This window comes from Phyllobates terribilis, unplaced genomic scaffold (assembly GCF_046119375.1).
Source record: "Phyllobates terribilis strain yellow unplaced genomic scaffold, ASM4611937v1 Scaffold_4__5_contigs__length_816908805, whole genome shotgun sequence".
NCBI lineage: Eukaryota > Metazoa > Chordata > Amphibia > Anura > Dendrobatidae > Phyllobates > Phyllobates terribilis.
In genome coordinates this window covers 258,352,380-258,424,468 of record NW_027362764.1, presented here as the reverse complement: position 1 = coordinate 258,424,468, position 72,089 = coordinate 258,352,380, and positions in this window count along the sequence as shown.

The window sequence follows — 72,089 nt, the reverse complement described above, 5'->3', positions numbered from 1 at the left end:
ATAAAATCGACCAATCAGCAGAGCGTTGTTTAAATTTGGCGGCAATCTCGCTGATTGGTCTCAGCCGGCCGGCTGCCGGGACCAATGAGCAGAGCGGTGTTTAAATGTGGCGCCAAAATCGCTGATTGGTAGCAGTCGCCGGTAGCCGCGACCAATCAGCAGAGCGTTAAGTTTGGCGCAAATTTCGCTGATTGGTCGCGGCTGGCCGGCGGCCGCGACCAATCAGCAGAGCGGTGTTTAAATTTAGCGCCAATCTCGCTGATTGGTCGCGGCCGGCCACCGTGACCAATCAGCACAGCGGTGTTTAAATTTGGCGCCAATCTCGCTGATTGGTCGCGGTCGGCCACCGCCACCAATCAGCAGAGCGGCATTTAAATTTGCAGCCTATATCGCTGATTGGTCGCGGCCGGCCACCGCGACCAATCAGCAGAGCAGCGTTTAAATGTGCCGCCCATCTCGCTGATTGTTAGCGGCCGGCCACCGCGACCAAGGAGCAAAGCGGCGTTTAAATTTGCCGGCCATCTCGCTGATTGGTCGTGGAGAAACACAGCCAGTCCGTTCCTGCCCGTTCGACCTCTGCACTTGCTTCCTCACAGCTCCCAAGTCTCCAGCTGCCCGTCTGAGTATGGGGTAACACAGATGGTTGAGTCTGCACAGCTGTTTACTCGTACTATAGCCTGGGAAACAGAGGTCTGCTCCAGAGCTTCTGTTAATCCAGACGAGGAAATGATCTGCACTGATGCCCAGAATCTTTATGAGTCGGATCCAGGACCAGATGAAGAAGGTTCTGAGCATAATGTAGACCCTCGTTCCCAAACTGTAACTCCTGTTGGTGGAGACAATGATGAAGACAATGATGAGACTCGAATACCTGATTGGAGCGACAACTTGACTTTTCGGTCAGGGCAGGAAGAGGTTGGCTCTGAGGACGACGGGTGTGAGAACACACAGGGTGATGATGACGAGGTTGGAGATCCCACTTACTGTCAACCCACAGTCAGCCAGTCAATGAGGTCAGCAGAGGAGGTGGGGGAGGATGCTATTGACGACGAGGTTAGGTTGCGCCTTCCTGGACAGAGATAGAGTACTGGAAGCACGTCAAAAACTGCATCCTCAACCACAACTCTGCCTCTGACCCCACAAGTCGTGGTGGCTCTTCAGGTCACATGGGCTCTAAGCCTTGCATAGCCTGGGCATTTTTTCAGATCGATAAGGATGACCCCACTCGTGTTATCTGTAATATTTGTCACCAAAAGCTAAGTAGAGGCCAAAAAATCCAAAGTTTGAGTACTTCATGCATGAACCGTCACATAGATATGAAGCATAAGTTGCAGTGGGAAGCTCACTGTGCTACAATGCGGCCTAGCGGGCTGGGCCAACCACCGTCTGCCCCATCTTGTGCATCCGTGGCCTCTTCATCCTCTGTGACTGGGGGGACAGCAGTCACACATCTTTTTGGACGCAGACCTGCCACCTCTTTACCCGCAACAGCCAGTGTGATTGGCAGGTCATCATTTCATTTGGAAGTGGAAACACCAGCTGGTGTTGAGCGCTCTCCGACATCGAGAGCACCACCTTTGGATCAAGGCAACCTAACTTTTCCGCCTGCATCTTCCTCACAGACCGGCAGTTTGCTGGGGACACCCTACTCAACCCCGTCTAAGCACAACAGCCAGCCCTCGGTACCTCAGATATGGACAAGTAAAAGACCATTTCCTCCTAGCCATGACAAAGCTAAGAGGTTGAATTTCACCATCTGCAAGCTGTTGGCTACAGAATTGCTGCCTTTCCGCCTGGTGGACACAGAGGATTTTCGAGACCTTATGTCCGTCGCAGTGCCCCAGTACCAGATGCCCAGTCGGCACTACTTCTCAAAGAAAGGTGTGCCTGCGCTCCACCAGCATGTCGCACACAACATCACCGCTTCTTTGAGATACTCTGTGTGTGACAGGCTGCATTTCACCACAGACACTTGGACGAGTAGGCATGAATAGGGGCGTTACATGTCACTGACTGGGCACTGGGTAACTATGGTGACAGCAGGACAAGGGGCTGCTGTTCAAGTCTTGCCGTCCCCACGAGTTGTGCGTCAATCCTCTTTATCTAGAAGTTCCTCCACTGCTTCTACCTCTTCAACTTCCTCTCGGTCCTCCACCAGCACCCAACGCCTGTCTGGTAATGCCACCCGCTTTCTAACAGCGCAGAAGGAATCCTGCACACCTCCTTACAATGCTGGCAGCAGGGCTCAAAGGCATCAGGCGGTGTTTACTTTGAAATGTCTGGGAAATGTGAGTCACACAGCTGAGGAGTTGTGGTCAGCTCTGGAGACCAAGTTTCATGAATGGTTGTCTCCACTGGACCTGCAACCAGGGAAGGCCGTGTGCGACAATGCTGCAAACCTGGGTGCTGCTTTTGCCGGGGCAATGTCACACACGTGCCTTGTATGGCTCACGTGTTGAACCTGGTTGTCCAGCAATTTTTAGCCCACTATCCCAGACTAGATGGCTTTCTGCAGAGGGCACGGTTGCTGTGTGCTCATTTCCGGCGTTCGCATCACGCAGCTCAACGACTTACATCTCTACAGAAGTCGTTGGGAATGCCAGTTCACCGGCTGAAATGCGATGTGCCGACACGGTGGAGTTCAACTCTGCACATGTCGCAGCGACTGTGGCAGCACCGACAAGCCCTGGTGCAATACGTTCTGACGTATAGCCTGGGCCAACAAGAACCAGAGGTGGGGCAAATCACGCTGCAGGAGTGGTCTCAGATCAGGGACCTATGCACCCTTCTGCACAGTTTTGAAATGGCGACGAAGATGTTTAGTGCTTACGATGCCATTATCAGCATGACTATTCCGGAGATTTACATGCTGGAGCACACGTTAAAGAGAATTCGGAGACAGGTGGTGGGAAAGAGGAGGTGGAGGAAGTAGAGGAGGAGTCGTATGCGGAAGGGATAACATCTCCAAGGTCCAGACGGTCGGCAGCACCAAGGCGGCAGGCATGGGAGGGTGGGGGAGAGGGATTAACCAGGGCGCATGGTAGCAGCCAAACTGTTGAGGAAGGTGCAGGAGCCGAGGAAGAAATGGAGGACGAACTGGCGATGGTTATGAAAGACTCATCAGATGAGGGAGACCTTGATCACATTTCTGTTGTGCGAGGGTGGGGGGAGAGTGCAGAGGAAAGAAGCATGATTCTAACCTCGCTAACAACACAAGAACTTGGTCCTCCTGGATGCACAAGACACATGAGTAGTGTTGAGCCACCACCGTAGTGTTCGAGTTCGGTTCGGTTCGTCGACCACCCGTGTGTTCGCCGAACTGTTCGTCGAACTGTTCATCGAACACCTTCGAACACCGTTAAAACCAATGGCAGGCAAACAAAAACACATAGAAACACATAGAAAACACCTTCAAAGGTGTCCAAAAGCTGACAAACTGCTCAGAAGACATAACTAACACATGGAAAAGTGACAAGTACATATAGTCATGCGAAAATAAAAGAGGTGGAGGAGTAAAAGGAGGAGGAGACACAGATATAGGCATGTCATGCCCTTCTAAAATCCAAAATGTGAGAAGTCAACACGGCCAGTCCGCTCCTGCCCGTGCCACCTCCGTGTCGCCGGGTTTGTGCCAGAGCCGCGGTGAACCCTGATGGCCAGCCCCCCTCTCCCAATATTGGTGCCTGTCCGCTGGTGGGTCGAGCGAGCCCCCCTGTGGTGGAGGCAGCTCTAAACTTTTTAATTTAAATTGTCTCTCTAATTTGAATGAATACACTTTAAATCCATTTACAAGGATCTATTGGAGGGCAAGTCTCATGCCAGCAGCCGCGTAATTCCAGCTCCAGTAGCATCCACTAAAGCTGCTGCAGTTAAAAAGCTTTTATAAGGATCGAGCTCGGCTGTCTACCGCAAGGCATCCTACTGCCAGTCCCAGCCCCTATGCCTTGGGGTGCCTCCTGATGCTCTTCACTGAGTATCCCATGGTCCCGAAGCATTTCCTTTGAAAAAATTAAGTGTCTAAACTACAGGTGGTGTAGCTTGCTTAACAGCCGGGATAATCCGCTGACTAGCAGACACTGCTACTAGGCACAAAGTATTTCCTGGGCTAGATGCAGTTAAAAATTTGTAATTAGATACTCTCGTTGGATGCTGAGTAAGCATTCCATAGAGTGTCCTGGCACGCCATATATGATTCTCTTAAAAAGCTTGGGGTAGGGGTCTAGGGGACCCTTTTATAGCCAAAATCACGGCCCTGTATCACAATACGTCACCTAGGCTGAAGATAAATGGAACTGTAGCACCCTGAGGGCTCGGTTGCTACAGAGGTATTGCACCTCACCCAGAGGTGTGATATCTCACTCTCAGGTAAGGATGGAGTGTGGATCAGGACCCGACACCTGCATGCATTACACCACATTGCTGTGGGGCAGGGCGACCAATATGCCTCTGAGATGGGCACGACAGTCCCTGTCCCTGGCTGGAGTGGGGGGAGGGAACACTGAGGAAGGGGAACCCTGTAGTGCAGGAGCAGGGAGGAAGCAGTTCCTGGGTGCATTGAGAAGGGAGTATAAAAGGTGGGCACCATCTTAGTTCAGTGCAGAGAAGTCTGAGCAGAAGTGGCAGGGAGCAGGGGCTCTGCATGAGCTCTGCTCCGGAGGCGGGCCTAGTAACAGAGGCCCAGGCCTGGAAGAGGGAGAAGGAAGGAAGAGGAGCGGAGAAGGCTCCAGGAACGAGGAATGAAGGGATCCCAGGGGTGCGGACGGGCGAGTCGCCACCGCACGCCCGAATCCACCTGCGTGGAGGGGTCAGGCCAAAGGGGGAGACCGGTCCCCGAAACTAGTGGAGGCAGGAAACGACCCTCAGCTAGAAACCGGAGGCTGTGACATTTTATGTGGCGCAGCCCCTCGCTACACCCGCTAGGAAGGCACCACATCGGGTCAGGGAAACTGGCGCCAAGTTTACCAAGAGGAGGCCCGAGGCAGCCGGACAGAAGGGTTGGTAAGAAAGGCCAGACAAAGGACACACAAAGGGGGTCCTGTGAAGCGCTCCAAAGTTATCTGGGAGTTGTCTGAGCCCCTCACCTGGTGAGCACAGTACGACGTGGGCAGCCGTTGCCTGCAGACGTGGTCTGGATAATAAGAACTGTGAGTAAAGGCCCTGGGCTGCATCACTGACTCCTTGTCGTTACTGCTGCTGCCCTGCACCATCACCCCCATCCTCCGCATACACTGCCCTGAGGCTATACTCCTCCCGTGGGGAGTTATGCTACGCTCTGCTGCACCCACAACACCAGCCTCAGCGGTCTGCCCTGCAGCGGCGGTTCACTCTGACCGCAATCCACGGGTGGCGTAGTCGGACATTTAAACATCAAAACCACATAAATAGTTCCGCCACTGGTTTGACCACCCTGAGCCACGGAACCCGGTCGCCGCCACGAAGACTACAACCACCAGCATCCACCAAAAAGGGTCCGGCTCCGGGTGTCCCAAGGCCCAGGGGGTGCATCAGAACATTTTCATCACCTTTCACAATCACCAATGGGACAAGGCAGGGATGTCCTCTGTCCCCTCTCTTATACATCCTAGTGACGGAGCACCTGCTCTCATCAATTCGCCATAACCCCAATATTAGGTGGATTGAGGTGGGAGGCACCGAGTACATGTGCTCTCTATTTGCTGATGATGTCCTAGTATATATCACTCAATCACATATATCCATCCATGCTGTTATGGCTGAAATAGATCACTTTGTTACAAGGTCAAATTTTAAAATCAATGCAGCGAAGTCTGAGGCCCTCGATGTCTCCCTCCCCAAATCCATATAGGATTCCATCCAGTCCAACTTTCCCTTTGCCTGGCCCTCACAGGGTATCAAATACTTAGGAATTCCTATTCATAGAGACCTCTCCCATCTATGTTATCTTAATTTTGGGCCCTTTATTGAACAACTCCATACAGACCACGGTTGGCAAGTTAGAACTGTAAGATTCACTACGTGAACCGCTGGTGTTTTGTGGAAAAGCACATGTACACTGCGTTCCAAATTATTATGCAAAAAGTGTTTAGGAGTGATAAGGGAAGAATTTGTTTGTTTGTCAGTTAAACTCATTGATGGTGATGTGTGTCAGGGCTCTTTATATCACTGTAAGCAATTGCAGACACCTGTGCTAATTAGTTTGGCAGGTGTGTCCAATGAAAGGCAAGACTACTTAAGAAGGCTGTCTCACATTATTAAGCAGACTACATTTTCTGCCAAAATGGGAAATAAAAAGGATGTGTCGGCTGCTGAGAAGCAACAAATTGTAGAGTGTTTAGGTCAAGGCATGACTACAATCAACATTGTGCGATGATCAGGATGAAGTGTCTTGGCAATCAAGAAGTATGTAGCTGATTCACAGTACACACGTGTGCGTGCTGATAAGGGCAAATTGAGGACTCTTTCCTACAGGCAATTACGTCAGGTTGAAAGAGCAGCGGCAAAAAAGCCTTGTCATAGCAGCAGACAAGTTTTTGAAGCTGCTTGTGCCTCCAACGTCCCCCGAACAACAAGATGCAGGGTCCTTCAGAGGTTTGCAGCTGTGCATACGCCATCCTGTCGACCTCCTCTATCCACTTCACACAAGCAGAAACGGCTCCAGTGGGCCAAACATTACATGAAGACTGATTTCAAAACTGTTTTCTTCACGGATGAGTGCCGTGCAGCGCTCGATGGTCCAGATGGATGGAGTGGAGGATGGCTGGTTGATGGACACCCCACGCAAACACGTCTACAGCGCCAACAAGGAGGAGGTGGAGTAATGTTTTGGGCTGGAATCATGGGGAGAGAGATTGTCAGCCCCTTTAGGATCCCTGAAGGCGCTAAAGATGAACTCCATAATGTATGTGGATTTTCTCAAACAGCACTTCCTGCCATGGTTCAAGAAGAAGAACCGTGTATTTCACAGCAAGATCATTTTTCTGCATGATAATGCACCATCTCATGCTGCACATAAAACATCTGCATCTCTGGCTGATATGGGCATAAAAGGGGACAAACTTATGGTGTGACCCCCATGCTCCCCTGACCTGTACCCCATTCAGAACCTTTGGAGCATCATTAAAAGGAGTGTCTATGATGGCGGGAGGCAGTTCTCATCTAAGCAACAGCTCTGGGAGGGTATTCTGTCCTCATGCAAAACAATTGAAGCAGAAACCATCCAAAACCTGACAAATTCAATGGACGAGAGAGTTCAGAAGCTCCTTTCGAACAAGAGGTCCTATGTGAAAATGTAACATCACCTAGAATAAAGTTTTGAGTTGAAAACTGTGTGATTTCAGTTTCTAACAACCTGCTAATGCTTATAATTTCAAAAATGACCATTTTTTTGGTCTTTATTAAAATGAAAAGGTTGATCGAAAAGTTTGGGGGGATCTAAGAGTGTGGCAACCCAGTAGTCATGATTACTTCGAATTCTGACAATATGAGGGTCATGCTGCAGGTAGTGCAGCAAGAAGGCACTTATGTGTCTTGCGCATCTCGGAGCCCCAAAATTATTTTCCGGGCTAGATGCAGCTAAAAATTATTATTAATTTTAAATCTGGTGAAGCTTTAGTATAGATGGCCTAATAGGATCAGTGCTGCACACTGCTACAAAGCCCAAATTATTTTCCAGCCAAGATACAGATAAACATGATTAGTAATTTGAAAGCTTAAAACGGTTGGTAGGGTGATTTTAACCAATCATCAAGCTTTTACTCTCCCCAGGATGACACAGGGGTAGAAAAGTCGTTTCGGATCCATGATTTGTTCATCTTTATGAACGTGAGTCTGTCTACATTATCAGTGGAGAGCCGCGTGCGCTTATCTGTCAGCACACCACCAGCAGCACTGAACACACGTTCAGACAGTACGCTGGCTGCGGGGCATGACAAGATCTCCAAGGCGTAAGTGGCTAGCTCCGGCCATTTATCCAGATTGGAAGCCCAAAAAGAGCAAGGGTCCAGTGACACAGTCGTGGCTTCAATGTTTACTTGTAGATACACCTGTACCATCGTCTCTAGGCGTTGACTATGTGTCAGACTTCTTGTCTTCTGTGGCCTTGCAAAGGATGGGCTAAAAAAGTGGTGAAATGATTTCGCAAAATTGATGTTACCAGCAGATACTGTGGTTCTGTTACGGTTTGAGTGCTGAACACTTGACGGTCCCACGGTTGGCAAGTTGGAACTGTGAGATTCACTACGTGCACCACTGGTATTTTGTGGAAAAGCACATGTAAGATTCTGCAACAGTCTCTGCTGATACTCCTGCATGCGTGCATCCCTTTCTATGGCAGGAATAATTTCTGCAAATTTACTTTTGTACCGGGGATCTAACAGTGTGGCAACCCAGTAGTCAGGATTATTTCTAATTCTCACAATTCGAGGGTCATGTTGCAGGTAGTGCAGCAAGAAGGCACTCATGTGTGTTGCGCATCCAGGAGCACCAAGTCCCTGTTGTGTTGGTGGCGAGGTAACAATCATGCTTCCTTCCTCTGTCCTCTCCCCCCAACCTCGCACAACAGAAATGTGATCAAGGTCTCCCTCATCTGATGAGTCTTCCATCAGTTCGTCCTCCACTTCTTCCTGGGCTCCTGCACCTTCCTCACTAGTTTCGCTGCTACCATGCGCCCTGGTAAAACCATCTCCCCCACCCTCACATGCCTGCCGCCTTGGTGCTGCCGACCGTCTGGACCTTGCAGATGTTAGCCCTTCCGCATACAACTCCTCCTCCTCTACTTCCTCCACCTCCTCCTGTGCCACCACCTGACTCCGAATTCTGTTTAACATGTGCTCCAGCATGTAAATCACCGGAATAGTCATGCTGATAATGGCATCGTCAGCACTAAACATCTTCGTCGCCATTTCAAAACTGTGCAGAAGGGTGCATAGGTCCCTGATCTGAGACCACTCCTCCAGCGTGATTTGCCCCACCTCTGAATCTCGTTGGCCCAGGCTATACGTCAGAACATATTGCACCAGGGCTTGTCGGTGCTGCCACAGTCGCTGCAACATGTGCAGAGTTGAATTCCACCGGGTAGGCACATCGCATTTTAGCCGGTGAAGTGGCAGGTCCAACGACTTCTGTAGAGATGTAAGTCGCTGAGCTGCGGGATGCGAATGGCGGAAGTGAGCACACAGCGACCGTGCCCTCTGCAGAAGGCCATCTAGTCTGGGATAGTGGGCTAAAAATTGCTGGACAACCAGGTTCAACACGTGAGCTATACAAGGCACGTGTGTGACATTGCCCCGGCGAAGGGCCGCACCCAGGTTTGCAGCATTGTCGCACACGGCCTTCCCTGGTTTCAGGTCCAGTGGAGACAACCATTCATGAAATTGGTTCTCCAGAGCTGACCACAACTCCTCAGCTGTGTGACTCACATTTCCCAGACATTTCAATGTAAAAACCGCCTGATGACGTTGAGCCCTACTGCCAGCATAGTAAGGAGGTGTGCAGGATCCCTTCTGCGCAGTTAGAAAGCTTGTGGCATGACCAGACAGGCTTTGGGTGCAGGTGGAAGACCAAGAGGAGGTTGAGGAGGCAGAAGCAGTGGAGGAACTTTGACATAAAGAGGATTGACGCACAACTCGTGGGGACGGCAAGACTTGGACAGCAGCCCCTTGTCCTGCTGTCACCATAGTTACCCAGTGCCCAGTCAGCGACATGTAATGCCCCTGTCCATGCCTACTCGTCCAAGTGTCTGTGGTGAAATGCACCCTGTCACACACAGAGTTTCTCAAAGAAGCGGTGATGTTGTGTGCGACATGCTGGTGGAGCGCAGGCACACCTTTCTTTGAGAAGTAGTGCCGACTGGGCATCTGGTACTGGGGCACTGCGACGGACATAAGGTCTTCAAAATCCTCTGTGTCCACCAGGCGGAAAGGCAGCATTTCTGTAGCCAAGAGCTTGCAGATGGTGAAATTCAACCTCTTAGCTTTCTCATGGCTAGGAGGAAATGGTCTTTTACTTGTCCACATCTGAGGGACCGAGGGCTGGCTATTGTGCTTAGACGGGGTTGATAAGGGTGTCCCCGGCAAACTGCCGGTCTGTGAGGAAGATGCAGGCGGACATGTTAGGTTGCCTTGATCCAAAGGTGGTGCTATCGATGTCGGACAGCGCTCAACACCAGCTGGTGTTACCACCTCCAAAGAAAATGATGACCTGCCAATCACGCTGGCTGTTGCGGGTAAAGAGGTGGCAGGTCTGCGCCCCAAAACAGGTGTGACTGCTGTCCCCCCACTCACAGAGGATGAAGAGGCCGCGGATGCACAAGATATGGCAGACGGTGGTTGGCCCGGCCGGCTAGGCCGCATTGTAGCACACTGAGCTTCCCACTGCAACTTATGCTTCATGTCCATGTGCCGGTTCATGCATGAAGTATTCAAACTATGTATTTTTTGGCCTCTACTTAGCTTTTGCTGACAAATGTTACAGATAACACGAGTTGGGTCATCTTTATCGATCTGAAAAAATGCCCAGGCTATGCAAGGCTTAGCACCCATGCGACCTGAAGAGCCACCACGACTTGTGGTGAGAGGCAGAGTTGCGTTTGAGGATGCAGTTGTTGACGTACTTCCAGTACTACGTCTCTGTCCAGGAAGGCGCAACCTGACCTTGTCGTCACTAGCATCTTCCTCCACCTCCTCTGCTGACCTCATCTCTTGGCTGACTTTGGGTTGACAGTAAGTGGGATCTCCAACCTCATCATCATCACCCTGTGCATTATCACACCCGTCGTCCTCAGAGCCAACCTGTTCCTGCCCTGACAAAAAACTAAAGTTGTCGCTCCAATCAGGTATTTGAGTCTTATCATCGTCTTCCTCATTGTCTCCACCAACAGGAGTTACAGTTTGGGAATGAGGGTCTACATTATGGTCAGAACCTTCTGCGTCTGGTCCTGGATCCGACTCATAAAGATTCTGGGCATCAGTGCAGATCATTTCCTCGTCTGGATTCACAGAAGCGCTGGAGTCGACCTCTGATTCCCAGGCTATAGTATGAGTAAACAGCTCTGCAGACTCAACCATCTGTTCTACCTCATACTCAGACGGGCAGCTGGAGATTTGGGAGGTGTGAGGAAGCAAGTGCGATTGGGGTGACACCTTTGAGGACTGGAGTATTTGTGATGTTGAAGTTGATGTGGAGGAGAGCCCACTTAAAGGAGCACTTGATATCCGTTGAAGCACCTGCTGTTTTTGTGCCTCATCTGGAATTTGTAGCGATTGGTGTGGCCGTAAGAAAGGGATCTTATCACATTGTCCGCTAAAAGAAGTAGCATTTTAGTTTGGCTGGAAGATGGTCTTTCTTCTGCAGATGTTGCTGTTGCTTTAACACCTACCCCACGGACACAACCTTTTTTCCCCTTCCCAACACGCCTATTCCCCTTTCCACCAGCAGCAGGCCTTTTTCCACTCATTTTGGTGGTTAACTAATTCACAACTCTGGAGTTGTTTGCACAAAAAAACAATGGATGGGAACCGAGCAGAGCTGAGTGGCCAAACTGTGGTATTAGGCCAAAACTATTGGCTGGGTTAGATGCAGAAAAAAATGATATTAAATTTGCAACCTGATGGAGGTCTGTATAAATGGATTAATAGAACAAGTCCCACACACAGCTAGAAACCCAATATTTTTTCAGAGGTAGATGCAGAAAAATTTTTTTTCAGTTTGCAACCTGATGGAGGTCAGTATAGATGGACTAATACAACAAGTCCCACACACAGCTAGATGCCCAATATTTTTTCAGAGGTAGATGCAGAAAAAAATATATTCAGTTTGCAACCTGATGGAGGTCTGTATAGATGGATTAATAGAACAAGTCCCACACACAGCTAGAAGCCCAATATTTTTTCAGAGGTAGATGCAGAAAAAAATATATTCAGTTTGCAACCTGATGAAGGTCTGTATAGATGGATTAATAGAACAAGTCCCACACACAGCTAGAAGCCCAATATTTTTTCAGAGGTAGATGCAGAAAAAAATATATTCAGTTTGCAACCTGATGGAGGTCTGTATAGATCGATTAATAGAACAAGTCCCACACACAGCTAGAAGCCCAATATTTTTTCAGAGGTAGATGCAGAAAAAAATATATTCAGTTTGCAACCTGATGGAGGTCTGTATAGAGGGATTAATAGAACAAGTCCCACACACAGCTAGAAGCCCAATATTTTTTCAGAGGTAGATGCAGAAAAAAATATATTCAGTTTGCAACCTGATGGAGGTCTGTATAGATGGATTAATAGAACAAGTCCCACACACAGCTAGAAGCCCAATATTTTTTCAGAGGTAGATGCAGAAAAAAATATATTCTGTTTGCAACCTGATGGAGGTCTGTATAGATGGATTAATAGAACAAGTCCCACACACAGCTAGAAGCCCAATATTTTTTCAGAGGTAGATGCAGAAAAAAATATATTCAGTTTGCAACCTGATGGAGGTCTGTATAGATGGATTAATAGAACAAGTCCCACACACAGCTAGAAGCCCAATATTTTTTCAGACGTAGATGCAGAAAAAAATATATTCAATTTGCAACCTGATGGACGTCTGTATAGATGGATTAATAGAACAAGTCCCACACACAGCTAGAAGCCCAATATTTTTTCAGAGCTAGATGCAGAAAAAAATATATTCAGTTTGCAACCTGATGGAGGTCTATATAGATGGATTAATAGAACAAGTCCCACACACAGCTAGAAGCCCAATATTTTTTCAGAGGTAGATGCAGAAAAAAATATATTCAGTTTGCAACCTGATGGAGGTCAGTATAGATGGACTAATACAACCAGTCCCACACACAGCTAGAAGCCCAATATTTTTTCAGAGGTAGATGCAGAAAAAAATATATTCAGTTTGCAACCTGATGGAGGTCAGTATAGATGGACTAATACAACAAGTCTCACACACAGCTAGAAGCCCAATATTTTTTCAGAGGTAGATGCAGAAAAAAATATATTCAGTTTGCAACCTGATGGAGGTCTGTATAGATGGATTAATGGAACAAGTCCCACACACAGCTAGAAGCCCAATATTTTTTCAGAGCTAGATGCAGAAAAAAATATATTCAGTTTGCAACCTGATGGAGGTCAGTATAGATGGACTAATACAACAAGTCCCACACACAGCTAGAAGCTCAATATTTTTTCAGAGGTAGATGCAGAAAAAAATATATTCAGTTTGCAACCTGATGGAGGTCAGTATAGATGGACTAATACAACAAGTCCCACACACAGCTAGAAGCCCAATATTTTTTCAGAGGTAGATGCAGAAAAAAATATATTCAGTTTGCAACCTGATGGAGGTCTGTATAGATGGATTAATAGAACAAGTCCCACACACAGCTAGAAGCCCAATATTTTTTCAGAGGTAGATGCAGAAAAAAATATATTCAGTTTGCAACCTGATGGAGGTCTGTATAGATGGATTAATAGAACAAGTCCCACACACAGCTAGAAGCCCAATATTTTTTCAGAGGTAGATGCAGAAAAAAATATATTCAGTTTGCAACCTGATGGAGGTCTGTATAGATGGATTAATAGAACAAGTCCCACACACAGCTAGAAGCCCAATATTTTTTCAGAGGTAGATGCAGAAAAAAATATATTCAGTTTGCAACCTGATGGAGGTCAGTATAGATGGACTAATACAACAAGTCCCACACACAGCTAGAAGCCCAATATTTTTTCAGAGGTAGATGCAGAAAAAAATATATTCAGTTTGCAACCTGTTGGAGGTCAGTATAGATGGACTAATATAACAAGTCCCACACACAGCTAGAAGCCCAATATTTTTTCAGAGGTAGATGCAGAAAAAAATATATTCAGTTTGCAACCTGATGGAGGTCTGTATAGATGGATTAATAGAACAAGTCCCACACACAGCTAGAGGCCCAATATTTTTTCAGAGGTAGATGCAGAAAAAAATATATTCAGTTTGCAACCTGATGGAGGTCTGTATAGATGGATTAATAGAACAAGTCCCACACACAGCTAGAAGCCCAATATTTTTTCAGAGGTAGATGCAGAAAAAAATATATTCAGTTTGCAACCTGATGGAGGTCTGTATAGATGGATTAATAGAACAAGTCCCACACACAGCTAGAAGCCCAATATTTTTTCAGAGGTAGATGCAGAAAAAAATATATTCAGTTTGCAACCTGATGGAGGTCTGTATAGATGGATTAATAGAACAAGTCCCACACACAGCTAGAAGCCCAATATTTTTTCAGAGGTAGATGCAGAAAAAAATATATTCAGTTTGCAACCTGATGGAGGTCTGTATAGATGGATTAATAGAACACGTCCCACACACAGCTAGAAGCCCAATATTTTTTCAGAGCTAGATGCAGAAAAAAATTATATTCAATTTGCAACCTGATGGAGGTCAGTATAGATGGACTAATAGAATGATGCTATGCCCAAAAGATTTTACTTCACTAGGTGCAGTAAAAAAATTGGTATTCTATACACAGGTGGTATATCTTGCAACACAGATAGGCTACTCCACTGACTAACACACTCTGCAATAGGCCAAAAAGGATTAGCTTTGCTAGATTCAGCCAAATGCTGTGAAAAAAACTTGCACAGCACTGGCACAGACCTGCCTGGCAAAAACTGATAGGAACTGATGTAACCTAGTCCTGAAAAGGACTCCAATTACAATTAGTCTTTACTCCCACAATCTATCTATTTAAGAGCACAGACCTGCCTGATTAAAGTCGTAGGAAATGCTGTAACCTAGTCCTTAAAAGGACTGCAATCACAACTATTCCCTACTCCCAAGCTATCTGTAGATTTGTTCAAAAATTGGCTTGAAATTAACAAGGTATAGCGCACACAGCAACAGCGGTGCTGTCTAACACGCAGCTGCAGCAGTGATAAAATGGTGGCGACGGGGAAAATGGCTTGGTCTTATAGGGCAAGGACATGTGACATACACTGCCAATGACACATGCCCTTGCTTGTGTGAAAAAAAGCACTTCGCTCCGTGTGTGCGCTGCTGATAGGCTGACAGATTGCACCTCCCCACTGCAGATGCGGGAAAGAGAAAAAAAAATGGAGATCTTCATTGTTCCTGCAGAGATCCATCCCCTGCCCATCCCCCCACCCCGCTGTACACTCAAACTGCGTATTAACATTAATTTTCATCATTACTGAGAAAAAATCCAGTTATGATTTTGGTGCACGAACAGTTATCGAACATAACCTCGAACAGCCGAGTTTTTCTCAAATTGTTCGTGTTCGCCGAACGGCTCGAACACCGCCCAAAACAGCTCGAATTTGAGATTGGCGAACAGTTCGAGTAGAACAACGCTCATCTCTACACATGAGTGCCTTCTTGCTGCACAACCTGCAACATGACCCTCGGATTGTCAGAATTCGAAGTAATCCCAACGACTGGGTTGTCACACTCTTAGATCCCCGGTACAAAAGTAAATTTGCCAAAATTATTCCTGCCATAGAAATTGATTCACGAGGAGTATCAGCAGAGGCTGTTGCAGAATCTTACATGTGCTTTTCCACAAAACACCAGTGGTGCACGCAGTGAATCTCACAGTTATAACTTGCCAACCGTGGGACTGTCGAGTATTCATCACTCAAACCGTAACAGTAACACAGTATCTGCTGGTAACAGCAATTTTGTGGAATCGTTTCACCACTTTTTTAGACCATCCTTTGCAAGGCCACAGGAGACAAGAAGTCTGACACATAGTCAACGCCTAGAGAGGATGGTACAGGAGTATCTCCAAGTGAACATCGAAGCCATGACTGTGTCACTGGACCCTTGCTCATTTTGGGCTTCTAATCTGGAAAAATGTCCGGAGCTCGCCACTCACGCATTGGAGATCTTGTCATGCCCTGCAGCTAGCGTTCTCTCTGAATGTGTGTTCAGCGCTGCTGGTGGTGTGCTGACAGATAAGCGCACTCGGCTGTCCACTGAGAATGTAGACAGACTCACACTCATAAAGATGAATAAATCATGGATCTGCAAGGACTTTTCTACCCCTGTGTCATCCTGGGGAGACTAAAAGCTTGAGGATTTGGTAAAATCACCTCACCAACCATTTTAAGCAACCCTGGGGCTATTGATGCCACTCAAGTGGTGTCTGTGCCACAATTTTTGGAAAAAATGGAGACTCTTTTTAGAGTCCCCTTGCTGTGTTTTATGTGACGTTGGCATCGTCAATTCCAGGTGGGTTGGGTCGCTCCCCCCCCTCCCTTTTAACCGTAAGAAACTACATACACTATGGTTTGGGGTAACACAGATGGTTGAGTCTGAAGAGCTGTTTACTCAGAGATCTGCTCCAAAGCTTCAGTGTCTGCTAGTCAGCGTAGTAGCCCAGCTCTGAAGCAAGCTACACCGCCTGTGTATCTAATAAGAATTTTTAACTGCATCTAGCCTAAGCAGACTGTGGGGACCCCCAACCAAACCCAGATGCTCAGCCCCCCTACCGCCCCCCTTTCCTTGACAATACAATAATGTAACTCTTACAACTGGGTAAGGATCCTCAATGGGTGAGGATCGGTCACAGCTTTATTAACTCTTTATACTCATTCCATTAGAAGGGCATTTTATTTCTAAAATAATTCAGCTTGTTGCAGCATGCCCTGTGACTCCACACCAGCAAGTTGGCCAAAAGTGTAACTCTCCAACATGTCCTTTCTATTTCCAGGCCACGGAGGATCCTGCATACTTGTATGCAGGACTCTGACCCCCATCCATCACTCTTAACGCTTGTTCCACTACGTCCTGGAGTCCTGACAGGAATATGTCCAGTCCAATATCCATTAAGTTATCACCGTCGGGCCGTATGAGGCCTGCTTTATCTCCTTCCTGTTGTCGGTGTCGTATCACTACACCGCCTCTGTCTCTTCTAAATTTTGCCATCCGAATATTTATTACCCGCGTTGTCCGTTCGATGGCCGTGATGTCTCATGCACCTTGCCATACCACTATCGGCACAATCTCTTACCATACTATAGTTAGTTTTGTGAAAAACTCTCTGAAATGCTCAGTGTCTAGTTTCATTTTTGCCATTAGTTATGCGCTGTTGTGATGACCTTGGTCGTTTCCCCCGGCCTGTATAACAAAGACGACCGGACCTCTTGCCTCTCTCCCTACCTTGATTACCTCCATTAGTACCTGTGGCCATAGCAGGCCTCTAATACCTCTCCAGTTGAAATATGTGTTATGAAACTCTAATTTCCTCCCGCCTTTCGCCCTTTTTTATTCACAATATATATACGAGTGGCCTATCACCCACACTGTTGGCTTAACGTCACCTGTAAAAGAAACAAACCACGTTAGGATAACAAGTCCGGTCTTATGTATCTCGCCAAACACGTGGATCGCCATCTCCCTATCCTCTGAACTTCCGTTTCTGACAGTCCTGCTCGTGCTGCTTCCATGGTCGCGCCTTTGCGGAATGAGTGTGTCCGGTAATCTTTGGAGTGGTTTCCTGCCGATGTTAGGCACTTATTAAATATAGCTTGGAACTGGTATCTTGATAATGGCTTTCCATCAATGTGTGATAGGAAGAAATTACTTTGTAATCTGATGGTTATATATGTTTTTACTATTGTTACCTGACTCAGTGTACCATTTGTGGGTTGTAGAAGTACCCAAGTGTCCGTGCCCGCTGGAATCGTTTTCGATTTGCGCATGCGTAGACATATTGCATTATTGGCTATGACTACGTCCTGGTGAATAAGCCTCCACTGGTGGTAATTTTGGATTGAGGGACTAATTCGCTTATGCATAGCGCCCCGAAGAAGGCGATCGCAAATGCAGTAGACAGTAATGTTAATGGGGTTAGGGATATGATGTGAGAAATCAGTTTTAGTGACACAGGACGTCTACACTTCTGACTTGGCGGAACCCTTTTCCACCCTTTTATGGATTGTCTGATAATGAATCTCTTTGTCACATCTCCCCAATTCAGTAGTTGAAAGTGAAATACTACTCCGGTCAGACACCGCTGCGCTGACGCCACTGATATTCCCCTCATCATTAGCTGGTGGAGAAATTCTATGGTGACTTGTAATCTGGCTTTTTCACATTGGTCAACCCGTATGCCTGCTACTAGTCGTGTCCACTCTTCCCATGCCTTACCGTATGCTTGCAACATCGACGGGGCAACTGACGCTCTGATTAATGGCATCAACTATTCGCCACTATATCCCATAGGGAGGGGGGGAAACTTTTGCCCAATGGGTGGGCGTTGGGGAGGAGCTCTGTGAAAATCTGCCAATTGAATTGTGATAAAGTGTTAGCAGCAGCGTTAGACCCCTCAGCATCGTGGCTAGCGCGGACCCATACATTGTGTTTTAGGCACAGGAATGCTAGCCGGCGTAGTAGGCCTAGCACTGGGAGAGACGATGATGCCATCTTATTAATGCAGTGCGCTAGGCTGGTGTTTTTTATTATGAAGCGTATATTTTTGTTAGCCAGGCACGCGCCCCATATTTCTATTGCTACCACTATTGGGAAGAGTTCCAGGAGTGTCTGTTTTTTTGCCAGCACTTGTTCTGCCCAATACGGAGGCCATAAGCTTGGGAACCATTGGTTATTTAGTATCGCTGCATATCCGTACAGATGGGCTACTCCAATGAGTAACAGACACTGCTACAGGCCCAAAAGGTTTTACTCGGCTAGATGCAGTAAAAAATTGTTATTAAATACAAAGGTGGTGTAGCTTGGTAAAGATGGGCTACTACAATGAGTAACAGACACTGCTACAGGCCCAAAAGGTTTTACTTGGCTTGGTGCAGTAAAAAATTGTTATTAAATACAAAGGTGGTGTAGCTTGGTACAGATGGTCTACTACAATGCGTAACAAGCACTGCTACAGGCCCCAAAGGATTTACTGGGCTAGATGCAGTAAAAAATTGTTATTAAATACAAAGGTGGTGTAGCTTGGTACAGATGGGCTACTACAATGCGTAACAGACACTGCTACAGGCCCAAAAGGATTTACTGGGCTAGATGCAGTAAAAAAAATTTATTAAATACAAAGGTAGTGTAGCTTGGTACAAATGGGCTACTACAATGCGCAACAGACACTGCTACAGGCGCAAAAGTATTTACTGGGCTAGGTGCAGTAAAAAATTGCTATTAGATACACAGGTGGTGTAGCTTGCAACACAGATAGGCTACTCCACTGACTAACACTCACTGCTAGAGGCCCAAAAGGATTGGCTTAGCTAGATTTAGCCAAATGCTTTGAAAAACACTTGCACAGCACTGGCACAGACTTGCCTGGCAAAAAGTGCTAGAAACTGTTGTAACCTAGCCCTCAAAAGGGCTGCAATTCCAACTAGTCCCTAAACCTATCTGTTTATTTAAGAGCAAATTCGCTTGCAATTCACACAGTTACAAAGTATAGTGCCCACAGCAGCAGCGGTGCCGTCTAACACTCAGTTGCAGCAGTGAGAAATTGGTGGCGACAAGGAAAATGGCTGAGTCTTATAGGGCAAGGACATGTGACATACACAGCCAATGACATATGCCCTTGCTTGTGTGAAAAAAAGCACTTCGCTGCATGTGTGCGCTGCTGATAGGCTGACAGACTGCACCTCCCCACTGTAAATGCGGGAAAGAAAAAAAAAATGGAGATCGGCATTATTTCTGCAGAGATCCATCCCCTGCCCCTCCCCCCACCCACTCTACACTGAAACTGTCTATTCACATTGATTAACAGTATTACTGTGAAAAAATCCTGTTACGATTTTGGTGCACAAACAATTATCGAACATAACCTCGAACAGCTGGATTTTTTTCAAATCGTTCGTGTTCGTCGAACGGCTCGAACACCGCCCAAAACAGCTCGAATTTGAGATTGGCGAACAGTTCGAGTCGAACACCACTCATCTCTAGTTATCATCAAGCATTCAGTAAGCACCCATTGGATTTCTGTAAGACTACTCTGATTCAGCATCAAATCCTCACAGGCGATCATCCTCCCATCAAGGAGCGACATCGTCCCATACCACCTGCGAAGTATCAGCCTGTCAATAAAATGCTTCAAGACATGAAAGAGGCTGATGTCATACATGAAAGTCAAAGCCCTTGGGCCGCACCACTGGTCCTTGTGAAAAAAAAAGATGGCTACATCCGTTCCTGCTTGGATTACCGCAAGTTGAACAACATCACACACAAGGATGCCTATCCCTTGCCACGAATTAAAGAGTCCCTGACTGCTCTCGGATCTGCCTCCTCCTCTCCTACTCTTGACTTAACCTGCGGATACTAGCAAGTTCCCAATGCGCCAGAAGACAGAGAGAAGACTGCCTTTACCACACCAATGGGGTGTTCTGAATTTAACTTTATGCCTTTCGGGCTTTGCAATGCCCCTCCTACGTTCCAACGGCTAATAGAGAGATGTCTTGGCCACGAATATTTCCAGAGTGTCCTCCTTTACCTTAATGATATCATTGTCTATTCCGGACATATGAAGACCACATTCACCATCTGTCTGAAGTCTTCAAGGTACTAAGCCAACATGGCCTCAAAATCAAGCCCTCAAAATGCAACTAGCTAAAACTACCTAAATTACCTTGGACATGTGTTAAGCGCAGAAGGGGTACAACCTGACTCTGACAAAGTCGCTGCAGTTCAAAACTGGAGAACACCCACTACAGTCAAAGAAGTACGAAGCTTTTTGGGATTTGCGGGCTACTATTAGCGCTTTATTCCTCATTTTGCTCAAGTGACTGAACCACTTACTGAGTTGCTATGGGGATGTCCCAAGGAAAACTACAACTGAAGTCTTCCAGTAGACTGGACAAATCATCAAGAACAAGCATTCCAAACACTGAAAGACCTTCTTACCCAGACACCTATCCTGGCCTATCCTGATTGCACTCAGCCATTCCTTTTGTATACAGATGCTAGCCTCCAAGGGCTAGGTGCTGTTTTGTCCCAGGTCCATTACACTAAGGAGCATGTGACTGCTTATGCCAGCCGCAGCCTCAGAGGAACTGAGAAGAATGACAGCAACTACAGTTTGTTCGCGCTTGAACTGCTTGCACTTGTCTGGGCTGTTACCGAAAAATTCAAGGATTACCTTACTGCCACACCCTTTACTGTCTACACAGACAATAATCCACTAGCGCACCTGGATACCGCCTGGTTGCGAGCCATGGAAGAACGGTGGGCTTCACGCCTAGCGAACTACAAATTCACAGTCAAATACCGCAGTGGCAAATCAAAAGTCAATGCCGATGCGTTGTCCCGGCTGCCTGTTGGAGAGAAACCACGCTGAGATGACATCTGGGAAGTGGTAGAATATGCCTCCTTTCTACTTCAGGTTTGTCCAATAGAGTGCGATCACTGCCTCTGCTGAAAAGGGAGAATCTCATTCCAAGCCACCTGTTGAACCTCTTCAAGAGCCTTCCCTGTGGAAGAAATTACAAGAAGAGAGCAGAGTCCTCGGAGAAATCCATGACTTCCTTACTACTGGATGAGTTCCAACCCAGCTAAGACAAGCTCATCCTGATGTGGAACTTACCCACCTCTGGAGACAGAGAAAACGCCTATTTGTCCAGAAAGGGCTCATAATGAGAAACACTTTGGACCCTGTTTCAGGCGACAGACTTCACCAAATACTCATTCCCCGGAGAGATGCACGGGTCTTCCTTGAAGCCTATCATGATCGCTCTGGCCATTTCGGTGTCCAAAAAAACTGAAGCTACCATCTGCTGAAGGTTCTACTTGGTCGGTAGGAGAGGAGACATTGAAAGCTGGTGCCGAGAATGTCCCGCATGTAACATCACAAAAGATGGATGCAGAGATCAAAAAGTGCCCCTACACCCTATCAAGTCACAAAAAATAGGAGAAATTGTTGCTCTTGATCATGTGAAATTGGGCCCAACTCGCTCTGGCTATATATATGCCCTCACAATTGTGGACCATTACACACAGCTTGCCACAGAACCTGAACTAATCTCCAGCCAACGGACAGTACCTTTGAGGCACTCTGAGCGGAGTACAAAGGGTAACCTACCTGCTAGGTACAGGGACTAGTTACTTCACCATATATCCTTCTTGAATGATATGCCCTTTTGACATTTATATACTCAGATTTACCAGATTAATATGTGTTTTTTTTCTAGTTAATATAACAGTTCAAGGACTGTCCCTTGCTCACAAAGCCAAGAAATCTTAAACTTCATTAACCCCATTTACATGTAACAGTATTATAGTTATTACTAAGAATGTTGTTTATGCTCATGTTTATCTACTATTGCATTTTTCCTAGGTATGGACATTTATATCAAACTAGATGGTGGCCCGATTCTAACGCATCGGGTATTCTAGAATATGTATGCGGCCGACCGGGCGCAATCAGCAGAACGTTGTTTAAATTTGGCGCCAAAATCGCTGATTGGTCGCGGCCGGCAACCGCGACTAATCAGCAAAACGGTGTTTAAATTTGACGGCAATATCGGTGATTGGTCACGGGTGGCGGCCGCGACCAATCAGCGAACTGTGTTAGTGAGGACCGGAGAGCTTGTTTAAATTTGGCGATAAAATCGACCAATCAGCAGAGAGTTGTTTAAATTTGGCGGCAATCTCGCTGATTGGTCTCAGCCGGCCGGTGGCCGGGACCAATGAGCAGAGCGGTGTTTAAATTTGGCGCCAAAATCGCTGATTGGTAGCGGTCGCCGGCAGCCGCGACCAATCAGCAGAGCGTTGTTTAAGTTTGGCACAAATCTCGCTGATTGGTCGCGGCTGGCCTGCGGCCGCGACCAATCAGCAGAGTGGTGTTTAAATTTAGCGCCAATCTCGCTGATTGGTCGCGGCCGGCCACCGCGACCAATCAGCACAGCGGTGTTTAAATTTGGCGCCAATATCGCTGATTGGTCGCGGTCGGCCACCGTCACCAATCAGCAGAGCGGCGTTTAAATTTGCAGCCTATATCGCTGATTGGTCGCGGCCGGCCACCACGACCAATCAGCAGAGCGGCGTTTAGATTTGCCGCCATCTCACTGATTGGTCGCGGCCAGCCACCGCGACCAATCAGCAGAGTGGCGTTTAAATGTGCCGCCCATCTCGCTGTTTGGTAGCGGCCGGCCACCGCGACCAATCAGCACAGCGGTGTTTAAATTTTGCGCCAAGCTCGCTGATTGGTCGCGGTCGGCCACCGCGACCAATCAGCAGAGCGGCGTTTAAATTTGCAGCCAATATCGCTGATTGGTCGCGGTTAGGTTGCGCCTTCCTGGACAGAGACGGAGTACTGGAATCAAATCATCAACTGCATCCTCAACCACAACTCTGCCTCTGACCACAAGTCGTGGTGGCTCTTCAGATCACATTGGTTCTAAGCCTTGCATAGCCTGGGCATTTTTTCAGATCGATAAGATGACCCAACTCGTGTTATCTGTAATATTTGTCACCAAAAGCTAAGTGGAGGCCAAAAAATCCAAAGTTTGAGTACTTCATGCATGAACCGTCACATAGACATGAAGCATAAGTTGCAGTGGGAAGCTCATTGTGCTACAATGCGGCCTAGCGGGCCGGGCCAACCACCGTCTGCCCCATCTTGTGCATCCGTGGCCTCTTCATCCTCTGTGACTGGGGGGACAGTAGTCACACATGTTTTTGGACGCAGACCTGCCACCTCTTTACCCGCAACAGCCAGTGTGATTGACAGGTCATCATTTCATTTGGAAGTGGAAACACCAGCTGGTGATGAGCGCTCTCCGACATCGAGAGCACCACCTTTTGATCAAGGCAACCTAACTTTTCCGCCTGCATCTTCCTCACAGACCGCACTTTGCCGGGGACACCCTCAGATGTGGACAAGTAAAAGACCATTTCCTCCTAGCCATGACAAAGCTAAGAGGTTGAATTTCACCATCTGCAAGCTGTTGGCTACAGAAATGCTGCCTTTCCGCCTGGTGGACACAGAGGATTTTCGAGACCTTATGTCCGTCGCAGTGTCCCAGTACCAGATGCCCAGTCAGCACTACTTCTCAAAGAAAGGTGTGCCTGCGCTCCACCAGCATGTCACACACAACATCACCGCTCCTTTGAGAAACTCTGTATGTGACAGGGTGCATTTCACCACAGACACTTGGACGAGTAGGCATGAACAGGGGCGTTACATGTTGCTGACTGGGCACTGGGTAACTATGGTGACAGCAGGACAAGGGGCTGCTGTCCAAGTCTTACCGTCCACACGAGTTGTGCGTCAATCCTCTTTATCTAGAAGTTCCTCCACTGCTTCTACCTCCTCAACCTCCTCTCGGTCCTTCACCTGCACCCAACGCCTGTCTGGTAATGCCATCCGCTTTCTAACTGTGCAGAAGGAATCCTGCACACCTCCTTACAATGCTGGCAGCAGGGCTCAACGGCATCAGGCGGTGTTTAGTTTGAAATGTCTGGGAAATGTGAGTCACACAGCTGAGGAGTTGTGGTCAGCTTTGGAGACCCAGTTTCATGAATGGTTGTCTCCACTGGACCTACAACCAGGGAAGGCCGTGTGTGACAATGCTGCAAACCTGGGTGCGGCCTTTTGCCGGGGCAATGTCACACACGTACCTTGTATGGCTCACGTGTTGAACCTGGTTATCCAGCAATTTTAAGCCCACTATCCCAGACTAGATGGCTTTCTGCAGAGGGCACGGTCACTGTGTGCTCACTTCCGCCGTTCGCATCCCGCAGCTCAGCGACTTACATCTCTACAGAAGTCGTTGGGCCTGCCAGTTCACCGGCTGAAATGCGATGTGCCGACACGGTAGTGTTCAACTCTGCACATGTTGCAGAGACTGTGGAGGCACCGACAAGCCCTGGTGTAATACGTTCTGAAGTATAGCCTGGGCCAACAAGAACCAGAGGTGGGGCAATTCACGCTGCAGGAGTGGTCTCAGATCAGGGACCTATGCACCCTTCTGCACAGTTTTGAAATGGCGGCGAAGATGTTTAGTGCTGACGATGCCATTATCAGCATGACTATTCCGGAGATTTACATGCTGGAGCACACGTTAAACAGAATTCGGAGACAGGTGGTTGGACAAGAGGAGGTGGAGGAAGTAGAGGAGGAGTTGTATGCGGAAGGGATAACATCTCCAAGGTCCAGACGGTCGGCAGCACCAAGGCGGCAGGCATGGGAGGGTGGGGGAGAGGGATTAACCAGGGCACATGGTAGCAGCCAAACTGTTGAGGAAGGTACAGGAGCCGAGGAAGAAGTGGAGGACGAACTGGCGATGGGCATGGAAGACTCATCAGATGAGGGAGACCTTGATCACATTTCTGTTGTGCGAGGTTGGGGGGACAGGGCAGAGGAAGGAAACATGATTCTTACCTCGCTACCAACACAACAAGGACTTGCTCCTCCTGGATGCACAAGACACATGAGTGCCTTCTTGCTGCACAACCTGCAACATGACCCTCGGATTGTCAGAATTCTAAGTAATCCCGACTACTGGGGTGCCACACTCTTAGATCTCCAGTACAAAAGTAAATTTGCCGAAATAATTCCTGCCATAGAAAGGGATTCACGCATGCAGGAGTATCAGCAGAGGCTGTTGCAGAATCTTACATGTGCTTTTTCACAAAACACCAGTGGTGCACGCAGTGAATCTCACAGTTATAACTTGCCAACCGTGGGACTGTCAAGTCTTCATCACTCAAACCGTAACAGTAACACAGTATCTGCTGGTAACAGCAATTTTGTGGAATCGTTTCACCACTTTTTTAGACCATCCTTTGCAAGGCCACAGGAGACAAGAAGTCTGACACATAGTCAACGCCTAGAGAGAATGGTACAGGAGTATCTCCAAGTGAACATCGAAGCCATGACTGTGTCACTGGACCCTTGCTCATTTTGGGCTTCTACTCTGGAAAAATGTCCGGAGCTCGCCACTCACGCATTGGAGATCTTGTCATGCCCTGCAGCCAGTGTTCTCTCTGAATGTGTGTTCAGCGCTGCTGGTGGTGTGCTGACAGATAAGCGCATGCGGCTGTCCACTGAGAATGTAGACAGACTCACGCTCATAAAGATGAACAAATCTTGGATCCGCAAGGACTTTTCTACCCCTGTGTCATCCTGGGGAGACTAAAAGCTTGAGGATTTGGTAAAATCACCTCACCAACCGTTTTAAGCAACTCTGGGGCAATTGATGCCACTTAAGTGGTGTCTGTGCTACAATTTTTGGAAAAAATGGAGACTCTTTTTGGAGTCCCCTTGCTGTGTTTAACGTGACGTTGGCATCGTCAATTCCTGGTGGGTTGGGTCGCTCCTCCCCCCCCTTTTAACTGTAAGAAACTACATACACTATGGCTTGGGGTAACACAGATGGTTGAGTCTGAAGAGCTGTTTACTCAGAGATCTGTTCCAAAGCTTCAGTGTCTGCTAGTCAGCGTATTGGCCCAGCTCTGATGCAAGCTACACCGCCTGTGTATCTAATAAGAATTTTTAACTGCATCTAGCCTAGGCATACTGTGGGGACCCCCAACCAAACCCAGATGCTCAACCTCCCTACCGCCCCCCTTTCCTTGACAATACAATAATGTAACTCTTACAACTGGATGGGTGAGGATCGGTCACAGCTTTATTAACTCTTTATACTCATTCCATTAGAAAGGCATTTTATTTCTAAAATAATTCAGCTTGTTGCAGCATGCCCTGTGTCTCCACACCGGCAAGTTGGCCAACAATTGTAACTCTCCAACATGTCCTTTCTATTTCCAGGCCACGGACTATCCTGGGTACTCGTATGCAGGACTCTGACCCCCATCCATCACTCTTAACGCTTGTTCCACTCCGTCCTGGAGTCCTGACAGGAATATGTCCAGTCCAATATCCATTAAGTGAACACCGTCGGGCCGTATGAGGCCTGCTTTATCTCCTTCCAGTTGTCGGTGTAGTATCACTACACCGCCTCTGTCTCTTCTAAATGTTGCCATCCTAATATTTATTACCCGCCTTGTCCGTTCGATGGTCGTGATGTCTAGCGCACCTTGCCATACCAATATCGGCACAATCTCTGACCATACTATAGTTAGTTTTGTGAAAAACTCTCTGAAGTGCTCAGTGTCTAGTTTCATTATTGCCATTAGTTATGCGCTCTTGTGATGACCTTGGTCATTTCCCCCGGCCTGTATAACAAAGATGACCCGACCTCTTGCCTCTCTCCCTACCTTGATTACCTCCATTAGTACCTGTGGCCATAGCAGGCCTCTAATACCTCTCCAGTTGAAATATGTGTTATGAAACTCTAATTTCCTCCCGCCTGGGCGGACTTTCTCCCTTTTTTCTGCCCAAAATATATATACGAGTGGCCTATCACCCACACTGTTGGCTTAGCGTCACCTGTAAAAGAAACAAACCACGTTAGGATAACAAGTCCGGTCTTATGTATCTCGCCAAACACGTGGATCGCCATCTCCCTATCCTCTGAACAGTCCTGCTCTTGCTGCTTCTGTGGCCGCTCCTATGCGGAATGAGTGTGTCCCGTAATCTTTGGGATGGTTCCCTGCCGATGTTAGACACTTATTAAATATAGCTTGGAACTGGTATCTTGATAATGTCGTTTCATCAATGTGTGATAGGAAGAAATTAATTTGTGATTTGATGGTTATATATGTTTTTAGTATTGTTACCCGACTCAGTGTACCGTTTGTGGGTTGTAGAAGTACCCAAGTGCCCCTGACCGCTGGAATCGTTTTCGATTTGCGTATGCGTAGATGTATTGCATTATTGGCTATGACTACGTCCTGGTGTAATAAGCCTCCACTGGTGGTAATTTTGGATTGAGGGACTAATTCTCTTATGCATAGCGCCCCGAAGAAGGCGATCGCAAATGCAGTAGACAGTAATGTTAATGGTGTTAGGGATATGATGTGAGAAATCAATTTTAGTGACACGGGACGTCTATACTCCTGACTTGGCTTACCCCTTTTCCACCCTTTTATGGATTGTCTGACGATGAATCTCTTTGTCACATCTCCCCAATTCAGTAGTTGGAAGTGAAATGCTACTCCGGTCAGACACCGCTGCGCTGACGCCCCTGATATACCCCTCATCATTAGCTGGTGAAGAAATTCTATGGTGACTTGTAATCTGGCTTTTTCACATTGGTCAACCCGTCTGCCTGCTACTAGTCGTGTCCACTCTTCCCATGCCTTACCGTATGCTTGCAACGTCGATGGGGCAACTGACGCTCTGATTAATGGCATCAACTATTCGCCACTATATCCCATAGGGAGGGGGGGCAACTGTTGCCCGATGGGTGGGCATTGGGGAGGAGCTCTGAGAAAATCTGCCAATTGAATTGTGATAAAGCGTTAGCAGCAGAGTTAGACCCCTCAGCATCGTGGCTAGCGCGGACCCATACATTGTGTTTTAGGCACAGGAATGCTAGCCGGCGTAGTAGGCCTAGCACTGGGAGAGACGATGATGCCACCTTATTAATGCAGTGCGCTAGGCTGGTGTTTTTTGTTATGAAGCGTATATTTTTGTTAGCCAGGCACGCGCCCCATATTTCTATTGCTATCATTACTGGGAAGATTTCCAGGAGTGTCTGTTTTTTTGTCAGCACTTGTTCTGCCCAATACGGAGACCATAAGCTTGGGCACCATTGGTTATTTAGTATCGCTGCACATCCGTACAGATGGGCCACTCCAATGAGTAACAGACACTGCTACAGGCCCAAAAGGTTTTACTTGGCTAGATGCAGTAAAAAATTGTTATTAAATACAAAGGTGGTGTAGCTTGGTACAGATGGGCTACTACAATGAGTAACAGACACTGCTACAGGCCCAAAAGTATTTACTGGGCTAGGTGCAGTAAAAAATTGTTATTAAATACAAAGGTGGTGTAGCTTGGTACAGATGGGCTACTACAATGCGTAACAGGCACTGCTACATTCCCAAAAGGATTTACTGGGCTAGATGCAGTAAAAAATTGTTATTAAATACCAAAGGTGGTGTAGCTTGGTACAGATGGGCTAAAACAATGCGTAACAGACACTGCTACAGGCCCAAAAGGATTTACTGGGCTAGGTGCTGTAAAAAATTGGTATTAGATACACAGGTGGTGTAGCTTGCAACACAGATAGGTTACTCCACTGACTAACACTCACTGCTAGAGGCCCAAAAGGATTGGCTTAGCTAGATTTAGCCAAATGCTGTGAAAAACACTTGCACAGCACTGGCACAGACCTGCCTGGCAAAAAGTGCTATAAACTGCTGTAGCCTAGCCCTCAAAAGGGCTCAAATTCCAACTAGACCCTAAACCTATCTGTCTATTTAAGAGCAAATTCGCTTGCAATTCACACAGTTACAAAGTATAGTGCCCACAGCAGCAGCAGTGCCGTCTAACACTCAGTTGCAGCAGTGAGAAAATGGTGGCGACGAGGAAAATGGCTGGGTCTTATAGGGCAAGGACATGTGACATACACAGCCAATGAAACATGCCCTTGCTTGTGTGAAAAAAAAGCACTTCGCTGCGTGTGTGCGCTGCTGATAGGCTGACAGACTGCACCTCTCCACTGTAAATGCGGGAAAGGAAAAAAAAAATGGAGATCGGCATTATTTGTGCAGAGATCCATCCCCTGCCCCTCCCCACGCCCACTCTACACTGAAACTGTCTATTAACATTGATTAACAGTATTACTGTGAAAAAATCCAGTTACGATTTTGGTGCACAAACAGTTATCGAACATAACCTCGAACAGCCGGATTTTTTTCAAATCGTTCGTGTTCGTCGAACGGCTCGAACACTGCCCAAAACAGCTCGAATTTGAGAATGGCGAACAGTTCGAGTCGAACACCACTCATCTCTAGTTATCATCAAGCATTCAGTAAGCACCCATTGGATTTCGGTAAGACTACTCTGATTCTGCATCAAATCCTCACAGGCGATCATCCTCCCATCAAGGAGCGACATCGTCCCATACCACCTGCGAAGTATCAGCCTGTCAATAAAATGCTTCAAGACATGAAAGAGGCTGATGTCATACATGAAAGTCAAAGCCCTTGTGCCACACCACTGGTCCTTGTGAAAAAAAAAGATGGCTACATCCATTCCTGCTTTGATTAGCGCAAGTTGAACAGCATCACACACAAGGATGCCTATCCCTTGCCACGAATTAAAGAGTCCCTGACTGCTCTCGGATCTGCCTCCTCCTTTCCTACTCTTCACTTAACCTGCGGATACTGACAAGTTCCCATGGCGCCAGAAGACAGAGAGAAGACTGCCTTTACCACACCAATGGGGTGTTCTGAATTTAACTTTATGCCTTTCGGGCTTTGCAATGCCCCTCCTACGTTCCAACGGCTAATAGAGAGATGTCTTGGCCACCAACATTTCCAGAGTGTCCTCCTTTTCCTTAATGATATCATTGTCTATTCCCGGACATATGAAGACCACATTCACCATCTGTCTGAAGTCTTCAAGGTACTAAGCCAACATGGCTTCACATACAAGCCCTCAAAATGCCACTTGCTAAAACTACCTAAATTACCTGGGACATCTGTTAAGCGCAGAAGGGGTACAACCTGACTCTGACAAAGTAGCTGCAGTTCAAAACTGGAGAACACCCACTACAGTCAAAGAAGTACGAAGCTTTTTGGGATTTGCGGGCTACTATCGGTGCTTTATTCCTCACTTTGCTCAAGTGACTGAACCACTTACTGAGTTGCTATGGGGATGTCCCAAGGAAAACTACAACTGAAGTCTTCCAGTAGACTGGACAAATCATCAAGAACAAGCATTCCAAACACTGAAAGACCTTCTTACCCATACACCTATCCTGGCCTATCCTGATTACACTCAGCCATTCCTTTTGTATACAGATGCTAGCCTCCAAGAGCTAGGTGCTGTTTTGTCCCAGGTCCATTACACTAAGCAGCATGTGATTGCTTATGCCAGCCGCAGCCTCAGAGGAACTGAGAAGAATGACAGCAACTACAGTTTGTTCGAGCTTGAACTGCTTGCTCTTGTCTGGGCTGTCACCAAAAAATTCAAGGATTACCTTACTGCCACGCCCTTTACTGTCTACACAGACTATAATCCACTAGCGCACCTGGATACCACCTGGTTGGGAGCCATGGAACAACGGTGGGCTTCACGCCTAGCGAACTACAAATTCACAGTCAAATACCGCAGTGGCAAATCAAAAGTCAATGCCGATGCGTTGTCCCGGCTGCCTGTTGATGAGAAACCACCCCGAGATGACATCTGGGAAGAGGTAGAAATGCCTCCTTTCTATTTCAGGTTTGCCCAACAGAGTGCGATCACTGCCTCTGCTGAAAAGGGAGAATCTCATTCCAAGCCACCTGTTGAACCTCTTCAAGGGCCTTCCCTGTGGAAGAAATTACAAGAAGAGAGCAGAGTCCTGGGAGAAATCCATGACTTCCTTACTACTGGGTGAGTTCCAACTCAGCTAAGACAAGCTCATCCTGATGTGGAACTTACCCACCTCTGGAGACAGAGAAAATGCCTATTTGTCCAGAAAGGGCTCATAATGAGAAACACTTTGGACCCTGTTTCAGGCGACAGACTTCACCAAATACTCATTCCCCGGAGAGATCCACGGGTCATCCTTGAAGCCTATCATGATCGCTCTGGCCATTTCGGTGTCCAAAAAAACTGAAGCTACCATCTGCTGATGGTTCTACTGGGTCGGTATGAGAGGAGACATTGAAAGCTGGTGCCGAGAATGTCCCGCATGTAACATCACAAAAGATGGATGCAGAGATCAAAAGGTGCCCCTACACCCTATCAAGTCACAAAAATTAGGAGAAATTGTTGCTCTTGATCTTGTGAAATTGGGCCCAACTCGCTCTGGCTATATATATGCCCTCACAATTGTGGACCATTACACAAAGCTTGCCGCTATTGCTCCTGTGAAAGATCTTACAGCCAAAACTGCAGCTGAAGTATTCTATATCAAGTTTATCCAACACTATCGGTGTCCAGACCACAACCTCACTGATCGCGGATCTGCCTTTGAATCTCAACTTTTCCACGAGCTGTGCAAGTACAGAGATTGCAAGAAAATGCGTACTACTGCTTACCATCCACAAGGTAATGGACAATGTGAAAGCGTGAACCAAGTCATCATCAGTATGCTGCGCACTGCTGCTGCCACCAAGGGAACTGAGTGGCCTGAGATTCTGAAAGATCTTGTCCACATCTACAATAACACCACCCATTGCTCAACTGGTCATACTCCATTTTATCTGATGTTCTGCCGACAAGGCCATTTGCCTTCAGACTTGGCTCTAGGTGTACAAGTACCTGACACCATTAATCCTTTTCCACACACGGACTGGGTGATTGAACGCATGGAGGAAGCAAAGGAAATTGTAGATTCTCGCATGGAAGAAGCATGAAGAAGACAACAAGAAGATTATAATCAACATGCCCATGCCAAACCCCTACAAATTGGCGACCGAGTCTGGCTCCGAAACAACCATCGGACTGGAAAATTGGATCCATGTTGGGAAGTTGAACCATACACAATAACTACTATACCCTTTCCAGCGTCTGATGTATGCGAGATATCCAAAATTGGTTGGAAAACCCCAGACAGTACACAGAAACCACCTAAAACTGTGTCTCAAGGAAGAACTCCAGATAGAGTCACCACTACCCAAGTCAACTTTGATTGAAACACAAAATCCTCCAGATTCATCAGAAAGACTGCCGAGCTTCGCTGAACTTATCTTCGCTCCATTTGCATTTCCTGGCTATTGTCAGTTCATTCCTACCTCAGAGAATACTTTTCTTCTACCTGAAGAAACCACAGAACCTGAACTAATCTCCAGCCAACGGGCAGTACCTTTGAGGCGCTCTGAGCGGAGTACAAAGGGTATCCTACCTGCTAGGTACAGGGACTAGTTACTTCACCATATATCCTTCTTGAATGATATGCCCTTTTGACCTTTATATACTCAGATTTACCAGATTAATATGTGTTTTTTTTCTAGTTAATATAACAGTTCAAGGACTGTCCCTTGCTCACAAAGCCAAGAAATCTTAAACTTCATTAACCCCATTTACATGTAACAGTATTATAGTTATTACTAAGAATGTTGTTTATGCTCATGTTTATCTACTATTGCATTTTTCCTAGGTATGGACATTTATATCAAACTAGATGGTGGCCCGATTCTAACGCATCGGGTATTCTAGAATATGTATGCGGCCGACCGTGCGCAATCAGCATAACGTTGTTTAAATTGGGCGCCAAAATCGCTGATTGGTCGCGGCCGGCAACCGCGACTAATCAGTAAAAGGGTGTTTAAATTTGGCGGCAATATCGGTGATTGGTCACGGTTGGCGGCCGCGACCAATTAGCGAACTGTGTTAGTGAGGACCGGAGAGCTTGTTTAAATTTGGTGATAAAATCTACCAATCAGCAGAGCGTTGTTTAAATGTGCCGCCCATCTTGCTGATTGGTCGCGGCCGGCCACCGCGACCAATCAGCAGAGCGGTGTTTAAATTTAGCGCCAATCTCGCTGATTGGTCGCGGTCGGCAACCGCGACCAATCAGCAGAGCGGCGTTTAAATTTGCAGCCTGTATCGCTGATTGGTCACGGCCGGCGACCCATCAGCATAGCGGCGTTTAATTTTGCCGCCGATATCGCTGATTGGTCACGGTGGCCGGCCGCGACCAATCAGCAGAGCAGCGCTTAAATTTGCCGCCCATCTCGCTGATTGGTCGCGGTGGCCGGCCGAGACTAATCAGCAGAGAGCCGTTTAAATTTACCACCCATCTCGCTGATTGGTCGCGGCTGGCCACCGCGACCAATCAGCAGAGCGGCACTTAAATTTGCCGCCCATCTCGCTGATTGGTCGCGGCCGGCCACCGCGACCAATCAGCAGAGCGACATTTAAATTTGCCGCCCATCTCGCTCATTGGTCGCGGCCGGCCACCGCGTCCAATCAGCAGAGCGGCGTTTAAATTTGCCGCCCATCTCGCTCATTGGTCGCGGTCGGCCACCGTGACCAATCAGCAGAGCGGCGTTTAAATTTGCCGCCCATCTCGCTGATTGGTAGCGGCCAGCCACCGCGACCAATCAGCAGAGCGGCGTTTAAATTTGCCGCCCATCTCGCTCATTGGTCGCAGTCGGCCACCGCGACCAATCAGCAGATCGGCATTTAAATTTGCCCGGGAGCGGCGCTGCTTGTGCGGCTCCGTATTAGCGAGGACCGGGGAGCGGCGCTGCGAGAAGCCGGGAGATGAGCGGCTGCTCGCAGCAGAAGCTTCCTGACCGGCGGAGCCACTCCCCGGTCCTCTGTTCACACTTGCTGTCGGGAGATCAGCGGGCCAAGCCGCTTATTTTCCGACGTTAGCCGCATGGAGGTCAGCGGCGCCGGTCGGGGTAGTTGTGCTGCTAGCGCCGCTCATCTCCCCGCTGCATCGCCGCTGACGTCCGTTCGCCAGATGAGCCGCTAACGGCCGCCATCTTTTTTCAGAAATCCCGCAGCCGGACCAATGAGCGACGCGGGATTTCCAGGACAGACAGCCAGCCAGACAGACAGACAGACGGGATAAGATGATTATATATATAGATGCCAAGAGACATGAGATGAGCGGTGTTCGACTCGAACTGTTCGCCAATCTCAAATTCGAGCTGTTTTGGGCGGTGTTCGAGCCGTTCGGCAAACACGAACGATTTGAAAAAAATTTGGCTGTTCGAGGTTATGTTCGATAACTGTTCATGCACCAAAATCATAACTGGATTTTTTCTCAGTAATGCTGAAAATTAATGTTAATACGCTGTTTGAGTGTACAGCGGGGCGGGGGGAGGGGCAGCGGATGGATCTCTGCAGGAATAATGAAGATCTCCATTTTTTTTTCTCTTTCCCGCATTTACAGTGGGGAGGTGCAATCTATCAGCCTATCAGCAGCGCACACACGGAGCGAAGTGCTTTTTTTAACACAAGCAAGGGCATGTGTCAATGGCAATGTATGTCACATGTCCTTGCACTATAAGACCCAGCCATTTTCCCCGTCACCACCATTTTCTCACTGCTTCAGCTGCGTGTTAGACGGCACCGCTGTTGCTGTGTGCGCTATACCTTGTTAATTTAAAGCCAATTTTCGCACAAATCTACAGATAGCTTGGGAGTAGGGAATAGAAATGAGCGTTGTTCTACTCGAACTGTTCGCCAATCTCAAATTCGAGCTGTTTTGGGCGGTGTTCGAGCCGTTCGGCGAACACGAACAATTTGAGAAAAATTCGGCTGTTCGAGGTTATGTTCGATAACTGTTCGTGCACCAAAATCATAACTGGATTTTTTCTCAGTAATGATGAAAATTAATGTTAATACGCAGTTTGAGTGTACAGCGGGGTGGGGGGAGGGGCAGGGGATGGATCTCTGTAGGAACAATGAAGATCTCCATTTTTTTTTCTCTTTCCCGCATTTGCAGTGGGGAGGTGCAATCTGTCAGCCTATCAGCAGCGCACACACGGAGCGAAGTGCTTTTTTTCACACAAGCAAGGGTATGTGTCATTGGCAGTGTATGTCACATGTCCTTGCCCTATAAGACCAAGCCATTTTCCCCGTCGCCACCATTTTCTCACTGCTGCAGCTGCGTGTTAGACGGCACCGCTGTTGCTGTGTGCGCTATACCTTGTTAATTTCAAGCCAATTTTCGCACAAATCTACAGATAGCTTGGGAGTAGGGAATAGTTGTGATTGCAGTCCTTTTAAGGACTAGGTTACAGCATTTCCTACGACTTTTATCAGGCAGGTCTGTGCTCTTAAATAGATAGATTGTGGGAGTAAAGACTAATTGTAATTGGAGTCCTTTTCAGGAGTAGGTTACATCAGTTCCTATCAGTTTTTGCCAGGCAGGTCTGTGCCAGTGCTGTGCAAGTTTTTTTCACAGCATTTGGCTGAATCTAGCAAAGCTAATCCTTTTTGGCCTATTGCAGAGTGTGTTAGTCAGTGGAGTAGCCTATCTGTGTTGCAAGATATACCACCTGTGTATAGAATACCAATTTTTTTACTGCACCTAGTGAAGTAAAATCTTTTGGGCATAGCATCATTCTATTAGTCCATGTATACTGACCTCCATCAGGTTGCAAATTGAATATAATTTTTTTCTGCATCTAGCTCTGAAAAAATATTGGGCTTCTAGCTGTGTGTGGGACTTGTTCTATTAATCCATCTATACAGACCTCCATCAGGTTGCAAACTGAATATATTTTTTTCTGCATCTAGCTCTGAAAAAATATTGGGCTTCTAGCTGTGTGTGGGACTTGTTCTATTAATCCATCTATACAGACCTCCATCAGGTTGCAAACTGAATATATTTTTTTTCTGCATCTACCTCTGAAAAAATATTGGGCTTCTAGCTGTGTGTGGGACTTGTTCTATTAATCCATCTATACAGACCTCCATCAGGTTGCAAACTGAATATATTTTTTTCTGCATCTAGCTCTGAAAAAATATTGGGCTTCTAGCTGTGTGTGGGACTTGTTCTATTAATCCATCTATACAGACCTGCATCAGGTTGCAAACTGAATATATTTTTTTCTGCATCTAGCTCTGAAAAAATATTGGGCTTCTAGCTGTGTGTGGGCCTTGTTCTATTAATCCATCTATACAGACCTCCATCAGGTTGCAAACTGAATATATTTTTTTCTGCATCTACGTCTGAAAAAATATTGGGCTTCTAGCTGTGTGTGGGACTTGTTCTATTAATCCATCTATACAGACCTCCATCAGGTTGCAAACTGAATATATTTTTTTTCTGCATCTACCTCTGAAAAAATATTGGGCTTCTAGCTGTGTGTGGGACTTGTTGTATTAGTCCATCTATACTGACCTCCATCAGGTTGCAAACTGAATATATTTTTTTCTGCATCTACCTCTGAAAAAATATTGGTCTTCTAGCTGTGTGTGGGACTTGTTCTATTAATCCATCTATATAGACCTCCATCAGGTTGCAAACTGAATATATTTTTTTCTGCATCTAGATCTGAAAAAATATTGGGCTTCTAGCTGTGTGTGGGACTTGTTGTATTAGTCCATCTATACTGACCTCCATCAGGTTGCAAATTGAATATAATTTTTTTCTGCATCTAGCTCTGAAAAAATATTGGGCTTCTAGCTGTGTGTGGGACTTGTTCTATTAATCCATCTATACAGACCTCCATCAGGTTGCAAACTGAATATATTTTTTTCTGCATCTACCTCTGAAAAAATATTGGGCTTCTAGCTGTGTGTGGGACTTGTTCTATTAATCCATCTATACAGACCTCCATCAGGTTGCAAACTGAATATATTTTTTTCTGCATCTACCTCTGAAAAAATATTGGGCTTCTAGCTGTGTGTGGGACTTGTTGTATTAGTCCATCTATACTGACCTCCATCAGGTTGCAAACTGAATATATTTTTTTCTGCATCTACCTCTGAAAAAATATTGGGCTTCTAGCTGTGTGTGGGACTTGTTCTATTAGTCCATCTATACTGACCTCCATCAGGTTGCAAACTGAATATATTTTTTTCTGCATCTACCTCTGAAAAAATATTGGGCTTCTAGCTGTGTGTGGGACTTGTTCTATTAATCCATCTATACTGACCTCCATCAGGTTGCAAACTGAATATATTTTTTTCTGCATCTAGCTCTGAAAAAATATTGGGCTTCTAGCTGTGTGTGGGACTTGTTCTATTAATCCATCTATACAGACCTCCATCAGGTTGCAAACTGAATATATTTTTTTCTGCATCTACCTCTGAAAAAATATTGGGCTTCTAGCTGTGTGTGGGACTTGTTCTATTAATACATCTATACAGACCTCCATCAGGTTGCAAACTGAATATATTTTTTTCTGCATCTAGCTCTGAAAAAAATATTGGGCTTCTAGCTGTGTGTGGGACTTGTTCTATTAATCCATCTATACAGACCTCCATCAGGTTGCAAACTGAATATATATTTTTTCTGCATCTACCTCTGAAATAATATTGGGCTTCTAGCTGTGTGTGGGACCTGTTGTATTAGTCCATCTATACTGACCTCCATCAGGTTGCAAACTGAATATATTTTTTTCTGCATCTACCTCTGAAAAAATATTGGGCTTCTAGCTGTGTGTGGGACTTGTTCTATTAATCCATCTATACAGACCTCCATCAGGTTGCAAACTGAATATATTTTTTTCTGCATCTACCTCTGAAAAAATATTGGGCTTCTAGCTGTGTGTGGGACTTGTTCTATTAATCCATCTATACAGACCTCCATCAGGTTGCAAACTGAATATATTTTTTTCTGCATCTACCTCTGAAAAAATATTGGGCTTCTAGCTGTGTGTGGGACTTGTTCTATTAATCCATCTATGCAGACCTCCATCAGGTTGCAAACTGAATATATTTTTTTCTGCATCTACCTCTGAAAAAATATTGGGCTTCTAGCTGTGTGTGGGACTTGTTCTATTAATCCATCTATACAGACCTCCATCAGGTTGCAAACTGAATATATTTTTTTCTGCATCTACCTCTGAAAAAATATTGGGCTTCTAGCTGTGTGTGGGACTTGTTGTATTAGTCCATCTATACTGACCTCCATCAGGTTGCAAACTGAATATATTTTTTTCTGCATCTACCTCTGAAAAAATATTGGGCTTCTAGCTGTGTGTGGGACTTGTTCTATTAATCCATCTATACAGACCTCCATCAGGTTGCAAATTGAATATAATTTTTTTCTGCATCTAACCCAGCCAATAGTTTTGGCCTAATACCACAGTTTGGCCACTCAGCTCTGCTCGGTTCCCATCCATTGTTTTTTTGTGCAAACAACTCCAGAGTTGTGAATTAGTTAACCACCAAAATGAGTGGAAAAAGGCCTGCTGCTGGTGGAAAGGGGAATAGGCATGTTGGAAAGGGGAAAAAAGGTTGTGTCCGTGGGGTAGGTGTTAAAGCAACAGTAACATCTGCAAAAGAAAGACCATCTTCCAGCCAAACTAAAATGTCTACTTCTTTAGCGGACAATGTGATAAGATCCCTTTCTTACGGCCACGCCAATCGCTACAAATTCCAGATGAGACACAAAAACAGCAGGTGCTTCAACGGATATCAAGGGCTCCTTTAAGTGGGCTCTCCTCCACATCAACTTCAACATCACAAATACTCCAGTCCTCAAAGGTGTCACCCCAATCGCACTTGCTTCCTCACAGCTCCCAAATCTCCAGCTGCCCGTCTGAGTATGAGGTAGAACAGATGGTTGAGTCTGCAGAGCTGTTTACTCATACTATAGCCTGGGAATCAGAGGTCGACTCCAGCGCTTCTGTGAATCTAGACGAGGAAATGATCTGCACTGATGCCCAGAATCTTTATGAGTCGGATCCAGGACCAGACGCAGAAGGTTCTGACCATAATGTAGACCCTCATTCCCAAACTGTAACTCCTGTTGGTGGAGACAATGAGGAAGACGATGATAAGACTCAAATACCTGATTGGAGCGACAACTTTAGTTTTTTGTCAGGGCAGGAACAGGTTGGCTCTGAGGACGACGGGTGTGATAACGCACAGGGTGATGATGATGAGGTTGGAGATCCCACTTACTGTCAACCCACAGTCAGCCAAGAGATGAGGTCAGCAGAGGAGGTGGAGGAAGATGCTAGTGACGACGAGGTCAGGTTGCGCCTTCCTGGACAGAGACGTAGTACTGGAAGCACGTCAACAACTGCATCCTCAAACACAACTCTGCCTCTCACCACAAGTCGTGGTGGCTCTTCAGGTCGCATGGGTGCTAAGCCTTGCATAGCCTGGGCATTTTTTCAGATCGATAAAGATGACGCAACTCGTGTTATCTGTAACATTTGTCAGCAAAAGCTAAGTAGAGGCCAAAAAATACATAGTTTGAGTACTTCATGCATGAACCGGCACATGGACATGAAGCATAAGTTGCAGTGGGAAGCTCAGTGTGCTACAATGCGGCCTAGCCGGCCGGGCCAACCACCGTCTGCCATATCTTGTGCATCCGCGGCCTCTTCATCCTCTGTGACTGGGGTGACAGCAGTCACACCTGTTTTGGGGCGCAGACCTGCCACCTCTTTACCCGCAACAGCCAGCGTGATTGGCAGGTCATCATTTTCTTTGGAGGTGGGAACACCAGCTGGTGTTGAGCGCTGTCCGACATCGATAGCACCACCTTTGGATCAAGGCAACCTAACATGTCCGCCTGCATCTTCCTCACAGACCGGCAGTTTGCCGGGGACACCCTTATCAACCCCGTCTAAGCACAATAGCCAGCCCTCGGTCCCTCAGATGTGGACAAGTAAAAGACCATTTCCTCCTAGCCATGAGAAAGCTAAGAGGTTGAATTTCACCATCTGCAAGCTCTTGGCTACAGAAATGCTGCCTTTCCGCCTGGTGGACACAGAGGATTTTCGAGACCTTATGTCCGTCGCAGTGCCCCAGTACCAGATGCCCAGTCGGCACTACTTCTCAAAGAAAGGTGTGCCTGCGCTCCACCAGCATCTCGCACACAACATCACCGCTTCTTTGAGAAACTCTGTGTGTGACAGGGTGCATTTCACCACAGACACTTGGACGAGTAGGCATGGACAGGGGCATTACATGTCGCTGACTGGGCACTGGGTAACTATGGTGACAGCAGGACAAGGGGCTGCTGTCCAAGTCTTGCCGTCCCCACGAGTTGTGCGTCAATCCTCTTTATGTCAAAGTTCCTCCACTGCTTCTGCCTCCTCAACCTCCTCTCGGTCTTCCACCTGCACCCAAAGCCTGTCTGGTCATGCCACAAGCTTTCTAACTGCGCAGAAGGGATCCTGCACACCTCCTTACTATGCTGGCAGTAGGGCTCAACGTCATCAGGCGGTTTTTACATTGAAATGTCGGGGAAATGTGAGTCACACAGCTGAGGAGTTGTGGTCAGCTCTGGAGAACCAATTTCATGAATGGTTGTCTCCACTGGACCTGAAACCAGGGAAGGCCGTGTGCGACAATGCTGCAAACCTGGGTGCGGCCCTTCGCCGGGGCAATGTCACACACGTGCCTTGTATGGCTCACGTGTTGAACCTGGTTGTCCTGCAATTTTTAGCCCACTATCCCAGACTAGATGGCCTTCTGCAGAGGGCACGGTCGCTGTGTGCTCACTTCCGCCGTTCGCATCCCGCAGCTCAGCGACTTACATCTCTACAGAAGTCGTTGGGCCTGCCACTTCACCGGCTAAAATGCGATGTGCCTACCCGGTGGAATTCAACTCTGCACATGTTGCAGCGACTGTGGCAGCACCGACAAGCCCTGGTGCAATACGTTCTGACGTATAGCCTGGGCCAACGAGATTCAGAGGTGGGGCAAATCACGCTGGAGGAGTGGTCTCAGATCAGGGACCTATGCACCCTTCTGCACAGTTTTGAAATGGCAACGAAGATGTTTAGTGCTGACGATGCCATTATCAGCATGACTATTCCGGTGATTTACATGCTGGAGCACATGTTAAACAGAATTCGGAGTCAGGTGGTGGCACAAGAGGAGGTGGAGGAAGTAGAGGAGGAGGAGTTGTATGCGGAAGGGCTAACATCTGCAAGGTCCAGACGGTCGGCAGCACCAAGGCGGCAGGCATGTGAGGGTGGGCAAGATGGTTTTACCAGGGCGCATGGTAGCAGCCAAACTAGTGAGGAAGGTGCAGGAGCCCAGGAAGAAGTGGAGGACGAACTGATGGAAGACTCATCAGATGCGGGAGACCTTGATCACATTTCTGTTGTGCGAGGTTGGGGGGAGAGGACAGAGGAAGGAAGCATGATTGTTACCTCGCCACCAACACAACAGGGACTTGGTGCTCCTGGATGCGCAACACACATGAGTGCCTTCTTGCTGCACTACCTGCAACATGACCCTCGAATTGTGAGAATTAGAAATAATCCTGACTACTGGGTTGCCACACTGTTAGATCCCCGGTACAAAAGTAAATTTGCAGAAATTATTCCTGCCATAGAAAGGGATGCACGCATGCAGGAGTATCAGCAGAGACTGTTGCAGAATCTTACATGTGCTTTTCCACAAAATACCAGTGGTGCACGTAGTGAATCTCACAGTTCCAACTTGCCAACCGTGGGACCGTCAAGTGTTCAGCACTCAAACCGTAACAGAACCACAGTATCTGCTGGTAACATCAATTTTGCGGAATCATTTCACCACTTTTTTAGCCCATCCTTTGCAAGGCCACAGGAGACAAGAAGTCTGACACATAGTCAACGCTTAGAGACAATGGTACAGGAGTATCTCCAAGTAAACATTGAAGCCACGACTGTGTCACTGGACCCTTGCTCTTTTTGGGCTTCCAATCTGGATAAATGGCCGGAGCTAGCCACTTACGCCTTGGAGATCTTGTCATGCCCCGCAGCCAGCGTTCTGTCTGAACGTGTGTTCAGCGCTGCTGGTGGTGTGCTGACAGATAAGCGCACGCGGCTCTCCACTGATAATGTAGACAGACTCACGTTCATAAAGATGAACAAATCATGGATCCGAAACGACTTTTCTACCCCTGTGTCATCCTGGGGAGAGTAAAAGCTTGATGATTGGTTAAAATCACCCTACCAACCGTTTTAAGCTTTCAAATTACTAATCATGTTTATCTGTATCTTGGCTGGAAAATAATTTGGGCTTTGTAGCAGTGTGCAGCACTGATCCTATTAGGCCATCTATACTAAAGCTTCACCAGATTTAAAATTAATAATAATTTTTAGCTGCATCTAGCCTGGAAAATAATTTTGGGGCTCCGAGATGCGCAAGACACATAAGTGCCTTCTTGCTGCACTACCTGCAGCATGACCCTCATATTGTCAGAATTCTAAGTAATCATGACTACTGGGTTGCCACACTCTTAGATCCCCCAAACTTTTCGATCAACCTTTTCATTTTAATAAAGACCAAAAAAATGGTCATTTTTGAAATTATAAGCATTAGCAGGTTGTTAGAAACTGAAATCAAACAGTTTTCAACTCAAAACTTTATTCTAGGTGATGTTACATTTTCACATAGGACCCCTTGTTCGAAAGGAGCTTCTGAACTCTCTCGCCCATTGAATTTGTCAGGTTTTGGATGGTTTCTGCTTCAATTGTTTTGCATGAGGACAGAATACCCTCCCAGAGCTGTTGCTTAGATGTGAACTGCCTCCCGCCATCATAGACACTCCTTTTAATGATGCTCCAAAGGTTCTGAATGGGGTACAGGTCAGGGGAGCATGGGGGTCACACCATAAGTTTGTCCCCTTTTATGCCCATATCAGCCAGAGATGCAGATGTTTTATGTGCAGCATGAGATGGTGCATTATCATGCAGAAAAATGATCTTGCTGTGAAATACACGGTTCTTCTTCTTGAACCATGGCAGGAAGTGCTGTTTGAGAAAATCCACATACATTATGGAGTTCATCTTTAGCGCCTTCAGGGATCCTAAAGGGGCCGACAATCTCTCTCCCCATGATTCCAGCCCAAAACATTACTCCACCTCCTCCTTGTTGGCGCTGTAGCCGTGTTTGCGTGGGGTGTCCATCAACCAGCCATCCTCCACTCCATCCATCTGGACCATCGAGCGCTGCACGGCACTCATCCGTGAACAAAACAGTTTTGAAATCAGTCTTCATGTAATGTTTGGCCCACTGGAGCCGTTTCTGCTTGTGTGAAGTGGATAGAGGAGGTCGACAGGATGGCGTATGCACAGCTGCAAACCTCTGAAGGACCCTGCATCTTGTTGTTCGGGGGACGTTGGAGGCACAAGCAGCTTCAAAAACTTGTCTGCTGCTATGACAAGGCTTTTTTGCCGCTGCTCTTTCAACCTGACGTAATTGCCCGTAGGAAAGAGTCCTCAATTTGCCCTTATCAGCACGCACACGTGTGTACTGTGAATCAGCTACATACTTCTTGATTGCCAAGACACTTCATCCTGATCATCGCACAATGTTGATTGTAGTCATGCCTTGACCTAAACACTCCACAATTTGTTGCTTCTCAGCAGCCGACACATCCTTTTTCTTTCCCATTTTGGCAGAAAATGTAGGCTGCTTAATAATGTGAGACAGCCTTCTTAAGTAGTCTTGCCTTTCATTGGACACACCTACCAAACTAATTAGCACAGGTGTCTGCAATTGCTTACAGTGATATAAAGAGCCCTGACACACATCACCATCAATGAGTTTAACTGACAAACAAACAAATTCTTCCCTTATCACTCCTAAACACTTTTTGCATAATAATTTGGAACGCAGTGTACATGTGCTTTTCCACAAAACACCAGTGGTTCACGTAGTGAATCTTACAGTTCTAACTTGCCAACCGTGGTCTGTATGGAGTTGTTCAATAAAGGGCCCAAAATTAAGATAACATAGATGGGAGAGGTCTCTATGAATAGGAATTCCTAAGTATTTGATACCCTGTGAGGGCCAGGCAAAGGGAAAGTTGGACTGGATGGAATCCTATATGGATTTGGGGAGGGAGACATCGAGGGCCTCAGACTTCGCTGCATTGATTTTAAAATTTGACCATGTAACAAAGTGATCTATTTCAGCCATAACAGCATGGATGGATATATGTGATTGAGTGATATATACTAGGACATCATCAGCAAATAGAGAGCACTTGTACTCGGTGCCTCCCACCTCAATCCACCTAATATTGGGGTTATGGCGAATGGATGAGAGCAGGTGCTCCGTCACTAGGATGTATAAGAGAGGGGACAGAGGACATCCCTGCCTTGTCCCATTGGTGATTGTGAAAGGTGATGAAAATGTTCTGATGCACCCCCTGGGCCTTGGGACACCCGGAGCCGGACCCTTTTTGGTGGATGCTGGTGGTTGTATTCTTCGTGGCGGCGACCCGGTTCCGTGGCTCAGGGTGGTCAAACCAGTGGCGGAACTATTTATGTGGTTTTGATGTTTAAATGTCCGACTACGCCACCCGTGGATTGCGGTCAGAGTGAACCGCCGCTGCAGGGCAGACCGCTGAGGCTGGTGTTGTGGGTGCAGCAGAGCGTAGCATAACTCCCCACGGGAGGAGTATAGCCTCAGGGCAGTGTATGCGGAGGATGGGGGTGATGGTGCAGGGCAGCAGCAGTAACGACACGGAGTCAGTGATGCAGTCCAGGGCCTTTACTCACAGTTCTTATTATCCAGACCACGTCTGCAGGTAAGGGCTGCCCACGTCGTACTGTGCTCACCAGGTGAGGGGCTCAGACAACTCCCAGATAACTTTGGAGCGCTTCACAGGACCCCCTTTGTGTGTCCTTTGTCTGGCCTTTCTTACCAACCCTTCTGTCCGGCTGCCTCGGGCCTCCTCTTGGTAAGCTTGGCACCAGTTTCCCTGACCCTATGTGGTGCCTTCCTAGCGGGTGTAGCGAGGGGCTGCGCCACATAAAATGTCACAGCCTCCGGTTTCTAGCTGAGGGTCGCTTCCTGCCTCCACTAGTTTCGGGGACCGGTCTCCCCCTTTGGCCTGACCCCTCCACGCAGGTGGATTCGGGCGTGCGGTGGCGACTCGCCCGTCCGCACCCCTGGGATCCCTTCATTCCTCGTTCCTGGAGCCTTCTCCGCTCCTCTTCCTTCCTTCTCCCTCTTCCAGGCCTGGGCCTCTGTTAGTAGGCCCGCCTCCGGAGCAGAGCTCATGCAGAGCCCCTGCTCCCTGCCACTTCTGCTCAGACTTCTCTGCACTGAACTAAGATGGTACCCACCTTTTATACTCCCTTGTCAATGCACCCAGGAACTGCTTCCTCCCTGCTCCTGCACTACAGGGTTCCCCTTCCTCAGTGTTCCCTCCCCCCACTCCAGCCAGGGACAGGGACTGTCGTGCCCATCTCAGAGGCATATTGGTCGCCCTGCCCCACGGCAATGTGGTGTAATGCATGCAGGTGTCGGGTCCTGATCCACACTCCATCCTTACCTGAGAGTGAGATATCACACCTCTGGGTGAGGTGCAATACCTCTGTAGCCACCGAGCCCTCATGGTGCTACAGTTCCATTTATCTTCAGCCTAGGTGACGTATTGTGATACAGTGCCGTGATTTTGGCTATAAAAGGGTCCCCTAGACCCCTACCCCAAGCTTTTTAAGAGAATCATATATGGCGTGCCAGGAGACTCTATGGAATGCTTTCTCAGCATCCAACGAGAGTATCTAATTACAAATTTTTAACTGCATCTAGCCCAGGAAATACTTTGTGCCTAGTAGCAGTGTCTGCTAGGCAGCGGATTATCCCGGCTGTTAAGCAAGCTACACCACCTGTAGCTTAGACACTTTATTTTTTCAAAGGAAATGCTTCGGGACCATGGGATACTCAGTGAAGAGCATCAGGAGGCACCCCAAGGCATAGGGGCTGGGACTGGCAGTAGGATGCCTTGCGGTGGACAGCCGGGCTCGATCCTTATAAAAGCTTTTTAACTGCAGCAACTTTAGTGGACGCTACTGGAGCTGGAATTACGCGGCTGCTGGCATGAGACTTGCCCTCCAATAGATCCTTGTAAATGGATTTAAAGTGTATTCATTCAAATTAGAGAGACAATTTAAATTAAAAAGCTTAGAGCTGCCTCCACCACAGGGGGGCTCGCTCGACCCACCAGCGGACAGGCACCAGTATTGGGAGAGGGGGGCTGGCCATCAGGGTTCACCGCGGCTCTGGCACAAACCCGGCGACACGGAGGTGGCACGGGCAGGAGCGGACTGGCCGTGTCGGCTTCTCACTTTTTGGATTTTAGAAGGGCATGACATGCCTATATCTGTGTCTCCCCCTCCTTTTACTCCTCCACCTCTTTTATTTTCGCATGACTATATGTACTTGTCACTTTTCCATGTGTTAGTTATGTCTTCTGAGCAGTTTGTCAGCTTTTGGACACCTTTGAAGGTGTTTTCTATGTGTTTCTATGTGTTTTTGTTTGCCTGCCATTGGTTTTAACGGTGTTCGAAGGTGTTCGACGAACAGTTCGACGAACAGTTCGGCGAACACACGGGTGTTCGACGAACCGAACCGAACTCGAACACTACGGGGGTGGCTCAACACTAGTAGGGAAGAGCTGTGATTGCAGTCCTTTTAAGAACTAGGTTACATCATTTCCTCCAACTTTTATCAGGCAGGACTGTGCTCTTAAATAGATAGGTTGGGAGTAAAGACTAATTGTAATTGAAGTCCTTTTCAGGGCTAGGTTACATCAGTTCCTATCACTTTTTGCCAGGCAGATCTGTGCCAGTGCTGTGCAAGTTTTTCTCACAGCATTTGGCTAAATCTAGCAAAGCAAATCCTTTTTGGCCTATTGCAGAGTGTGTTAGTCAGTGGAGTAGCCTATCTGTGTTGCAAGCTAGACCACCTGTGTATAGAATACAAATGTTTTACTGCACCTAGTGAAGTAAAACCTTTTGGGCATAGCATCATTCTATTAGTCCATCTATACTAACCTCCACCAAGTTGCAAATTGAATATAGTTTTTTTCTGCATCTAGCTCTGAAAAAATATTTAGGCTTCTAGCAGTGTGTGGGACTTGTTCTATTAGTCCATCTATACTGACCTCCATCAGGTTGCAAATTCAATATAATTTTTTTATACAACTAGCTCTGAAAAAATATTTCAGCTTCTAGCAGTGTGTGGGACTTGATCTATTAGTCAATCTATACTGACCTCCATCAGGTTGCAAATTCAATATAATTTTTTTCTGCATCTAGCTCTGAAAAAATATTTAGGCTTCTAGCAGTGTGTGGGACTTGTTCTATTAGTCCATCTATACTGACCTCCATCAGGTTGCAAATTAAATATAATTTTTTTCTGCATCTAGCTCTGAAAAAATATTTCGGCTTCTAACAGTGTGTGGGACTTGTTCTATTAGTCCATCTATACTGACCTCCATCAGGTTGCAAATTCAATATAGTTTTTTTCTGCATCGAGCTCTGAAAAAATATTTCAGCTTCTAGCAGTGTGTGGGACTTGTTCTATTAGTCCATCTATACTGACCTCCATCAGGTTGCAAATTCAATATAATTTTTTTCTGCATCTAGCTCTGAAAAAATATTTCGGATTCTAGCAGTGTGTGTGACTTGTTCTATTAGTCCATCTAGACTGACCTCCATCAGGTTGCAAATTCAATATAATTTTTTTATGCATCTAGCTCTGAAAAATATTTCAGCTTGTAGCATTGTGTGGGACTTGTTCTATTAGTCCATCTATACTAACCTCCATCAGGTTGCAAATTCTATATATTTTTTTTCTGCATCTAGCTCTGAAAAAATATTTAGGCTTCTAGCAGTGTGTGGGACTTGTTCTATGAGTCCATCTATACTGACCTCCATCAGGTTGCAAATTCAATATAATTTTTTTCTGCATCTAGCTCTGAAAAAATATTTCGGCTTATAGCAGTGTGTGGGACTTGTTCTATTAGTCAATCTATACTGACCTCCATCAGGTTGCAAATTCAATATAATTTTTTTATGCATCTAGCTTTGAAAAAATATTTAGGCTTCTTGCAGTGTGTGGGACTTGTTCTATTAGTCCATCTAAACTAACCTCCATCATGTTGCAAATTCAATATAATTTTTTTCTGCATCTAGCTCTGAAAAAATATTTAGGCTTCTAGCAGTGTGTGGCACTTGTTCTATTAGTCCATCTATACTGACCTCCATCAGGTTGCAAATTCAATATAGTTTTTTTCTGCATCGAGCTCTGAAAAAATATTTCAGCTTCTAGCAGTGTGTGGGACTTGTTCTATTAGTCCATCTATACTGACCTCCATCAGGTTGCAAATTCAATATAATTTTTTTCTGCATCGAGCTCTGAAAAAATATTTCAGCTTCTAGCAGTGTGTGGGACTTGTTCTATTAGTCCATCTATACTGACCTCCATCAGGTTGCAAATGCAATATAATTTTTTTCTGCATCGAGCTCTGAAAAAATATTTCGACTTGTAGCAGTGTGTGGTACTCTTTGTATTAGGCCATCTATACCAAGCTCCACCAGCTTTGAAATTAATAATCATTTTTAGCTGCATCTAGCCTTGAAAATAATTTTTCTTCCCAATAGCGGCAGCAATAGAAATATGGGGCGCGCGACTGGCTAACAAAAATATATGCTTCATAAAAAAAAACAACAGCTTATCGCACTGCATTAATAAGATGGCATCATCGTCTCTCCCAGTGCTAGGCCTACTACGCCGGCTAGCATTCCTGTACCTAAAACACAATGTATGGGTCCGCGCCAGCCACGATGCTGAGGGGTCTAAAGCTGCTGCTAACGCTTTGTTTCAATTGGCAGATTTTCACAGAGCTCTTCCCCAGCGCCCACCCATCGGGCAACAGTTGCCCACCCTCCCTGTGGGATCTAGTGGCGAATAGTTGATGCCATTAATCAGAGCGTCAGTTGCCCCGTCGATGTGGCAAGCATACGGTAAGGAATGGGAAGAGTGGACTCGACTAGTAGCAGGCAGATGGGTTGACCAATGTGAACAAGCCAGATCACAAGTCACCATAGAATTTCTCCACCAGCTAATGATGAAGGGCATATCAGGGGCGTCAGTGCAGCGGTGTCTGACCGGAGTAGCATTTCACTTCCAACTACTGAATTGGGGAGATGTGACAAAGATTCATCATCAGACAATCCATGAAAGGGTGGAAAAGGGGTCCGCCAAGTCAGGAGTGTAGACATCCCGTCCCGTGTCACTAAAACTGATTTCTCACATCATATCCCTAACACCATTAACATGACACTCACAATTTGAAGCACCACTACTGTCTACTGCATTTGCGATCGCCTTCTTCGGGGCGCTATGCATAAGCGAATTAGTCCCTCAATCCAAAATTACCACCAGTGGAGGCTTATTACACCAGGATGTAATCATAGCCAATAATGCAATACGTCTACGCATACGCCAATTGAAAACGGTTCCAGCGGGCAGGGGCACTTGGGTACTTCTACAACCCACAAACGGTACACTGAGTCGGGTAACAATAGTAAAAACATATATAACCATCAGATCACAAATTAATTTCTTCCTATCACACATTGATGGAACGACATTATCAAGATACCAGTTCCAAGCTATATTTAATAAATGCATAACATCGGCAGGGAACCACCCCAAAGATTACGGGACACACTCATTCCGCATAGGTGCGGCCACGGAAGCAGCAAGAGCAGGATTGTCAGAAACGGAAGTTCAGAGGATAGGGAGATGGCGATCCACGTGTTTGGCGATATACATAAGACCAGACTTGTTATCCTAACGTGGTTTGTTTCTTTTACAGGTGACGCTAAGCCAATAGTGTGGGTGATAGGCCACTCGTATATATATTGGGCAGAAAAAAGGGCGAAAGTCCGCCCAGGCGGGTGGAAATTAGAGTTTCATAACACATATTTCAACTGGAGAGGTATTAGAGGCCTGCTAAGGCCACAGGTACTAATGGAGGTAATCAAGGTAGGGAGAGAGGCAAGAGGTCTGGTCATCTTAGTTATAAAGGCCAGGGGACACAACCTAGGTCATCACAAGAGCGCATAACTAATGGCAATAATGAAACTAGACACTGAGCGCTTCAGAGAATTTTTCACAAAACTAACTATAGTATGGTCAGAGATTGTGCCGATAGCGGTATGGCAAGGTGCGCGAGAGATCACGGCCATCGAACGGACAAGGCGGGTAATAAATATTCGGATGGAAAAATTTAGAAGAGACAGCGGCGGTGTAGTGATACGACACCGACAACTGGAAGGAGACAAAGCAGGCCTCATACGGCCCGACGGTGTTCACTTAATGGATATTGGACTGGACATATTCCTGTCAGGACTCCAGGACGGAGAGGAACAAGCATTAAGAGTGATGGGTGGGGGTCAGAGTCCTGCATACGAGTACGCAGGATCCTCCGTGGCCTGGAAATAGAAAGGACATGTTGGAGAGTTACACTTGCTGGCCAACTTGCCGGAGTGGAGACCCAGGGCATGCTGCAACAAGCTGAATTATTTTAGAAATAAAATGCCTTTTTAATGGAATGAGTATAAAGAGTTAATAAAGCTGTGACCGATCCTCACCCATCCAGTTGTAAGAGTTACATTATTGTATTGTCAAGGAAAGGGGGGCGGTAGGGGGGCTGAGCGTCTGGGTTTGGTTGGGGGTCCCCACAGTCTGCCTAGGCTAGATGCATTTAAAAATTCTTATTAGATACACAGGCAGTGCAGCTTGCTTCGCAGCTGGGCTACTATGCCCAAAGTTTTACCTAGGCTAGATGCAGTTAAAAATTCTACGCAGACTAGCAGACACTGAAGCTTTGGAGAAGACCTCTGAGTAAACAGCTCTTCAGACTCAACTATCTGTGTTACCCAAAGCCATAGTGTATGTAGTTTCTTACAGTTAAAAGAGGGGGGGGGAGCGACCCAACCCACCTGAATTTGACGATGCCAACGTCACGTAAGACACAGCAAGGGGACTCCAAAAAGAGTCTCCATTTTTTCCCAAAATTGTGGCACAGACACCACTTAACCCTAGAACGCATACCTGGGGCCTCGCAGGCCCGCCCTGTTAATTGTTTTCTATTTTCTGCAAGATTACTTTAGTTCGAATTTTGAAAATCTAGGTATTCTTCATGTATATAGTTGTTTGTCATTTGACTTTGAGTTATTCTATGTTATTTGCACACGGGCCTAAAAGGCCCCAGGTATGTGAAAGTGTAGATTTTTATGGTCATGCGTTCTAGGGTTAAGTGGCACCAATTGCCCCACAATTGCTTAAAACGGTTGGTGAGGTGATTTTACCAAATCCTCAAGCTTTTAGTCTCCCCAGGTTGACACAGGGGTAGAAAAGTCCTTGCGAATACATGATTTGTTCATCTTTATGAACGCGAGTCTGTCTATATTCTCAGTGGTCAGCCGCGTGCGCTTATCTGTCAGCACACCACCAGCAGCGCTGAACACACGTTCAGAGAGAACGCTGGCTGCAGGGCATGACAAGATCTCCAAGGCGTGAGTGGCGAGCTCCGGCCATTTTTCCAGATTGGAATCCCAAAATGAGCAAGGGTCCAGTGACACAGTCATGGCTTCGATGTTCACTTGGAGATACTCCTGTACCATCCTCTCTAGGCGTTGACTATGTGTCAGACTTCTTGTTTCCTGTGACCTTGCAAAGGATGGTCTAAAAAAGTGGTGAAACGATTTCACAAAATTGCTGTTACCAGCAGGTACTGTGTTACTGTTACGGTTTGAGTGATGAAGACTCGACAGTCACACGGTTTGCAAACTAGAACTGTGAGATTCACTACGTGCACCACTGGTGTTTTGTGGAAAAGCACATGTAAGATTCTGCAACAGCGTCTGCAGATACTCCTGCATTTGTGAATCCCTTTCTATGGCAGGAATTATTTCGGCAAATTTACTTTTGTACCAGGGATCTAAGAGTGTGGCAACCCAGTAGTCGGGATTACTTCGAATTCTGACAATCCGAGGGTCATGTTGCAGGTAGTGCAGCAAGAAGGCACTCATGTGTCTTGCGCATTCAGGAGGACCAAGTCCTTGTTGTGTTGGTAGCGAGGTAAGAATCATGCTTCCTTCCTCTGCCCTCTCCCCCCCAACCTCGCACAACAGAAATGTGATCAAGGTCTCCCTCATCTGATGAGTCATACAGGCCCATCGCCAGTTCGTCCTCCACTTCTTCCTCGGCTCCTGCACCTTCCTCAACAGTTTGACTGCTACCATGCGCCCTGGTTAATCCTACTCCCCCACCCTCCCATGCCTGCCGCCTTGGTGCTGCCGACCGTCTGGACCTTGGAGATGTTATCCCTTCCGCATACGACTCCTCCTCTACTTCCTCCACCTCCTCTTGTCCCACCACATGACTCTGAATTCTGTTTAACGTGTGCTCCAGCATGTAAATCACCAGAATAGTCATGCTGATAATGGCATCGTCCACAGCACTAAACATCTTCGTCGCCATTTCAAAACTGTGCAGAAGGGTGTGTGGCGCCCCTGAGGGTTCAGTCGCCACAGAGTTACTGCATCTCACCCAGAGGTGTGGTATCTCACCCTCAGGTAAGGAAGGAGTATGGCTCGGGACCCTAACACCTGCATCCAACACATACCCGCAGTGGGGGTAGGGCGAGATTGCTCCTAAGGGAGAGCACAGTCCCAGGTCCCTAGCTGGCGGGAGGGTCCTATGTAGTGGGTGCTTAGGGGAGCAGCTTAGGGGAGCACATGACAGGGAGAGTATAAATAGGAAGCCATCTTATAAAGAGCAAGCCAGTCAGAGGAGGAGAAGTGACAGGAGCAGAGGCTCTGCATGAGCTCTGCTCCGGAGGCGGGCCTAGCCTGGGAGGCCCAGGACTGAAGGAGAGAAGAGAGGAGTGGGAGCAGGAAGGCTCCAGAAACCGAAGGGACCCTAGGGGTACGGGCCGTGCAGAAGGCCACCCGTACGCCCGCTGCTACCAGGAGGTAGAGGGGTCAGGCCAGATAAGGGGAACCAGTCCCTCAACTATCGGAGAAACAGCAAGGCTCAACTAGAAACAGGAGGCTGCAGCATTTCATGTACTGCAGGGCAAAGTCCACACCAGTCTCACTAAGAAGGTAGCCACATAGGACCCAGGGGACGGAACACACGTCGCCCGCCAAGGCCCGAGGGTACCGGATAGAAGTGTCACTGGGTGTGAGGTGCAGGGAGAAGGCCAGAGAAAGGACACAAAGAAGGGGGTCCTGCTAAGTACTCCGAAGCTATCTGGGGGTGGACTGAGCCCCTCACTGAGTACGCACAGCACGACGGGGGAGATTGCTCTGGTACCTGTAATCTGGACTGCAACATGTGAGTAAAGATCTTGGGACTGCATCACACGGACTCTGTGTTCATTACTGACTCCCTGCACTACAACCACCATCATCCACCCACACTGCCCTGAAGCTACACTCTTCCTGTGGTGAGTAATAATACCATTGCTGGAAAAAAAACAGCTTCAGAGGACTGTTCCGCAGCGGTGGCCCCTTTGGTCGCACTCCACAGGTGGCATAGTCGGACATCATAAAACCCATATATACAAATTACCCTTGGATTGACCGCTCTGGGTCACGGACCGGGTCACCGCCACAGTGACTACAACCCCCAGCGTCTACCGGCCCGGCTCCAGGTACCCCACGGCCCAGGGGGCGCGTCAACTTCATAGGTCCCTGATCTGAGACCACTCCTGCAGTGTGATTTGCCCCACCTCTGGATCTCATTGGCCCAGGCTATACGTCAGAACGTATTGCACCAGGGCTTGTCGGTGCTGCCACAGTCGCTGCAACATGTGCAGAGTTGAATTCCACTGTGTCGGCACATCGCATTTCAGCCGGTGAACTGGCAGGCCCAACGACTTCTGTAGAGATGTAAGTCGTTGAGCTGCGGGATGCGAATGGCGGAAGTGAGCACACAGCGACCGTGCCCTCTACAAAAGGCCATCTAGTCCGGAATAGTGGGCTAAAAATTGCTGGACAACCAGGTTCAACACGTGAGCCATACAAGGCACGTGTGTGACATTGCTGCCGGGGAAGGGCCGCACCCAGGTTTGCAGCATTGTCGCACACGGCCTTCCCTGATTGCAGGTCCAGTGGTGACAACCATTCATGAAACTGGGTCTCCAGAGCTGACCACAACTCCTCAGCTGTGTGACTCACATTTCCCAGACATTTCAAAGTAAACACTGATGCCGTTGAGCCCTGCTGCCAGCATAGTAAGGAGGTGTGCAGGATTCCTTCTGTGCAGTTAGAAAGCAGGTGGCATTACCAGACAGGCTTTGGGTGCAGGTGGAGGACCGAGAGGAGGATGAGGAGGCAGAAGCAGTGGAGGAACTTAGAGATAAAGAGGATTGACGCACAAATCGTGGGGACGGTAAGACTTGGACAGCAGCCCCTTGTCCTGCTGTCACCATAGTTACCCAGTGCCCAGTCAGCGACATGTAACGCCCCTGTCCATGCCTACTCGTCCAAGTGTCTGTGGTGAAATGCACCCTGTCACACACATCACAAACTCTTATAAAATTAACAATTATCCACCCTTTTAAAGAGTGACCCCAGGGTACCGGCCTGGGAGCCGACCACAGCGACATCCCCAAGGCCAGGCAACGGCCCGAGTACCAAGTCATCCCCATCCCCTGGGCTAGTCACATCCTCCTCCACCTCCTCTGATGACCTCATCGACTGGCTGACTGTGGGTTGACAGTAAGTGGGATCTCCAACCTCGTCATCATCACCCTGTTTGTTCTCACACCCATCGTCCTCAGAGCCAACCTCTTCCTGCCCTGACCGAAAAGTCAAGTTGTCGCTCCAATCAGGTCTCATCATCGTCTTCATCATTGTCTCCACCAACAGGAGTTACAGTTTGGGAACGAGGGTCTACATTATGGTCAGAACCTTCTTCATCTGGTCCTGGATCCGACTTATAAAGATTCTGGGCATCAGTGCAAATCATTTCCTCGTCTGGATTAACAGAAGCTCTGGAGCAGACCTCCGCTTCCCAGGCTATAGTATGAGTAAATAGCTGTGCAGACTCAACCATCTGTGTTACCCCATACTCAGACAAGCAGCTGGAGACTTGGGAACTGTGAGGAAGCAAGTGCAATTGGGGTGACACCTCTGAGGACTGAAGTATTTGTGATGTTGAAGTTGAGGTGGCGGAGAGCCCACTTGAAGCACTTAATATCCGTTGAAGCACCTGCTGTTTTTGTGCCTCATCATGTGCCTCAATTTGTACCGATGGGCGTGTCCGTAAGAAAGGGATCGTATCACATTGTCCACGAAAAGGAGTAGGCATCTTAGTTTGGCTGGAAGATGGTCTTTCTTCTGAAGATGCTACTCTCCCCCACCGTGGGAGTATTGGGAGAGGGGGGCTGGCCGTCAGGGTCCACCGCGGCTCTGGCACAAACCCGGTGACACAGAGGTCGCATGGGCAGGAACGGACTGGCCGTGTCGGCTTCGCACTTTTTTGGTTTTAGAAGGGCATGACATGCCTATATCTGTGTCTCCCCCTCCTTTTACTCCTCCACCTCTTTTCTTTTCGCATGACTATATGTACTTGTCACTTTTCCATGTGTTAGTTGTGTCTTCTGAGCAGTTTGTCAGCTTTTGGACCCTTTTGAAGGTGTTTTCTATGTGTTTCTATGTGTTTTTGTTTGCCTGCCATTGGTTTTAACGGTGTTCGAAGGTGTTCATCGAACAGTTCGACGAACAGTTCGGCGAACATATGGGTGTTCGACGAACCGAACTGAACTCGAACACTACGGGGGTGGCTCAACACTACTAGAGACTCTATCCCAACAATGTTTCTGAATATTTCTCATGTTCACCTCCTACGTTGGTTTTACTAGTAATTATTCCATTTTGCCATGCACTTGTGTATAGCACTTTTTCCTCTGTATCCCTAACTCTGTCATTTGTACAAGGCTTCACCCTCCAACTGTTCGCTGAGGACAGCTTTTCTTAAGAGGGGGAGTTTGTGACATCCCAGTACCCGTTCTACTGCTGAGACAGTTGTAGTGTTGTATTAGATTTGTTCCATTTTGTTCACTGAATTAGGGGATATAATACATTGCATTGTAAAAGATAGATGCTGCAGTATGTTGCCAACTTGTTCATTCCAAGCCTAGAAGACCTGGTGCTGTTTGTAAAAACCATTGAGATCATACAATATACGAGCTATAGTTGTTTTTGATATGCGGTGTATTCATTTTTGCATCAACTAATTTGAGTAAAAGCTGAAAATTTTGTATTGAAAGTTATATTATTAACCTAACTTTCATCTTATGGGTTAAAAAATGTTCTAGTAATCTCTATCCTGTTATAATTTTAGAAATTGTTATTGTATTCAGTGAAATATTGATTAATGTTTTACATTTCAAAAGGGATGTACTCATATATGCCGAGTACTGTATATATGCTGGGAGCTGACCTGAGATTTCAGTTGATTGCTGTACTAAGCTTGGTAATGTGTTCATATACTGACGGTGGTTTTGGTAACATTTTCATGTACTGACAATGGTTCTGGTGCTGTATTTATGTACTAATGGTGTTTCTGGTAATGTAATCATATACAGACGGTGGTTCTGCTGACATGCTGACATAGTCATGCACAGCCGGTAGTTCCGGTGATGTTGCCATGTACTGACAGTGGTTTGGATGATGTAATGTATTTAAAGTGGTTCTGGCAATATAATCATGTAGATGTAGTAATTTTTAATTTATTAATCTTGATACCAGATCACTATTGGGTCAGTGTGCTCGATTGAAAATACAGCTGTCTGAATGAAGCCATATACTGTATATCAGTCCAACAAGTATTTGACTAAAGCACCCTTTAACACCTATCTGAAGGGTTTTCTGGCAGCTGTCTCACTTGACTCTCCCATATGCAGAAACTGTCAAGTCCTCCTGTGTTCTCTGAAAGCTTATCAGTTAGAGAACAAAAGGATCTGCAGCCTGAAATTGGACATGCCAGATCTTTATCTTCCATAACAATCATCAGTTAGAGGCAACCATACACATTAAACTGCCTTCCAACTCATCGATATCTGTGGATTTGGTCAATTTTACTCTAATGTTCATTCAGTAGGTTCCTTAACTACTATCTACAGGGTATGTGCTTTTTTTGGGGTATGTGCATACAATGACATTTACTGTAGATGTCTTCAAACCCAGGCTAGAAAAGTTTCAAGACAAGCTGACGTATTGTCCTCAAACGGCAATTTTTGCTTCTTTTTTGTATTTTTTCCGACATTTTTTGGCTGATAGTTTTTTATTTAAATTGCATTTAATAAACTGAAGAATTGTCTCCTCACTTCTTTTAACTCTTTTGAGTCTTTGGAAACTTGAATTAATTAAAAGAATCTCAAAAGACTAAACATTTGAGTTTTGATTCATTTTTAGATTGCAATGCATATATTCATTCTTTTTAGCATTTATTTAGTGCTCTTTCAAGCAGGTTATGGAGTGGAACCACAGGAGAAAGACGTCCTGTGTACATACATTTAGTATGTAAATATCCTCTTTATAGATGACAAAGACTGGAACTCTAGTACCATCTATTGGACATAGCAATCAAAAAAGTCAATATTGACTCTTTACCAAGCTTTGCCATATGACTTAGGACAAGAAATTAAAGCAGACAATCCATTTGCAGCCGTGTTTTGAGGTGTTTACCCCTCATAAATGCAAATCAGGAGGTCTGAATTGGCTAAGTGAGAGGCTTCTGACAGAGAGACACAGTGGGACGTTTCTCTTTGTGGAGTGTTAAGCTAGCATAAGGAGACTTATACTTGTAGGCCATGCAAAGTTCCTCTGGAAATAAAATAAGAAGAGATCTTAACCTCTAGTGACACCTTTTTGGGTAGCAATCCTAAAAGTCAATATAAACCCTCTATTGAGTCTTGTGACATGACTTAGAATAAAAAAACAAGCCAGAGACTCCATTTGCAGACACACGTTTTGTGATGTTTACCCCTCATCAGTGCAAAGCAGGAGGTCCAATTTGGCTAAGAGAGAGGCAAGGCTTCTAACAGGGAGTTTAAGGGGGAATGCTATCATAAGTAATTTACCAGAGCAACATTGCATGGCCTATAAGTCTCCTTAAGCCAGCTTGGCACTGTCCACTAGAAGAAATGTTACATCCCCCAAAATCATTAACTCTTGATCGGATACAGCTGTTTTACCTGTAAAATAGCCTGTTCATAATGGCTGCATGGTTTTGCCATGTTTTCTAGCAAGATTAAGTGATTGTGCATGCAGGGAAACAGTAAATACATTGCAGCAATACATGACTGCTGCAGCATGACCATAGTGTGTGAATGCTTTATATAATAGTGGATAGATATATTGTCCAATAACTAGAAGTTAGTCTATTGATGTTTTCTAAGCAGTGTGCAGCGCAGCCTCTAAGAAGCCAAAAAGGAAACACAACAAAAGTTGAGTGTTCTACAGTATTTGGATGCATGTGTTTTATTATCTCTGCGTGAAAACTAATGTGTAATAAATATGTAATTGATGACCAATCTATTTGTCAGTGTGGACTGTGTGCCTTGTGCTATGTGTTGGTATTGAGGAATACTGAGGTGTATTGATTGGAGTTCCTTGATAACAATTAGGATCAATCCTTCTCTATAGTGAGTCACATGGCTAGCATTCTTAGACTGGATGTCAATACATGTAGCATTTATTGTTCTGCCTCATCATTTATTCAAGATTAGAGATGAGCGTTGTTCTACTCGAACTGTTCGCCAATCTCAAATTCGAGCTGTTTTGGGCGGTGTTCGAGCCGTTCGGCGAACACGAACAATTTGAGAAAAATTCGGCTGTTCGAGGTTATGTTCGATAACTGTTCGTGCACCAAAATCATAACTGGATTTTTTCTCAGGAATGATGAAAATTAATGTTAATACGCAGTTTGAGTGTACAGCGGGGTGGGGGGAGGGGCAGGGGATGGATCTCTGCAGGAACAATGAAGATCTCCATTTTTTTTTCTCTTTCCCGCATTTGCAGTGGGGAGGTGCAATCTGTCAGCCTATCAGCAGCGCACACACGGAGCGAAGTGCTTTTTTTCACACAAGCAAGGTCGTGTGTCATTGGCAGTGTATGTCACATGTCCTTGCCCTATAAGACCAAGCCATTTTCCCCGTCGCCACCATTTTCTCACTGCTGCAGCTGCGTGTTAGACGGCACCGCTGTTGCTGTGTGCGCTATACCTTGTTAATTTCAAGCCAATTTTCGCACAAATCTACAGATAGCTTGGGAGTAGGGAATAGTTGTGATTGCAGTCCTTTTAAGGACTAGGTTACAGCATTTCCTACGACTTTTATCAGGCAGGTCTGTGCTCTTAAATAGATAGATTGTGGGAGTAAAGACAAATTGTAATTGGAGTCCTTTTCAGGACTAGGTTACATCAGTTGCTATCAGTTTTTGCCAGGCAGGTCTGTGCCAGTGCTGTGCAAGTTTTTTTCACAGCATTTGGCTGAATCTAGCAAAGCTAATCCTTTTTGGCCTATTGCAGAGTGTGTTAGTCAGTGGAGTAGCCTATCTGTGTTGCAAGATATACCACCTGTGTATAGAATACCAATTTTTTTACTGCACCTAGTGAAGTAAAATCTTTTGGGCATAGCATCATTCTATTAGTCCATCTATACTGACCTCCATCAGGTTGCAAATTGAATATAATTTTTTTCTGCATCTAGCTCTGAAAAAATATTGAGCTTCTAGCTGTGTGTGGGACTTGTTCTATTAATCCATCTATACAGACCTCCATCAGGTTGCAAACTGAATATATTTTTTTCTGCATCTACCTCTGAAAAAATATTGGGCTTCTAGCTGTGTGTGGGACTTGTTCTATTAATCCAGCTATACAGACCTCCATCAGGTTGCAAACTGAATATATTTTTTTCTGCATCTACCTCTGAAAAAATATTGGGCTTCTAGCTGTGTGTGGGACTTGTTCTATTAATCCATCTATACAGACCTCCATCAGGTTGCAAACTGAATATATTTTTTTCTGCATCTACCTCTGAAAAAATATTGGGCTTCTAGCTGTGTGTGGGACTTGTTCTATTAATCCATCTATACAGACCTCCATCAGGTTGCAAACTGAATATATTTTTTTCTGCATCTACCTCTGAAAAAATATTGGGCTTCTAGCTGTGTGTGGGACTTGTTGTATTAGTCCATCTATACTGACCTCCATCAGGTTGCAAACTGAATATATTTTTTTCTGCATCTACCTCTGAAAAAATATTGGGCTTCTAGCTGTGTGTGGGACTTGTTGTATTAGTCCATCTATACTGACCTCCATCAGGTTGCAAACTGAATATATATTTTTCTGCATCTACCTCTGAAAAAATATTGGGCTTCTAGCTGTGTGTGGGACTTGTTGTATTAGTCCATCTATACTGACCTCCATCAGGTTGCAAACTGAATATATTTTTTTCTGCATCTACCTCTGAAAAAATATTGGGCTTCTAGCTGTGTGTGGGACTTGTTGTATTAGTCCATCTATACTGACCTCCATCAGGTTGCAAACTGAATATATTTTTTTCTGCATCTACCTCTGAAAAAATATTGGGCTTCTAGCTGTGTGGGACTTGTTGTATTAGTCCATCTATACTGACCTCCATCAGGTTGCAAACTGAATATATTTTTTTCTGCATCTACCTCTGAAAAAATATTGGGCTTCTAGCTGTGTGTGGGACTTGTTCTATTAATCCATCTATACAGACCTCCATCAGGTTGCAAACTGAATATATTTTTTTCTGCATCTACCTCTGAAAAAATATTGGGCTTCTGGCTGTGTGTGGGACTTGTTCTATTAATCCATCTATACAGACCTCCATCAGGTTGCAAACTGAATATATTTTTTTCTGCATCTACCTCTGAAAAAATATTGGGCTTCTAGCTGTGTGTGGGACTTGTTCTATTAATCCATCTATACAGACCTCCATCAGGTTGCAAACTGAATATATTTTTTTCTGCATCTACCTCTGAAAAAATATTGGGCTTCTAGCTGTGCGTGGGACTTGTTGTATTAGTCCTTCTATACTGACCTCCATCAGGTTGCAAACTGAATATATTTTTTTCTGCATCTACCTCTGAAAAAATATTGGGCTTCTAGCTGTGTGTGGGACTTGTTCTATTAATCCATCTATACAGACCTCCATCAGGTTGCAAACTGAATATATTTTTTTCTGCATCTACCTCTGAAAAAATATTGGGCTTCTAGCTGTGTGTGGGACTTGTTCTATTAATCCAGCTATACAGACCTCCATCAGGTTGCAAACTGAATATATTTTTTTCTGCATCTACCTCTGAAAAAATATTGGGCTTCTAGCTGTGTGTGGGACTTGTTCTATTAATCCATCTATACAGACCTCCATCAGGTTGCAAACTGAATATATTTTTTTCTGCATCTACCTCTGAAAAAATATTGGGCTTCTAGCTGTGTGTGGGACTTGTTCTATTAATCCATCTATACAGACCTCCATCAGGTTGCAAACTGAATATATTTTTTTCTGCATCTACCTCTGAAAAAATATTGGGCTTCTAGCTGTGTGTGGGACTTGTTGTATTAGTCCATCTATACTGACCTCCATCAGGTTGCAAACTGAATATATTTTTTTCTGCATCTACCTCTGAAAAAATATTGGGCTTCTAGCTGTGTGTGGGACTTGTTGTATTAGTCCATCTATACTGACCTCCATCAGGTTGCAAACTGAATATATATTTTTCTGCATCTACCTCTGAAAAAATATTGGGCTTCTAGCTGTGTGTGGGACTTGTTGTATTAGTCCATCTATACTGACCTCCATCAGGTTGCAAACTGAATATATTTTTTTCTGCATCTACCTCTGAAAAAATATTGGGCTTCTAGCTGTGTGTGGGACTTGTTGTATTAGTCCATCTATACTGACCTCCATCAGGTTGCAAACTGAATATATTTTTTTCTGCATCTACCTCTGAAAAAATATTGGGCTTCTAGCTGTGTGGGACTTGTTGTATTAGTCCATCTATACTGACCTCCATCAGGTTGCAAACTGAATATATTTTTTTCTGCATCTACCTCTGAAAAAATATTGGGCTTCTAGCTGTGTGTGGGACTTGTTCTATTAATCCATCTATACAGACCTCCATCAGGTTGCAAACTGAATATATTTTTTTCTGCATCTACCTCTGAAAAAATATTGGGCTTCTGGCTGTGTGTGGGACTTGTTCTATTAATCCATCTATACAGACCTCCATCAGGTTGCAAACTGAATATATTTTTTTCTGCATCTACCTCTGAAAAAATATTGGGCTTCTAGCTGTGTGTGGGACTTGTTCTATTAATCCATCTATACAGACCTCCATCAGGTTGCAAACTGAATATATTTTTTTCTGCATCTACCTCTGAAAAAATATTGGGCTTCTAGCTGTGCGTGGGACTTGTTGTATTAGTCCTTCTATACTGACCTCCATCAGGTTGCAAACTGAATATATTTTTTTCTGCATCTACCTCTGAAAAAATATTGGGCTTCTAGCTGTGTGTGGAACTTGTTGTATTAGTCCATCTATACTGACCTCCATCAGGTTGCAAACTGAATATATTTTTTTCTGCATCTACCTCTGAAAAAATATTGGGCTTCTAGCTGTGTGTGGGACTTGTTCTATTAATCCATCTATACAGACCTCCATCAGGTTGCAAACTGAATATATTTTTTTCTGCATCTACCTCTGAAAAAATATTGGGCTTCTAGCTGTGTGTGGGACTTGTTCTATTAATCCATCTATACAGACCTCCATCAGGTTGCAAACTGAATATATTTTTTTCTGCATCTACCTCTGAAAAAATATTGGGCTTCTAGCTGTGTGTGGGACTTGTTCTATTAATCCATCTATACAGACCTCCATCAGGTTGCAAACTGAATATATTTTTTTCTGCATCTACCTCTGAAAAAATATTGGGCTTCTAGCTGTGTGTGGGACTTGTTCTATTAATCCATCTATACAGACCTCCATCAGGTTGCAAACTGAATATATTTTTTTCTGCATCTACCTCTGAAAAAATATTGGGCTTCTAGCTATGTGTGGGACTTGTTGTATTAGTCCATCTATACTGACCTCCATCAGGTTGCAAACTGAATATATTTTTTTCTGCATCTACCTCTGAAAAAATATTGGGCTTCTAGCTGTGTGTGGGACTTGTTCTATTAATCCATCTATACAGACCTCCATCAGGTTGCAAATTGAATATAATTTTTTTCTGCATCTAACCCAGCCAATAGTTTTGGCCTAATACAAGAGTTTGGCCACTCAGCTCTGCTCGGTTCCCATCCATTGTTTTTTTGTGCAAACAACTCCAGAGTTGTGAATTAGTTAACCACCAAAATGAGTGGAAAAAGGCCTGCTGCTGGTGGAAAGGGGAATAGGCGTGTTGGGAAGGGGAAAAAAGGTTGTATCCGTGTGGTAGGTGTTAAAGCAACAGTAACATCTGCAGAAGAAAGACCATCTTCCAGCCAAACTAAAATGTCTACTTCTTTTAGCGGACAATGTGATAAGATCCCTTTCTTACGGCCACGCCAATCGCTACAAATTCCAGATGAGGCACAAAAACAGCAGGTGCTTCATCGGATATCAAGTGCTCCTTTAAGTGGGCTCTCCTCCACATCAACTTCAACACCACAAATACTCCAGTCCTCAAAGGTGTCACCCCAATCGCACTTGCTTCCTCACAGCTCCCAAATCTCCAGCTGCCCGTCTGAGTATGAGGTAGAACAGATGGTTGAGTCTGCAGAGCTGTTTACTCATACTATAGCCTGGGAATCAGAGGTTGACTCCAGCGCTTCTGTGAATCCAGACGAGGAAATGATCTGCACTGATGCCCAGAATCTTTATGAGTCGGATCCAGGACCAGACGCAGAAGGTTCTGACCATAATGTAGACCCTCATTCCCAAACTGTAACTCCTGTTGATGGAGACAATGAGGAAGACGATGATAAGACTCAAATACCTGATTGGAGCGACAACTTTAGTTTTTTGTCAGGGCAGGAACAGGTTGGCTCTGAGGACGACGGGTGTGATAACGCACAGGGTGATGATGATGAGGTTGGAGATCCCACTTACTGTCAACCCACAGTCAGCCAAGAGATGAGGTCAGCAGAGGAGGTGGAGGAAGATGCTAGTGACGACGAGGTCAGGTTGCGCCTTCCTGGACAGAGACGTAGTACTGGAAGCACGTCAACAACTGCATCCTCAAACACAACTCTGCCTCTCACCACAAGTCGTGGTGGCTCTTCAGGTCGCATGGGTGCTAAGCCTTGCATAGCCTGGGCATTTTTTCAGATCGATAAAGATGACCCAACTCGTGTTATCTGTAACGTTTGTCAGCAAAAGCTAAGTAGAGGCCAAAAAATACATAGTTTGAGTACTTCATGCATGAACCGGCACATGGACATGAAGCATAAGTTGCAGTGGGAAGCTCAGTGTACTACAATGCGGCCTAGCCGGCCGGGCCAACCACCGTCTGCCATATCTTGTGCATCCGCGGCCTCTTCATCCTCTGTGACTGGGGGGACAGCAGTCACACCTGTTTTGGGGTGCAGACCTGCCACCTCTTTACCCGCAACAGCCAGCGTGATAGGCAGGTTATCATTTTCTTTGGAGGTGGTAACACCAGCTGGTGTTGAGCGCTGTCCGACATCGATAGCACCACCTTTGGATCAAGGCAACCTAACATGTCCGCCTGCATCTTCCTCACAGACCGGCAGTTTGCCGGGGACACCCTTATCAACCCCGTCTAAGCACAATAGCCAGCCTTCGGTCCCTCAGATGTGGACAAGTAAAAGACCATTTCCTCCTAGCCATGAGAAAGCTAAGAGGTTGAATTTCACCATCTGCAAGCTCTTGGCTACAGAAATGCTGCCTTTCCGCCTGGTGGACACAGAGGATTTTCGAGACCTTATGTCCGTCGCAGTGCCCCAGTACCAGATGCCCAGTCGGCACTACTTCTCAAAGAAAGGTGTGCCTGCGCTCCACCAGCATGTCGCACACAACATCACCGCTTCTTTGAGAAACTCTGTGTGTGACAGGGTGCATTTCACTACAGACACTTGGACGAGTAGGCATGGACAGGGGCGTTACATGTCGCTGACTGGGCACTGGGTAACTATGGTGACAGCAGGACAAGGGGCTGCTGTCCAAGTCTTGCCGTCCCCACGAGTTGTGCGTCAATCCTCTTTATGTCAAAGTTCCTCCACTGCTTCTGCCTCCTCAACCTCCTCTCGGTCTTCCACCTGCACCCAAAGCCTGTCTGGTCATGCCACAAGCTTTCTAACTGCGCAGAAGGGATCCTGCACACCTCCTTACTATGCTGGCAGTAGGGCTCAACGTCATCAGGCGGTTTTTACATTGAAATGTCTGGGAAATGTGAGTCACACAGCTGAAGAGTTGTGGTCAGCTCTGGAGAACCAATTTCATGAATGGTTGTCTCCACTGGACCTGAAACCAGGGAAGGCCGTGTGCGACAATTCTGCAAACCTGGGTGCGGCCCTTCGCCGGGGCAATGTCACACACGTGCCTTGTATGGCTCACGTGTTGAACCTGGTTGTCCAGCAATTTTTAGCCCACTATCCCAGACTAGATGGCCTTCTGCAGAGGGCACGGTCGCTGTGTGCTCACTTCCGCCGTTCGCATCCCGCAGCTCAGCGACTTACATCTCTACAGAAGTCGTTGGGCCTGCCACTTCACCGGCTAAAATGCGATGTGCCTACCCGGTGGAATTCAACTCTGCACATGTTGCAGCGACTGTGGCAGCACCGACAAGCCCTGGTGCAATACGTTCTGACGTATAGCCTGGGCCAACGAGATTCAGAGGTGGGGCAAATCACGCTGGAGGAGTGGTCTCAGATCAGGGACCTATGCAACCTTCTGCACAGTTTTGAAATGGCGACGAAGATGTTTAGTGCTGATGATGCCATTATCAGCATGACTATTCCGGTGATTTACATGCTGGAGCACATGTTAAACAGAATTCGGAGTCAGGTGGTGGCACAAGAGGAGGTGGAGGAAGTAGAGGAGGAGGAGTTGTATGCGGATGGCTAACATCTGCAAGGTCCAGACGGTCGGCAGCACCAAGGCGGCAGGCATGTGAGGGTGGGGGAGATGGTTTTACCAGGGCGCATGGTAGCAGCCAAACTAGTGAGGAACGTGCAGGAGCCCAGGAAGAAGTGGAGGACGAACTGATGGAAGACTCATCAGATGAGGGAGACCTTGATCACATTTCTGTTGTGCGAGGTTGGGGGGAGAGGACAGAGGAAGGAAGCATGATTTTTACCTCGCCACCAACACAACAGGGACTTGGTGCTCCTGGATGCGCAACACACATGAGTGCCTTCTTGCTGCACTACCTGCAACATGACCCTCGAATTGTGAGAATTAGAAATAATCCTGACTACTGGGTTGCCACACTGTTAGATCCCCGGTACAAAAGTAAATTTGCAGAAATTATTCCTGCCATAGAAAGGGATGCACGCATGCAGGAGTATCAGCAGAGACTGTTGCAGAATCTTACATGTGCTTTTACACAAAATACCAGTGGTGCACGTAGTGAATCTCACAGTTCCAACTTGCCAACCGTGGGACCGTCAAGTGTTCAGCACTCAAACCGTAACAGAACCACAGTATCTGCTGGTAACATCAATTTTGCGGAATAATTTCACCACTTTTTTAGCCCATCCTTTGCAAGGCCACAGGAGACAAGAAGTCTGACACATAGTCAACGCCTAGAGACGATGGTACAGGAGTATCTCCAAGTAAACATTGAAGTCACGACTGTGTCACTGGACCCTTGCTCTTTTTGGGCTTCCAATCTGGATAAATGGCCGGAGCTAGCCACTTACGCCTTGGAGATCTTGTCATGCCCCGCAGCCAGCGTTCTGTCTGAACGTGTGTTCAGCGCTGCTGGTGGTGTGCTGACAGATAAGCGCACGCGGCTCTCCACTGATAATGTAGACAGACTCACGTTCATAAAGATGAACAAATCATGGATCCGAAACGACTTTTCTACCCCTGTGTCATCCTGGGGAGAGTAAAAGCTTGATGATTGGTTAAAATCACCCTACCAACCGTTTTAAGCTTTCAAATTACTAATCATGTTTATCTGTATCTTGGCTGGAAAATAATTTGGGCTTTGTAGCAGTGTGCAGCACTGATCCTATTAGGCCATCTATACTAAAGTTTCACCAGATTTAAAATTAATAATAATTTTTAGCTACATCTAGCCCGGAAAATAATTTTGGGGCTCCGAGATGCGCAAGACACATAAGTGCCTTCTTGCTGCACTACCTGCAGCATGACCCTCATATTGTCAGAATTCGAAGTAATCATGACTACTGGGTTGCCACACTCTTAGATCCCCCAAACTTTTCGATCAACCTTTTCATTTTAATAAAGACCAAAAAAATGGTCATTTTTTAAATTATAAGCATTAGCAGGTTGTTAGAAACTGAAATCAAACAGTTTTCAACACAAAACTTTATTCTAGGTGATGTTACATTTTCACATAGGACCCCTTGTTCGAAAGGAGCTTCTGAACTCTCTCATCCATTGAATTTGTCAGGTTTTGGATGGTTTCTGCTTCAATTGTTTTGCATGAGGACAGAATACCCTCCCAGAGCTGTTGCTTAGATGTGAACTGCCTCCCGCCATCATAGACACTCCTTTTAATGATGCTCCAAAGGTTCTGAATGGGGTACAGGTCAGGGGAGCATGGGGGTCACACCATAAGTTTGTCCCCTTTTATGCCCATATCAGCCAGAGATGCAGATGTTTTATGTGCAGCATGAGATGGTGCATTATCATGCAGAAAAATGATCTTGCTGTGAAATACACGGTTCTTCTTCTTGAACCATGGCAGGAAGTGCTGTTTGAGAAAATCCACATACATTATGGAGTTCATCTTTAGCGCCTTCAGGGATCCTAAAGGGGCCGACAATCTCTCTCCCCATGATTCCAGCCCAAAACATTACTCCACCTCCTCCTTGTTATCGCTGTAGCCGTGTTTGCGTGGGGTGTCCATCAACCAGCCATCCTCCACTCCATCCATCTGGACTATCGAGCGCTGCACGGCACTCATCCGTGAACAAAACAGTTTTGAAATCAGTCTTCATGTAATGTTTGGCCCACTGGAGCCGTTTCTGCTTGTGTGAAGTGGATAGAGGAGGTCGACAGGATGGCGTATGCACAGCTGCAAACCTCTGAAGGACCCTGCATCTTGTTGTTCGGGGGACGTTGGAGGCACAAGCAGCTTCAAAAACTTGTCTGCTGCTATGACAAGGCTTTTTTGCCGCTGTTCTTTCAACCTGACGTAATTGCCTGTAGGAAAGAGTCCTCAATTTGCCCTTATCAGCACGCACACGTGTGTACTGTGAATCAGCTACATACTTCTTGATTGCCAAGACACTTCATCCTGATCATCGCACAATGTTGATTGTAGTCATGCCTTGACCTAAACACTCCACAATTTGTTGCATCTCAGCAGCCGACACATCCTTTTTCTTTCCCATTTTGGCAGAAAATGTAGGCTGCTTAATAATGTGAGACAGCCTTCTTAAGTAGTCTTGCCTTTCATTGGACACACCTGCCAAACTAATTAGCACAGGTGTCTGCAATTGCTTACAGTGATATAAAGAGCCCTGACACACATCACCATCAATGAGTTTAACTGACAAACAAACAAATTCTTCCCTTATCACTCCTAAACACTTTTTGCATAATAATTTGGAACGCAGTGTACATGTGCTTTTCCACAAAACACCAGTGGTTCACGTAGTGAATCTTACAGTTCTAACTTGCCAACCGTGGTCTGTATGGAGTTGTTCAATAAAGGGCCCAAAATTAAGATAACATAGATGGGAGAGGTCTCTATGAATAGGAATTCCTAAGTATTTGATACCCTGTGAGGGCCAGGCAAAGAGAAAGTTGGACTGGATGGAATCCTATATGGATTTGGGGAAGGAGACAACGAGGGCCTCAGACTTCGCTGCACTGATTTTAAAATTTGACCATGTAACAAAGTGATCTATTTCAGCCATAACAGCATGGATGGATATATGTGATTGAGTGATATATACTAGGACATCATCAGCAAATAGAGAGCACTTGTACTCGGTGCCTCCCACCTCAATCCACCTAATATTGGGGTTATGGCGAATGGATGAGAGCAGGTGCTCCGTCACTAGGATGTATAAGAGAGGGGACAGAGGACATCCCTGCCTTGTCCCATTGGTGATTGTGAAAGGTGATGAAAATGTTCTGATGCACCCACTGGGCCTTGGGACACCCGGAGCCGGACCCTTTTTGGTGGATGCTGGTGGTTGTAGACTTCGTGGCGGCGACCCGGTTCCGTGGCTCAGGGTGGTCAAACCAGTGGCGGAACTATTTATGTGGTTTTGATGTTTAAATGTCCGACTACGCCACCCGTGGATTGCGGTCAGAGTGAACCGTCGCTGCAGGGCAGACCGCTGAGGCTGGTGTTGTGGGTGCAGCAGAGCGTAGCATAACTCCCCACGGGAGGAATATAGCCTCAGAGCAGTGTATGCGGAGGATGGGGGTGATGGTGCAGGGCAGCAGCAGTAACGACACGGAGTCAGTGATGCAGTCCAGGGCCTTTACTCACAGTTCTTATTAGCCAGACCACGTCTGCAGGTAACGGCTGCCCACGTCGTACTGTGCTCACCAGGTGAGGGGCTCAGACAACTCCCAGATAACTTTGGAGCGCTTCACAGGACCCCCTTTGTGTGTCCTTTGTCTGGCCTTTCTTACCAACACTTCTGTCCGGCTGCCTCGGGCCTCCTCTTGGTAAACTTGGCGCCAGTTTCCCTGACCCTATGTGGTGCCTTCCTAGCGGGTGTAGCGAGGGGCTGCGCCACATAAAATGTCACAGCCTCCGGTTTCTAGCTGAGGGTCGTTTCCTGCCTCCACTAGTTTCGGGGACCGGTCTCCCCCTTTGGCCTGACCCCTCCACGCAGGTGGATTCGGGCGTGCGGTGGCAACTCGCCCGTCCGCACCCTTGGGATCCCTTCATTCCTCGTTCCTGGAGCCTTCTCCGCTCCTCTTCCTTCCTTCTCCCTCTTCCAGGCCTGGGCCTCTGTTACTAGGCCCGCCTCCGGAGCAGAGCTCATGCAGAGCCCCTGCTCCCTGCCACTTCTGCTCAGACTTCTCTGCACTGAACTAAGATGGTGCCCACCTTTTATACTCCCTTGTCAATGCACCCAGGAACTGCTTCCTCCCTGCTCCTGCACTACAGGGTACCCCTTCCTCAGTGTTCCCTCCCCCCACTCCAGCCAGGGACAGGGACTGTCGTGCCCATCTCAGAGGCATATTGGTCGCCCTGCCCCATGGCAATGTGGTGTAATGCATTCAGGTGTCGGGTCCTGATCCACACTCCATCCTTACCTGAGAGTGAGATATCACACCTCTGGGTGAGGTGCAATACCTCTGTAGCAACCGAGCCCTCATGGTGCTACAGTTCCATTTATCTTCAGCCTAGGTGACGTATTGTGATTAGTGTTGAGCCACCCCCGTAGTGTTCGAGTTCGGTTCGGTTCGTCGAACACCCGTGTGTTCGCCGAACTGTTCGTCGAACTGTTCGTCGAACACCTTCGAACACCGTTAAAACCAATGGCAGGCAAACAAAAACACATAGAAACACATAGAAAACACCTTCAAAGGTGTCCAAAAGCTGACAAACTGCTCAGAAGACACAACTAACACATGGAAAAGTGACAAGTACATATAGTCATGCGAAAAGAAAAGAGGTGGAGGAGTAAAAGGAGGGGAAGACACAGATATAGGCATGTCATGCCCTTCTAAAATCCAAAAAGTGAGAAGCCGACACGGCCAGTCCGCTCCTGCCCGTGCCACCTCCGTGTCGCCGGGTTTGTGCCAGAGCCGCGGTGAACCCTGACGGCCAGCCCCCCTCTCCCAATACTGGTGCCTGTCCGCTGGTGGGTCGAGAGAGCCCCACTGTGGTGGAGGCAGCTCTAAGCTTTTTAATTTAAATTGTCCCTCTAATTTAAATGAATACACTTTAAATCCATTTACAAGGATCTATTGGAGGGCAAGTCTCATGCCAGCAGCCGCGTAATTCCAGCTCCAGTAGCGTCCACTAAAGCTGCTGCAGTTAAAAAGCTTTTATAAGGATCGAGCTCGGCTGTCCACCGCAAGGCATCCTAGTGCCAGTCCCAGCCCCTATGCCTTGGGGTGCCTCCTGATGCTCTTCACTAAGTATCCCGTGGTCCCGAAGCATTTCCTTTGAAAAAATTAAGTGTCCAAACTACAGGTGGTGTAGCTTGCTTAACAGCCGGGATAATCCGCTGACTAGCAGACACTGCTACTAGGCACAAAGTATTTCCTGGGCTAGATGCAGTTAAAAATTTGTAAGTAGATACTCTCGTTGGATGATGAGAAAGCATTCCATAGAGTCTCCTGGCACGCCATATATGATTCTCTTAAAAAGCTTGGGGTAGGGGTCTAGGGGACCCTTTTATAGCCAATATCACGGCCCTGTATCACAATACGTCACCTAGGCTGAAGATAAATGGAACTGTAGCACCGAGGGCTCGGTTGCTACAGACGTATTGCACCTCACCCAGAGGTGTGATATCTCACTCTCAGAT